At 42.2% G+C, this 72089-nt stretch overlaps 1 protein-coding gene across 1 annotated transcript; it reads right to left on the reverse strand.

Moving 5' to 3' along the window:
• Positions 1-1278: 1278 nt before the first annotated feature.
• Positions 1279-50822, reverse strand: LATS2 (large tumor suppressor kinase 2). The gene is made up of 8 exons (XM_030234766.2): positions 50669-50822; positions 45964-46535; positions 13414-13546; positions 9980-11517; positions 6677-7259; positions 5869-6051; positions 4579-4685; positions 1279-3879 (listed from the first exon to the last, which is right to left on the reverse strand). The coding sequence occupies exons 2-8, from the start codon at positions 46300-46302 to the stop codon at positions 3385-3387; spliced, it is 3378 nt and encodes a 1125-aa protein (XP_030090626.2). The 5' UTR covers positions 46303-46535; positions 50669-50822; the 3' UTR covers positions 1279-3384.
• Between the last annotated feature and the right edge of the window lie 21267 nt (positions 50823-72089).

The following is a 72089-nucleotide window of genomic DNA, read 5'->3' on the forward strand; positions in this document are numbered from 1 at the left end:
ATAGTAAATTTAGTAACAGTTGCCATTTTCTGCCAATGTTTCTGCATTTTGGGATAGGACCAAATTATATGTTCTAAATTCCTCTTCTCGTTGCAGTTTCTCTAGGAAAGCTTTTAAGGCAGTTATTTCATACCTCAAAAATTACAGGGAAAAGAATTTTCTTGTGCTCATGAGACCAATTTTCCATCCAGTTCCAGGCTATCGCCTGCTTCCTGCATAGCCTCATTCTTCCATTTCCATTTAAAAGTCAAATGCTTCTCTCCCTCATTTAGCTTTCATGTTGCTCAAGCTAGGCACCTAGTTAAACTTCCACGGCCAGTTCTTTTGCATCCAACTAGGACTAATTTGCTTCTCAGGAATTGCTGCTGCTGCTCAGCAAATCTGGCCCTGCTGAAGAGTACAGGTATGAAAGGCTTGAAGAGGGTCCTTTCTCTCCCTGGCAGCCCTGCTATATAAAGTTTTCTGTTTTTTTATTACATTATCTGGTGTGTCTTTTTTTGTTTGCTTTGTTTTTGTTTTTTGAGAAAGGGGTATTTTAATACCAACCCTGAATTTTCATAACCTCTGAAAAGAAGACTCTTGATTTTGCAGGAAGTTCAGCAGAAACAAGAATTAGAGCCAGCAACAGGATGTGGCACAAGGTTTACTTGTCCAAATTTTATAAAATTTACTCCCAAGTTTCTGTTTACCTCAGAGATGTCTGCAAAGGATGAGAGGCTTCTACAGACAGTGCCTGATAAACTAGAAATATTGGTTTTTCAAATCAGTTCTGTAGGTGAAAGGGGAGTTGGCTTCTGTTCCCTGCAGCATAAATTGTAAATAAGTAATGGTGGAAGCACCTGTTTCCTTCTGGGCTGGTTTATCTTGTTTTGCTTAGTTGCAAAGATTCTGTATGTGCAGGTGAATTATTCACATTTTAGAAAAGAATCAGAGGCATCAGCCAGGGGGGCAAGTCAGCATTGTGGCTGCCCTGGCAGCACCACCACTGCACAGGAAGTGACTGTGTTCAGTTTTATCTATTCCATCCCATATCTATTCCATCCATTGACCTGCTCACTCCAAACCAAGTTTTACCTGGAATCTGCTCCTTATTCTTAAGGGCCGTTGAGGACAGAGGAAATAGTCTGAAGGCACCCCGAGATTCCACATCAAATGCTGCAGGAGAGATGAGATTTGGATCTTATGTTTGTAGCTCAACTCCACCCATAACATTACAAAGAGAAACTCACTAAAACTTCTGCCTAAGAGGAGGATTGAATAACACATAACACATTGTAGATTTTGATTCAGGTTTTTAATAAATTCTGCCAGTAGAAGCTTTCAAAGGCAATGATATATCAATAAATAACAGTTAAATTGAGTTCCTGAGAAAGAACCTACCACATGAAAGAATGTCAGATAGATGTAAATAACAAAAAAATGGCATTACTATATAAAAAAAGCAGTAATACTGAATCTTACATGAACTGTCACAACACAAGCACTGCATACCTCAGAACATTCCTTTCATACAAATGTAAACAAATACACAATCATTTTTGTTTAGTTTAGGCTGATGAATTCATATGTTGTTGCTTAGATATCTAAACAATGGATAGGATAGGATATGCTAAAACATTAAGGAATAATATGTGGAATAATATACGGAAAAAATAATGAAGCTCCAGATTTAAAAATAAAATAAAGCAAAAACACATTAAAGGAGTGTTTTCATCAAATGTTATTAGGTCAATCACTTTAAATAGGACTGTTACACTAATCTGAATTACGGATTTTTGTGTGTGTTTACTTATTTAGTTATATATAATATATATGCAAATATGTATGGCTTAATTATCTTTAGTATTCCGATATCATCTTGAATAATTCTCACTTATACATACAGAAAAATGCATATTTTAACATAGTTAAAAACAGGTATTTCAAAGTATGCCTATAATTTGACAGAAATGAAGGCCTATTGTGCTCCATCACAGCAACATTTTAACCTCTAGACAACGGGACAGAATGACTTACCAACAATGCCAACATTTTCCAATGTGCCTAAAAGATTGGGATCCTAAATGGATACACATGTGGGCGTCTGATGTCTGGAAAGCCACGTACCTCCAGGTTCCATAGGTGTCTGTGGGGCTGCAGGCACCCAGCCTCAGCCTTGCTGCACCCGGGGCTTCGGGGCGTTACGGGAGCCCCGTGCTGGGAGATGCTCCAGTCTGGATGCTGTGCTGCCTCTGCCAGCAGGAGCCACGGCCTCTGTGCTGCTCCCTGCCCGAGCCAGCCCCATCCAGGCTCTCCCCACAAATCTGATCCATTGTAATGTTCTGGCTGTTGGTCCACGTTGGGAAACGTGTGTGCCCGTGACATGTGCTTGCTAAAACCATCTATTACATCAGACCACAACATCACTACTCAGGTATAACCTTTGCAATCTGTTTTACAAAATTAATATTGGATACAATCATAAGAGGAAACCATCCACACAATACATTATCAACACACGGTTTAAAATGGTCTAATTTTAGACCCTTAGAAAAATGAATCCACAGGACCTGCCTGTGAATGGCAAGAAAAGGCCATTTCAAATAGAAAACCACTGCTCATGCAACATTCTTCACACACTAGACAATGAAATCACACCCAAGTTGCCACTTGCTCACACTTTCTATTACACTCCAATAAGCAGAAGGAAATAAAGCAGCTTTAAGGTTATGTCACAATTTTGAAATGTGGAAAATACATATAATAAACAAAAATCACGGTGTGAATACAATGGCATCAGTAAATTTAGAAAATTAGAGAGCAGTTTTCTTTTTTTCATTTTCTTCTTCTTTTTTTTCTTTCTTACATTATTGCACAGAGACCTTTCATCACATGTTCTTCAGCTTTATGCATCTTCCTAAATGTGAAGTAAGTGCTATGGATAAAATAAAAATGTAGAAAAGAAGAACAGCAGCATGATTTGTCAAAGTTAATCCCTATAATTTAGTAGGAAAAAAACCCTGCTATAAACAAAATATAAGTGCTCTTTATTCATTTAAAAAACAACGCTGACAGTTGCAGAAGTCTGTAAGTGTTAATCTGAGTTAGGGGGATGCTGACCTCAAATAAAAATAGGCCAGAAACGACAGACTGCTGGCCTTGCAGATTTTGGTGAAGACCAGGATTTCAAGTGTAATTATCAACAAAGTTATTTACAGTAGAACTGACCTGAACTTTCAAGAGTGCCATCTTTAGGACCTGGTCCTGCAAGCTTCTTTTACTCCCCAGGATGTCTCCAGCCTCAGCTGAAGGTAGACAAGTGCTGCAGGATCAGCTCCTAAAGGATCAGTTAAAGGCCCTATTGGATTTGAGATTAGTCTTATCTGGAGTACTCTATACAATAATTTACACATATACAGGTTGACAAGCTCCAGTCTGATCTACCACACCTTTATCTTCTACATCAGATTTCTCAGACTGGCAAACTTCCATTCCAGAAGGTTTGGGATACCTGAACGGATACCCATTGTCATCAAAGAATCTTCGGAAAGTAAACTCATAAAAAGCATGTTCTGTGTGTTTGTTGTTGGAAGAGGCTAGTGGATCCCAGGTCCTGGTGCTGTCACCACTAGCATCACTCCAAGGACTTTCTTCTTCAACAGGATCAAAATTTGAAGTGTCCATTGGATGGCTGATCTTTGGAACATAGGGAGCTGGCTGCCTACGGATATCGGTAGAGAAGTCCATAGAGTGAAAGAAAGAATGGGCTTTAATATCATCTGCTCCATTTCTTCCAAGCCTGTCCTCAGCAGCACAGCAGAGCTTTGTGATGAGATCAGTTGCCTCAGGGCTCAGCTTGATCTGTGAGGGAATGTGCAGTGTGCTTTCCCAATTTATCACCTGCAGGTAACAAAGGTATTAAGGAACTTCTGATCTGGAAACAGAACTCTTCCAATGCCCAACATGAACTGTACAGGAGAGCACACGTAATGAGCCATCTCACAGTCTGCATAGTTCACAGCTTCAAGATTGCATTTCCTGTTAGCAATTACTCTAATGAACCAGAAAAACATTGTTGGCTAGACAAAAAGAACAATTCCATTTTTTAAAAAGGCAAATTCCTTCCCGAATGTTCCCATAGTCAGATTTGAGAAAAAACTCAGTTTACACAAAGGAATTACTTCTCTTTGTCTCCACAATGTAAACTAGGAAAAGTGGTCACAAGACAGATCCCCTCTAAAAAAGAACTATCATTGCTCAATTTTGAAACATTTATATTGCCAACTGCAATTGTCACTGGCATATCAGGTACTAATAGGCACCCTAAGGAATTAAATGGATGAACTTGTGCTAGAGAAATCACAGTTCTGCTAAGAAGACTCATAAAACTAATATCTATCTCTGCAGCTGGACAAGTCAGTTCTAGTCTGATATTCAGTGGTTTCATTTACTGGCAAAAGATGTGTGCTTGCACAGAACTATTTAAAATCAGACTTTTTTAACCATTACTCCTTTCTCTAGCAAAAGAAAGAGGAATAGGTCTGGAAAGGGAAGGGTTAAAGTTTTGCTACCACAGACTGGAATTTTGCTTCAACTTACCTTCAGCTGGGTCTCTGTGGGTGTAGGAGCCAGGAAAGGAGGCTGTCCCACTAACATCTCAAAGAGGATGACACCAACACTCCACCAGTCACAGAGCTGAGTGTATCCTGAAAGGCAAGTCACAAGGTTGACCTCCACTAGCCAAGGAGAATGTGTGAAGAGCTACTTACAATTAAGGATTAAAACATACATCATGAACTTCTGCCTTTTCTCAGACAAAAGGTTTGTGACTTCTGCTTGTTGACCTACTTTACTGCTGCTTACTTCAAGTAAAGATCTAATCCTATTGTCCTTGAACCTTTCTGAATAAATTCTCAACAAAAGTGAGTAATGATACTATCGTGAAAAAGAATGAAGGAGGGTTTTTTTGTGCCAAATCCCACAGCAGCACAAACTGAACCTCAAATAACAAAATTTTTTAGCAACTGATGTCCACCTTAGGTTCAGTGGAGGTGACTCCACGACTTTGAAAAGCTGCTGAAAGACACAGCTTGGCTCTACAGACAGAAGAAAGACACAGATGACTCTCTGGGAAAGTTACAAGCAAAGGAACAACTTTAATCACTTAATTGCTGTGACAAGACCAATAAGGTGTATGTTTAAGATCTGAAAAAAAAAAAAATTAAACACTGATTTCAATGGAATTTGTGTAATCAAATGATGTAGGATCCAATGTGAAATTTCTTCTTCTGAAAGATCAGGCTTAGGATCTAGCTTGCAGACAACTCTGAACACCTGATCTCCTTGCTACAGTGACCATGTCAGTTCTGCATGGATAGTCACCAAGTACTGTCCAAATTCCTCAAGCTAACCTTTTGAATGTAGGGTGTCCAGAGTAAATTGTGGAAAACTTTCTGTTGGGTTCCAGAGGTGCTGGCTGGGAATATGAAGGACATATTTCCACAAGTTTACATAATCCATGCTGATGTGGCCCATCTGAATCAGTGATCCAGAACTGTCAGCTGGCTACTCACTGGTCTGTGTAAACTTGATAGGGGTCAGAGTTGTGCTCCATGAGTACAGATAATCTGCTTTATACTTGAAAAATATCACTGCTAAAATTATCCAACACATTTATTAGCAGCCTCACTCAAAGGCCTCCGAGTGTGGACATTGCACACACAAAGTATGGCCACCCCCAGTGTGGTGATGCTATAAACACTGGAGCATCAGGAGTTCTCCTTAACCTGAGCTAAGTGTCTGTGGCCTTCAGACAATCTTCCAATGCAGCAAGCTTATTCAAGGAAAAAAAAAGAAGTGAAACAGGAGAAAAATCCAGGTTTTACGAACCTTTACGAAGCAGGACTTCAGGAGCAATGTAATTAGGGGTTCCAACTAATGAGTGGGCCAGACATCTCTGGTGCTGCTTCTTAGCTCTTTGTTCCAACGTCTTCAGCCGATCTCCACATCGACAGTTGGACACATCATCCCAAAGATCACTGGGCTCCATGCTGTCTTGTCTGATATGGCTCCCTTTCAAATGGGAGAGAAAGTTCACATTCATGGTCATAAAACTTGACACACACACAGAGAAGTGTTTACTCAGATCCAGAGCCATCTCCTAGTCTCACTGAAGAACACCGATTGAACTTTAAACCCAAGGTATTTTTAATGCCCTCCCATTCACAACTGGTTTTCCATACGAAATGTCCAACAAAATGTCTCTGTCTCAGCACAAGGAAATATAGTTCCATATGGGGGACACAGAACTATGGAGTATACTTAAGTTAGCTGCAACAATTGTTTACCATCTCTTTGCCAACAGACACCAGAACTCAACAGCACATACAGGAGACGCACGGACTACTCCAAGTCTGTGATGAAATTATTTCCCCACCAAAACAGACCCTCCAAACAAGTATAAACTGAAAAATTACTGCTGTTGCAGTGGACAGCCACATTACTGACGGGTTTTGAACAAACAGTATTGAAAACAAAAGGACTGGAAACAAGCTAATTGAGTGAGCCAGACAGAGACACATTATATTGCCATTGACTGCTTGTCCAGTTTCCTGATCTGGTGTTTTTGCTAACAAGTAAGTGCTTGTTTTAAAATAAATAACACAATAGCATCCCAGAAAAAGGGTAAAAATATTACCTTTCTGATAGTATTTTGAATTGTGAGTCCACCTAAATCCAGTACACAGTCCAAAGTCAGTCAGTTTGATATGCCCATCGAGGTCTATCAGAATGTTGTCAGGCTTGATGTCTCGATGAATAAATCCCATTTTGTGCACACTCTCTATGGCCAAAGTGAGCTCTGCAATATAAAATCTGGCCAGACGCTCTGGGAAGACCTCCATCCGAATCAGCAGGCTCATCATATCCCCACCAGGGATGTAGTCCATCACAAAGTACAAATTGTCTTTATCTTGGAAGGAGTAATAGAGTTTAACCACCCACTCATTGTCTGCCTCAGCAAGTATGTCCCTCTCTGCTTTGACATGAGCCACCTGATTCCTGTTCAGCACATCCTTCTTTCGCAGAGTCTTCATGGCATACAGGGCATGGGTGTCCACTTTGCAGGCCAGGCATACTTCTCCAAATGCACCAATACCCAGAGTCTTGATTTTCACAAACATAGATTTGTCCATTTTGGCCCTTTTAAGTCTGTTGTAGTTGGACTCCTTCTGGTAGAGAATTTTCCTCATTTGTTCCTGTTCTGCTTCACAGAGGCCAGCCTTTACAAAGGAAAGGAAACCACAAGAGCTAGTACTGTTATATTCATAGCAAGAGAAAAACAAATGAGCATTCCCAAAACACATTTCTCAGAAAAATTAACTAAGAACCAGAAAAGATGTATTTGTGAGGGATATACTCTCTTGTCTGTCTGTTGAGGTATTTCTGAAAAAAGGGCAAACTCACTGTGTCCAAACTTGTTGCCTGAATTTGCAATATCTGAGATTGGTATGCCTGTCCCTTTTGGCTGAACAAGAAGACATGGGGCAATATTGTCAGAGAGGGGAATACAATGTAACAAACCTGACTGTGGGATTTGGTTTACGCCTTTCAAATGTGCACTTTGCCACTGTGCTCCACTACATGTATGTGCACTTAAGCCCAGCTTAATTTAAAATGAAACTTAAACCTACATGCAACAGTTCACTTTGTTCATGAATGGTTCCCCAGGGCAACTCACATTAACAGTTCCTACCTTGGGTGCTGTTTGTTTGGTTTTGTGTTGCAATTAAAAAGCTGGGTTTGACCTACACATTCCCAAGTGCCTTGGAACCTTTAGAAATTGTGTTTCTTCCTTTGCCATAAACATCCTCCACTCTCAAGGTTTTTAGATCTCCTGAGCATCTGTTCTATAAACTTTTCATTTTCCCCTCCCAAAATATGTACATAAAATCCTCAGGTTTGGTCTCCCTTCAGCCACTGCAGCCCAGACCCTGGTGCTATTTCCCTCCTAAATGTATAGTTTTCCCTATGCACCCAAACTGTAGAACAGCTGGCCTGTCCACCTCCTGTCTCCAGAGAGCCTCCCAGTAAATGCAAGTAACATTTCACAGGGCTGTGAGGAGAAACCTCCTGGAAAAGAGAGAAGCAGCTGGATCCAACCAGATTTCCCCCACCTTTCAAGACAGAGCCTGCAGAATGCCAACTCAGCCAACTTCAGTGTCTGGCCCTCTGCTGAGAACCACTGGTGGCCTCCACCAGCAGAAACCCCTAGGCTGACCCCCAGGCTCCTCTGACAACTCACTTCCTGCAGCATGCTCTTTTCTTTCTGCACACCCCAGTTCCAAAATCCTGAATTAACTGGCAACAACTGAACTACTTTTGAGAGAAAGATCAGTGCCTGGTGAGAAGGGGCCATTGGGAGGGTGGAGGGGCCTGAAGCTCACTGATTAGCAGGCTAGAAACCCAAGCATATACCCACCCACAGGGCTGCTGCTTAGGCTGATCTAATTTCACATCTGTAGTCTGGGTATCTAAAGATGAATGTGGGCAGCCAGACTACGCAATGAGATCCCCAAGGTATAAAAATTAAATCTGTATGAATTAAGGATGGTGTAAGTCTACAGATACTTTCAGAACAGGTAGGATGAAGTTTCAGACTGAAGGAAACAGCCAAATCAAAACAAGGAATACTGTTTTTAAAATGAAAGATAACTACATCAATGCATAATAGAGAAAATATTTACTTTTTGGGGTAAAATAAAGAGTGTGCTCTGTTCTTGCTAATTCTAGAATAATACAATATTAAGATAGCCAAAATCTCCTGCACGTGTGTTTTCAGTCAGGGATAAGGTTTCTAGGGGAAGGAGTTGTTTTTGTTTATACCTGAATTATCTCTGAATGAAGGAAAGCTGAAAAGTCAGAAGCGAAGAACTAGCACAATTAGATCCTGTTATACCTCTCTAGAAATCATTCCCTATCTCAGTCTCAGGAAAATACTCAAGCAACACAATACAACCTGTACTTGCAGGGAGGACAACTATTAACTGTCAGTAACATGCCAATGTTTCAAGAGATTTTCCAAGAATGTTCTCTTAATTCTAACCTCAGTAAACAATCTCCTGAATTTTCTGGTGCAATGTGAGAATTGAATCAATTGACTCTGGAAACTGACTGTGCTAGGGAAGATTGGGTAGTTAATTATTACCCATTATGTGTTAATAACAGCTTTCCTTAGAGCTTATCCTTTAATGCAAAAGTAGACTAGTCATATTCCAGTCATGCCTAGGAAGAAAAAAACCCCTCTTCCTCTTCCAGAAATAAAAATTAAAAACACAACTGCCAGACCAACCATCAGAGCTTGGCAGCTTTGTTTTAACCAGCACTATCAGAGAGTCAGCTTAGATTCGAGAGCTGCAGTTAGGCATGAAAGAAGTTCTATCACCCAAAATGCATCTCCCCGAGACCTGCCTCTAGAATGAGTTCTGGCAACAGTCCCAAAATCAGTTCAAGTTGGTCCAATATGGTGACTTGCATGACATTATCACTTTCATGTGTTCAACAGACAACTTTCAGTCAAGATTACACAGTCATTTGAAAATATGGCACAGCGACTGCCGAACCATGGCTTTGGTGAATGGGCAGCAATCATGGAACAGCGAGGAGGAACTCGAGCAAAGAGTTTTGCAAGAGCTGCCAAAGTAATGCCAGAATTATCTCAGCCTCAAGCCTGCCTTCTAAGTTCTTACCTATAATATGGGGGGATTTTGCCTCATTTTACTTTTCTGGTGTGAAGAAATATCATTTCACATCACAGGTTTTTCAAACAGCCTCCCAGACCTGCATCCACACTTTTAAGGGGATACAGTCTGGTACAGGGAGTTGTCTAAGATGTACTACTTCAGTGGATTCTGCCTTTACAAATTTTTTTTTTTTTACAAATTAAAAATAACAATAATCAATTTTACCCTATTAGATTTAATCATAACAAAACAAGAATTACTTTTGCCATTTCTTGCTCCAATTGTAACCTTCTGTTCATTTTCTGCTGGTAGGTCTTTATGACATTCTCTACATGTTGCTCCATGTAGAACTTGAAGGCAAAAGGTGAGTAGCTCTTTATTCGGGATTCCCGCTTTTCCTCATCTTTGCCATTTTTTCGCACAGGCACCGGAGACGTTTGAATCTGCTTTTTATCTTTGCTCGGTTTTTCAGCTTTAGTGCTCTTGCTGCTTTTGTCATTTCGCTCACTGCTCTCTTCGGCCTTGTTGCTTGTTGAACTGGGCACCACACGCAGAGTCTGCTCCACGCCCATGCACAAGCAGTTGATATCAAACTGCTCAGAGGTGCCAGGAAGTAACAAATGCTTGGGATAGGGTGGGGGTGGACACCGCAGCTCCTGGTTACCATAATCCACATCGAGCTGGTAGGCATTAGCTGCTCCAGGCGGTGGCACATGCTGCTCCATGATCTCCAGGCCATCCACAGCCGGTGCCTGTGCAGGCAGCCACGCAGGGTGGGAAGGTCCCACTGCAGTCTGAGGCTCTGGTCTCATCACTCGCATGCTCTTCACTGGCTGGAGGATATGAGCAGATGTGACTGCCGTGATTGTGTTTGGAGATGGAATGGAAGGATCGGGTTTTCCTGGAGGAACCTGTCTCATAGACACTGTCACTTGTGGCTGTTGCTGGTGGTTGTTGAAGGAGTTTGTTCTGCTTGGCACCGCGGCATCAGGTCTGAAGGATACATGTTGCCGTGGAGATGTTTCTATTCCTGGGTTTTGTACAGAATCTCTGCGTGATGGTGTTGCTGCCTGCCACTGCTGAACTTGAGGATTATTCATGTCATAGAGGTCCATGTTTAGGCTATTTCTGGATGGAGTCAATAGATTTTGTGGTGGACTGTCTGAAAAATCATTAGCAAAGGCTGGACCTCTGGATATCACATGCATTTGATGAGAAGAAGGACTTGTCTGTTTGTGATGAGAATGTGAGATATACAGGCTTGCTGGTGCCTGCTGAAATGCGTGACCAGTACTGTTCTGAACAACTGCCCCTTTATTTGGGAGATTGGCATATCCCCCCTCCTGCTGCATCTTGTTTTGGAAGGATGGACTCCGCTGAACACCATATCCCATAGGTTCCCCCTGCACCATCATGTGCTGCCTGCTGTAATGTTGGCTGTTGCAGCCATGGGATGCCTGCAGCTGCAAGGCCTGACTGCTGTGATTAGCCACTGGATAATTAATCACAGAAGACTCCATATTTGCAGGGTAAGCTTTCTGCTGATGGCTCGTTGGTGCGCTGTGAGTGCCTACTCCAGAGGATCGCTGTACAGGAGCAGTCATAGCTGAAGACTGAGAAGTAGAGATCAAATAGTCCATGTATGGCCTGGGAACCTCAGTAAGCATATTTGCACCTTCTGCTCCAAAGCCTGTCCCTTCATAGGCAGCATTACTGATCTGATGGTAGGATGGAAAAGATTCATTTGATCCTTCAAAGCTTGGCCTGCGGGTTACATTATTTGGCACAATACCCTTTCCTTTATAAAAAGAATACAGAAGAACGTTAGGAAACAATTCAGGTGAACCAATTACTTTGTATTACTCATGCATCTATACATACATACACACACATGCACACTGCTCAGGGAGTATTTGTTTTAAAAACACCTTTCAAAACTTAAATGAAACACTCTGAACATTTAAAGTTATAGGTGCCAAGTATTCCTACTGATAACAAGCTACTTGCTCACAATAATGCTCATTCCAGGAATCATCAGGGAGTCCTATCAAATCATGAAAATAGAAGCACAAATTCCGTAACTATGAACTCATCAGACTACTCTACAGCCTTTCTTAAAACTGGACCAGTATTAGCAGTCATTGCTCTGTCAGGAGGAAGCTACAGAGCAGAGTGTTAAGTACAACAACAGGAGAAAAAAAAAGCTCCAGGAAGGACTTTCTATACAAGCTAAAGTCAACATTGCTATAAACTACTAGGCCATCACAGAGTCCATCTTCTGCAAGTGAGCCACCTGCTCACACTGGTTTTCTGTTTACATCTCTCTCTTCCATCATTCTCAAAAATCCCTCTTTCCTTTCCCTTCATTTAAACAAAGGCATAATACAGTTTGTCCTGTATTCCTTCTAATGTGTTGGACACAGAGTACCCACTCACATTACTCATCTTCCATCTGTTGGGAAGGAAAATCTTTCACGGTGTCAACATATTAATCTTAGCTTGAAGAATGTGCAGAGACAAGACAGCAGCATTCCTACAGTGGAAGTGTTAACAGTACTTTTCATCAGTTCTTTGATCTGAGGACAAATTGCAGGTGTATAAAGCACTGGCTGTGCTAAAAAGACAAGGGGAGACTCTGTGCTGCTGTTATGTTTTTATTCCCCTCCTGGTTCTTTAGCTCTCACAAATCACAGGACTTGGCCCATTTTTACCTAAACCATTTCCTTTTAAAATCCTGACTTCACAAAGCCTGTAAAAATAGCCATACTGACATACTAACAAGCTTGAACAGTGCATGACAAGCTTTTTGCAGTACAGCACGCCCCAGCTGGGCCAGATGCAGCACACCTGAGCACAGCTGCTGACTCCTCACCTTGACACACAAGCCCTGCTGCCTACAGACACACAGGGATGTGCATGGTATTAAGAGAGGTTTCTGCACACTCTCTGCACACTTAGGGTGTGCACCACACTAAATGACAGCCTCATAAAGAATGCAATGTTTTGAAATGGAATCAGGTTGGACAAATATCAGAGATCTTTAAAGCAAAATCTATAAATGGCAGCTCTTTCTCCTGTGATAACACAAGGCCAGCATTAATGAGGCTCTTCTTACAACAACATCCCTCACAGTTCATCTGCTGGGACACAGTGAGATGCACTGATGAAGCTGTAGCAATCCAAAGCACCCTAAGAGGTTGCTACTCTGGCCTGGAAGTAGGAGGCAGCCATAAAACCCATTTGTCATCTCTGCCACCAGGATTCATCCTGAGCCTTGGGGCAAGCTGACTTTGCTTTCCCTTATCAGAGGCCACAAAACAAAGTAGCAGCAATAACTGTCCTTCTTTGGGACACATAATTCAGCTGTGCAAATAACCCTGATGTCAAGAGAGACATAATGCCCACCTCCTAGATTTGTACACCAAAAAATCTGTTGTGGTCCAATGGGAAAATATTTGGATTTGAACAACAGATTTCTGTTTAAGAGGGTGGACTATGAACATGTACACAGACAACTCTTTGGAAGCAGGTGAGCTGTGTTGAGGTTCCAGCCCAGCTGGCCTTGCAAGCTGGCACTGTCTCCTAACTGCTGTGGAACACTGCTGTCCAACACTTCTCCCCAGCAGTGACTCTACTTTAAAAACTAGCTTATTGCAAGAAAGAAGAACACAATTAAAAAAAAAATCATGCTCACCTGGTGAGGTTTGCTTAATTACACGTACTATCTGTTCATTTCTAGGATCCAAGTAGCTCATCTTACTGATGTACTCCAGGGCTGCCTCAATACTTCTGCTCCCTGTCTGCTTCAGGGCTCGGACAGCCATCTCCTGCACAGAGCAAACAAGAATTGAATCATGTTGTGACAAAACCCAAGCACTAGACTGCAAGCTGAAAAGCAGTAAGTGTTCTTACATTAATAGGAGCATTTTAAACATCAGTTCACAGCTGCCTGAAGCCAAATGGACTCATATTTTGAATGCATTTACATGCCTTACACAACTCAAAAATCATAAGAAGAAAATAACAAACATACAACCTACCCAGATTCTAGCCATTAAAGAAGCCTCAAATTAAAATTTCAAGAGCCCTTAAAACAATCTTTGAATAAGGTATGGAAAAGCCAGCATAATTTCACACTAGATGAAATGAAATTTAATTAGCTGTTAGTATTTGGGAGCATGTCTCTTAGTCACACCTGAACACAGTAAAAACTTTATCCTTCCCTTCACCACAAAGAATCTAATTAGGCAGGGGTTGATTTCTGCTCACTAGAGTCCACAGGGAAGAAAATTTGCTGTTTTCAGTACAGCTGGGACATCATCCACTGTTCATTTGGAAAATGACGGGGCACCCCAAACTAAAAACTACACTGATAGTCTTTTTAGTTGCATTTTATAAACAACCACAGTTAGCAACCCCTGCTCTACTCTGCAGCTCCTAGCAGTTTGTTTATACTTTTACCTATAGTTCAGGTATATAAAACACCTTGCAATGACTCGAGCACCATGTGGTGGCAAAGCAAAATTCACAAATCCTCTGAGGCTGCATGGTGTTTTCTGAAATGAAGGAGACATTGAAATCCAGAGCTTTAATGTTGAATTTCCCTCACAGAACTTCACCCATCAAAAAGCTGGATACCTACTCAAAAGTAGTTGCTGAGCACCTTTCTATGACCACCTCCAAAAGGCAATTCATAAAACAGGTATAAGAGGAGGTAAACCCTAGTGACTTAGTGACATGATTAGAGAACTAACTCGAACTTAACTCTTAGACAGCTGAAGCAGAATGAAATTAATGCCACCACCACGGATTTGCCTGCAAATGTCAGTATCCTATTCTCTGGCCACTTTATAACTATTTTTAGGGGAATTCTGTCACCACTACCGGCCCACCGAGCGCTGAATCAGAGGGAGGTCGTGCCTCCCTGGCTTGGCTGCCGGGATGCAGATGTGGCAGCTGGGTTGGCACTGGTGCATGGCTCTCCCAAGGGTCAGTTCTGGGCACTGGCTGGCAGTCGGGAACTCCAGCTGGAGCAAAGGGCAGCTTTGCTGCACTGTACACGTCAAATACCCGCTAATTGTTTACTTAGCAAGGGAGGCCCATCTCAGATGACACCAATTCACACTTAGCACAGAGCCACATGCTGGCACTTGGCATCTTGTTTTGCTTAACTCAGACCCCTCCTACTGCCCCCACAATGGCAGCAGTTTCTTCATTACTCAGAGGTTCTGCTTGTGGAATAGCTATAGCAAGCTGAATATTTTTCATACAATTTATGACTCATAATTCATAGAAAGGCAATAGTTGGTTTCACATTACCTATAGCTGAAACACTTCATTGGCATCAACATATTACTAAGGACAATTTTAAATCAACAGAAAAATATTATGTATGAAGGAAAGAATTTCCCACAATGTTTTTTCCTCTTTCTTTTTTTCTTCTTGTGGATACATTTCTAAAGTATTAGCAAATGCACATCTTAGTGCTCACCATTCTCATCATCCAGGGACTCTGGGCTTTACCGCCCTGTTCCACACAGCTGCTAACATATTCTGTCCCATTTACAGCTGGATCTAGCCTTAGGTCACAAGTCTAAGTTTCCTAAATTAAATGTTCTCTATAAGCACATTTGGGCTGGTTTGGATGTTGGGTAACAATTGTATTAATGATTAATAAAACAGCCCACATGGTCCATTTCTCCCTCTCTGATCTGTGCTGGCTGTATATAATTCAAAGGGGCTAAAATAGGAGAAATGTTATCAGCAGCATATTGATATCATCTCTGAAAGCACACTGTAACTTTCTCCTCTTTTGCCACTGTCTGTGTCTGAAAAGTAAGAGTAAAAAACAACACTGGTGTTCCTGAAGCTGCATGTTCTACCTTCAGCACAGTTTAGGGGACTCATATTTAAACTTCAGCGGGAATAATGGCAACAGGCACAACACATTCCCCTGAGCACAGCTGGATAACCTAGAAGGCCAGCAAGAGCTAGGGACCAGCAAGTGTGTCAGTGGCAATCTCACCCTTGCAAGCCCCCAGTGCAACAGCAGCCCTGTGCTCCAGCTCCCCACAAGGTCAGCTCCTACCCTCCAAAGGGTTTCCTCATAACACACTGTTTGCTCAGCATTTACATTACTGCTGGACAAGATGAAGAAAGCTCTTTTGTGGTTCAAAAGAACACCTGTGATTCTCCTGTACAGCATCCCACAGCTTGAGCCCTTTACCTTTTAACTCTCATGAGACACCAATATCCCCAGTTTCTGATACTAATGCACAAAAACCTCACATCATCTCCAAGCAAATGGAGAGCAATCAAAAAAAAAAAAACCAAAAAACCAAAAACCCAACCAACCAACCAAAAAAAAAAAAAAAAGCCAAACCAAAAATCCACATACAAAAAGAAAAAGCTTTTCTTCAGAGGCAGATCACAGATAATCACAATTCTCCACCCAGGAGACAAATCCCTCTGGGGACATGTGACTCAAGGAGAGTGGAGGGAAACAAGAAGCCCCAGCAGTGCTCCAGCTGGCATTTCTCCTCCTCTGCACCATTCTTCCCATTGTCACTGTCCATGCCCACAGCTCTCTTCTCTCTGGCAGTCACCTGAAAATAGTTCCTTTACTTCCATTACTTTTTCCTTAGGGACAGAAGACATGCTGATGAGTGGCTGAGGATCACAGAGTGTGCTCTGCCCGAGGTGGCTGCTGGCTCCTGAGGCATGGTGGCCTTCTCCTTTCTGTGTGCAACACAGGGATGAGCTCTGCCGAGCAAGGAAGCATGGCTGCCATGAGGCAGCAAAGGGCTGGCCTCCAGGAGCCTGCTGAAGGGGCAGTTGGCTCCCTGCTGGCAGCTGGGGCTGGGGCCTGGGCTGCATTTGCCAGGAATCAATGTAAGGACTGTTATGAAGTTGAGGAAGAAGGGTAGAAGATGGATTAAACAATTACACTCGTTGGAGAGCAGAGGCTTAAGTGAGATGGAGAGTGTTTGTGAGAAGCAGCAAAATGGCTCAAAAAGGGGGGAAATCGGTGCCAAAATCTTGCAAATCAATACAGAGACAATGGAAGGGCTGAGGAAATGAGGACAGACACTGGGCGAGGATAAAAGTGCCCAGCTATAGTGACACGGATGGAACTGTCTTGATTTTACACCACTCGAAGGTAAGTACACTGTAGAAAGAGAAGGGAAAAAAAAAGGAACCAGAAACGAGCCAGGGGAAAAAAAGCCACTTGGAGCTGCAGCCAACTCCAAAACACTCAAGCAGGCACAGAATCAAATCCAGCTTCCACTGAGGTCAACAAAGATTTCCATTAACTGCAAGGTACACTGCATCGGGCCCTCTGCTTCAGATTGTTTCCTTTTCACGAGGCCAAGGCTGTCAGCCCAGCATGGGTTGAGAAACTTGGCTGCTGGCTGTGCTCTGCTGCCCCACAGCAGCTGCCAGGCCCACGGAGAAACACCAGCCACTGGCAGTGTGCAGAGAAACCACAAGAGAACAGAGCGCTCCCAGCCCCAGCTCATTCTCTCTTCCCTTTGGAGGATTCAAACATCTCTCCACACAGGGCTTTTATGCACCTTTCTGCTTCCAGACATCACTAACTATTGATGAAAAAATCAACCAGAAAAAGTAAAGGTGAAGAGCTACAGGGGGAAAAATGCGCATTTACAATTAACTCTAACAAAGCTGTAATTAACTTAACAGCTGCAATATTGAAATGAGGTTTCAGTGGTCAGCAATGGTTCTGGACAGATCTAGTGGAAAACCAAAGTCAGGCCATGAACCACAAAACAGACTGAGGAAACTGCAGTATCCCAAATTTGTGGACTCAAATAAAAAACCAGGAGGGTGGAGTTTCCCAGCTAATTCCTACATTGGGCTACCTAAACCTGACTGCTGCGTGGTTCACATGCCCCCTGTTATTTCCCCAGTCTTACACTGGCAGATGGCAGCCTTCCAACAGATTTCAAGATTTTGCTAGAAGGGAGGCCACCTTTGAGCTCAGATACTCAATAGGAGAAATCCTTGTTTGATGGTAAACAGATATTTGGATTTGTGCACATAAAGACTTCATCTCACTCTGTGCTCTGCAGGCAGTGTGAAAGGCTTTCCCCATTTTACCCTCTCGCCTGGCTGCACTCCACCAGCATTGGCAGAGGTTTGCGTTCTTGCTGTACTACAGGGTTGTCCAGCAACATTTTTCATTCAGAAAGCTCCTCGTTGCCAAGATGTATTTATCATCCAAGTGAAGATTGCACAAGAGGTTACAATAAGTAAGACTTTTTCCCAAGAACATTGTGTCTGAAGAAGACAATAGGTCCTCCAAAATTTGGCAAGGGTAATTAATTGCTAACAACAACAAAAATTAATTACTTGCTTTCCATTCACCAAGAAGGATGGCTGACAGATGCAGGAAACAGATACAGGTTCCCTGCAGAAGGGAAAAAAATAAAGCTCACGCCAAAAGAGATGATCCAGCATTGATTACAAGCCTTTCTGCGATAGCCCCCCCCCATTGCAGGATTTTTCATTCATGCTTTTAAACATGCAAAACCCTAGCAGTTCAGGAAACAATGTGTACAATGGACTCTATCAGAACTGCTGCAGCCCCACAGAACAGAGAAACCCACTTCGCAATATTCTCTCTCCGTAATTATTCTCTAGTTGGACACTTCATCCGATTTTGTACTCTACTTTTGTTTTGCCTGTTTTCAGGTTGGTAACATCAGGGGCTAAATTTTGCACATAAATTCCCATGCCTACCATAACCTTGATTAAAATATTGTAGCTACATAATTAAGATATTATCCTGAGTATCATTAGTGCTTTTCAGTTTTAATGCATCAGAAAAGCAGGAGGAAATTAGCAGAGGCAGAAACCTACTGAGTGCCGCAGCATTGCTTAGTCCATTCTGAAACGATGCGATCCATTCAGAAACCAATGGACAGATATCCACTATCAGCCCCATGATTAGTTAGGGTTGTTTTCTGCCCCGACTGCTCCTGTTACAAACTCCTCCAAGCTATTCTGCTTAGGCAATGATAAATCCCCCTTCCAGCCTAAATTGTGCAGGGTCAGTTTACTGCCTCTGATTTTAGTTTTGATTGTCTTTTCACAGCAGTTCTGCTGTTACCTACACAGCAAGCCCCCGTCATCCTAAGGGATCCTCACAGCTTGGCCTCCAGGGTTCAATTTGTTTTCTTCTGTTCAAGGGGAATTTCGTTCCCTTTATTGGTGTAGTAGCCCATCTCTGTATCAAGAAAGATCAGACAGGGACACGATTTTGATAAGAGGTGCACACACCATTCTTGATGACGTGCCAACAGTGGTGAAAAAGTCATCCTTGTCGTAAAGTCACTTGGGACTTTAATCCTGGCTTTTAGCTCTTGCTTACAGCATTTCTACCTTTTGTGCTCCTGAATTATTTTTAATTCTGCTAGCACTCCAGCTCTGAAGGTCATCCATTCTTTTGGCTGGATGCTTTAGCTCTGCTTTGCACTGACTCTGCATTCCCACTTCACATTGTCGGAGTGCTTCCTTCCTTCTTTTTTTCCCCTCATACCAGGCTTACCAGGCTTAAAGTATGCAGAGGAGACACACTGTAGTACATAAAACTGGGCAGACAAAAAAGAATATAGACACATCACAAAATGTAAGACTAAATTAAATCACATCAACACAAGAAAAAAATACATGATTGTAAATCAGGAATAGGCAATTGCAGGTAAGGAACAACTTTAACTAGTTGGTTTTTTAGATGCCTTTTCAAGGGGTATTTGTAGAACTAACAAAGGGAGTATGTGCGAAAGACAGAGGGACGATTTTATAAATGATACAGTGCTCTGGTAAAGGCCCTATCAGAAGAAAAACAAATAGAAATAAATCTAATGTGACAGTCACTGCTCATTCTGTTTGCCTTCCAACACTTTTAGTCTTTATTTAGCCAGTCACCTACAGAAGACTGATATATTTACTACTCTGTTTGTGCAGCACCCAGTACAATGGGGTGTTTATGGCAGCAGGATAACTTACTTTTAAAGTAAGGTAATTAAATCCAGGCCAAAATATGCAACTTGGAGTACTAGGCAAAAAGATGGTGGAGGGTGGAAGTATCAATTCTACCGGGTCCCAGCAAAGAAACCCTTGTATCATGACCACCACAAACCAACTCTGAAATAAATTACTTTAATCCTCAAAGCCACAGAATATGTCACATTCCATAGAATCACTACAGTAGCAAAAGACCTCCAAGATCATTGAGTCTAACTTTTGACTGAACATCACCACATCAACTAGACCCAGGGATGGTGACTCCACCACCTCCCTGGGCAGTCCACTCCAATGCTTAATCACCCCTTCTGTGAATAAATTCTTCCTGATGTCCAACTATATTCCTTCCACAGCTCCATTTGCTATTGCTATGGAAAGAATCAGACAAAATAAAACAAAAGTAACTAGATCATCTGGTAACTTTTTTTCACTTACAAAACCCTTCTTTTGGTGATTAAAGTGTTTCTAATATCTTTTAATATTTAAAACAACTCTGGATGGTTAAAAATGAAACAAATGAACCAGACAAGTGATACCGATATTTGAAATTGATCACTTTAGTTTTTGTATTTTATTAGCCCTAAAGTGAGTACAAAGTTCTCTCACAAGTATCACAGAAAAGACTTTTCTACTGTTTTTTCACAGCTGTTTCTCCTTAAGTTGATGACTAATCAAAGCTATCTAAGTTCTTCCAAGACAAGAAAAAAGTGCTATAAAGATTTAGCAGCAGGGTACTTACAAAGAACAGCTGCCATAACACCTTCACCATCTTATAAAGGATAAGAGAGAAAAAAACCAGAGCTGAGAACAGCAACTGTAAATATAACTTCTCATCAGATGTCTGAAAAGGTACCTGTTATATCAAAATACTTTTTAACACTATGCAACTTATACTACCTAGCAACACAGAACTCCTTTTATTTTTTTCCTGGTATTTGTTTGTTCTTTTAACTATGTCTGTATATTCCATTCCCCCACCACAGCTCATTGCAAGACACGCTGTGTTTGGCCACGGGCGTTTCACAGGGGACACCTCCCATTTTACCCTACAGTCCTTGTGTTCCACGAGTTGTTCAAATACAACTCTTCCCCTGAAAAGGAGAGATATGAACTTCAGGCTATAAGCCAATCCACGGTCCCAAAGTTAAGACATTTGGAAATAAACCAAGCATGGCTGCTCAACATATTTCCAAACAAATGCCTGTAAAATGAAGGAAGTATTTATAACAAGGCATCTCCAGACAAAGAGTGCATATGTAAACACTTCAAGAAGCTCTGATGAGCTATTCAAGAGAAGCAATCTGTTTAAAGAGAAAACACACATGCACTGCTATGTCCATTTTCAAATCCAATCAAAAAATTTCATCAAACAACTCCTGATGATGTCCCAGAGAGTGTGTGCATGTACTGACACACATACAGGTATTACATAATGTCTGCACATCTGTGTAGATTATTTCCTTTAAAATAATCTAATTTCAAGTGAGCCCCCTAAAAGCAATATGTAAAAATAAAGAAGACTCTTACTTGTCACCAGTCTGATAAAACAAGTAATTTAATTCTATTTGCATATACATTTATTGGACCATTTCTGGAAGCACAACAGGCACTCTGGAAAAGATTTGGAAATGGGGAGGTTGAAGGAAGCTGGAAGAGGTCCTGCTCCAGGCAACAAAGCTGCACTCTGCACAAAGCTCAAGTGCCATGAAAGAACAAACAGGCAAGGAAAGAGAGACCACAACATTAAGAACAATAATAAAGTGAGTGAAAATAACTAAGACCCACCCCAAATACCACTTTTCTTCCTGTCTTTCAAGCAGTCTGGGAAGGAAAAACAGACCTGAGCTGCTCTCTTCCAGCCAGGACACAGGCATGAGACGAAGGGGAGCAGGGTGGAGAAAGGAAGGGGAGCAGGGTGCAGAGAGCTTTATTATAGAGGCAACTTAATAGATGGACCTGAGGAGCAGTGACAAATAACCTGTTCTCCCTCTTCACACCAGCCTTGGAAAAAGCACATTTCTGTCTGAAAAGCTGATGGCACAAGCCTTCTTTCCCCAGACATTTGGTGAAGGGAGTGATGCTGTAAACTTAATGCAAGATCCGTGGTGATTTGCTGCCTACCTCAAAGGCTGTAATGCCCCTTTCTGAAGGCACCTGCTTGCTCCCCCAGCTTTTCAAAGAGCACACACTCCTGATTTAGCAATCATACTTGGCTAACAGTAATAGGCAATATTAGTAGTTCCCTGAGTACAGAACATTCCCCTTCTGGAAAACACACTGCTTCAGATCCCACATCAGCAGAGAGTTGTAAGGAGCAAGCACACAGGATTCCATTTTGAACACATGTAGTACTTGAGAACTATGTATATTACAAAATTCACAGGGATCAGGTTTATATTAATGATAGAATAAAAGAGGGGGGGGAAAAAGTGTATTTGTACATCTGCAGTGCTCGAATTATCCCCTAAATGCATAAAATCCTTTCTACTGTGATGGCACCCGGAGCCTTCTGCACTGTGCTGAGCTCTACACAGACACAAGAGAACAATCCTATTTTGAAATGGATTTCTAATTTAAAACAGAGCAAACAATTGTATATACAGCCATAACTGTTCCTCATTACTATTTAAGTATGCTCATTGGAGAGCTATTTAAACTATTTAAAGTTCAAGTCTAAGCAAATGACCCATGTCAGGTCCATCAACAGACAGAAAGTTGGACAGATCTCTCCTAACCCTTCCTTAGCACTGGAGCAGGAGCACTATTATGTGCTAATTCAGAAACCTTACAGTGAGGTAAATCATGTTAAAAGTAGCATTTACAAATTACTGCACTGGCAGGTTTACATTACAGAGCAGCATGGATGAGCTTTGCTTATTTCATGCGTGAGTGAATGCACATGCACACACATGCAACTGTGTACACAACTCCTTTCCAAAGATCCTATTTTACTTCCCTGAAATCCTCTCACTTTGGTTACAACCCTGAAACCCTTTCCCACTTTGGGTGGGAACTTCCCACCCTCTGGACACAGTCTGTAGCAGTTTCAGCCTGGGCTCGAGTTGACTTCTGTCTGGCAGGCACTGTAGAGACCTGTAATCCATCACACAGTGCTTCAGCCACATGCCTTGCACTAACCAGTGTGGCTTAAAAGCTTCTCCTGATCCCACAAGGCAAGGTACAGCACTATTCACCCACACCTTTAGCATTCCTAAGGTAAGGTACATTCTACAACAGCTTTTAAACCCTGAGGAAAAGGAAACAGAGGGCAATTAGTAAACAAATTCAAGTAAAAGCTCATGAGTTGTCTCAAACCAAGCACCACTATAATCTCCTGTAATGTTCACTGAAACCCCCTTCCAGGTTCCTGTTCACATTTTTTAATAACTATGGGTGTGATTGCACTCATCATCCCCTTTTCATACCAAGCCAAAGACTGGACAAATTCTGAGGCTTACAACTCTAAGAACAAGAGTCATCTACCTGGTATTTCAGAGCAAATCCTTCCTACATGGCACAGAAGGCCAAGCCAGTGGAGAGTATTTTACTAAGCCTCTTGATGAATGCCACACCTCCCATCTCCCTGTTTCCTACTTTTTTTATCCAGCAGTAAAGCAGTTAAGCTGATGTAAAGAGAAGCAAACAACCATTTCAGCAGCAGCACTGAGCAGCAGAGTTTGCCAAAAGCTAATAACAGACAACATCAGGCATTACAGCCTTTATAACTAGGAGGAAGGTATGCATGAGGCAAGAATCTTCAAATTCTTGGTTCAAAAATCCTGTCACCATTTGGTTTGAAATTTTCCTCTGGATTGGCATGATTTACATCCAGAAACTCAACTTCAAGAGAGAATTTAGATTGAAAAGTCAAGACCAGTAACACACACAGGAAGTATTTTATTATCACTTCTTCATAAAGTACATTGAAGTAATTAGCAGAGCAGGAAAGGTGTTGTGCATGTCACCAATGCAATCAATCAAAGTTTTCCCACCCAAGAGAATGGGGAGACTTCAGCCAGACTAATTCCTCCACTTTTGCCTTTGTCTGACTCAGCCCAATGAAACACACAAATTCAGCCAACAGGGCTGATATGAATACCAATGTAAGTATTAATTTGAGGATATTAATAACACTGCAGCATCCAGCAAAGAACCTTTACAAATTCCTGGGAAAAAAAAATCATAGCAAGCTGCCTTCTGGAGTTTATTAATTCCACTGGAATCTCACAAACTCTCAACACACATAGAACACAGCCTTGCTCAGAAGGCATCTTCAAAGCTGAGGTAGAATTGAGCCCAGCCTCGAGGGAAAGGTGCAGCACACAGCAGAACACTGTTTTTCCAGAAGGGTGCTCCAGGACAGCTTCACTGCCAGTTGTGTGCCAGGATCCTCATGTATGAAATACAGCCATGAATAAGAAATTAACACCCTACTCTGCACTCTGGGAGTCCAAATGAGGGTCCCTACACCCAAGGTGTGCAATCTTAAAAGATAAAAACCAAAAACCCCACCTATTCTTGATGCAATGCATTTTAAATCACTAAATATATTAAGATAGCAAATTCCTGCAAAAGCCAGCTGTCATTTAAGTCCACTCTTGGAATTGGGTTCTCTCATGCTCTTTCTCCCAGCTGAGATATTCTGTGAGATATTTATTAGCAACCAGGGCATATTTGCTGCAAGATCAGCAGCCCATCCATGCCCTCTGATAGACCTTCTTTTCACATCCTGAGCTGTGAGAACGATAGCATGACCCCCTCCTGCTAGCACATGTATGTCCCCTTTCTCTTCTCCTTTCTTTTTTCTTCTCTTTTTCTTTCTTTTTGTCAGCAACAGCAGTTGCTTACTCTATCAGGGTGAGTAAATCAAGCTGGATAGAATAGCAGTTCAATGAAGGTTTCATGATGAGCTTATTCCTCTTCATTAGCAGCAAGTGATGTGTTTGCTAATTTTATTGCTCACGCATTAGCGAAAATGCGTTTGGCTGCCATTACCTTTACAATAATGCTATTCGAGTGTCGAAGCATTTTTTTTCAGTGGCCACAGACACCAAGATGAGGGCTTCCTATTGCTTTTCCTTCTACTAAAAAGATACATATATATGTGAGTTATGTAGAAAACAGGATTTTCACAGATATTCACAGACTTTGCAAATTATTTCTTAGACACATTGGATAGGAGGAACTTGTAAACAGGATATTTAGACTTAGGAAGTTTGCTGTCCAGGAATAAAGCCCCAAAGCAAAGAAAAGAATTGTGTCAAAGACTAGAAGAGGTGGTTTTTTTTGTGCTGCCTGAGACAGCTGTTACCCACAAAGTTACATGGTGTTACAAATTTGCAATGCATTAGTACTGTTTATGGCGTTTCTCCATATTCAACTCTACACATCGAATTTTGTACCTACTCCTGTTAACAGTGCCTCTGTCATTTTTACTGAGCGTTACCTAATTAAGGCATTACAAATTTTCTTTTACTTCAAAAGATTTTAACATTTAAAGAGTGATATTCCTCTACCTGCTTTTTCTTGTAGGTCGTTTGTTCAGTTTTAAACCATTAGAACTTTGAAGTGTTGTTTTAAAGCCTCCAAGGCAAGGAAAATTCAAGTGAAGACAGCAAACTTAAGTTGCCTGTTCATATTCAAGGTCAAGTACTAACAATTTTTCAAACAAGGTTCCAGAGTATTCCTGATATGGCCTTTAGAAGTTTATGAGCGTTTGGCTCCCCTACTTTTTCTTTGGGGAGTACTTTAAAAGAACTTATAAAACCTCCAGGATATCTGGTTGGAATGCATTACCAGTGAACTGTTCTCTCCTTTGAGGATTTGCACCACAATGGGACCCCAACAGACATGAAGCAGTAATGCAGAGTCTAAAACAAAGACCATATCTGGGAAATACAGGTCTGCTGTGAGACAAATGAAGGCTACTTTCTCTCTCAGCCTCCCAGCGCAACACAGCACATCTCACGTGACTGAAGAAACATCTGGGATTTATCTTAAAATATGATTCCTAATATTTTTCTGTAGAGACACTTAGACACACAGAGAACGCAAGTGCTGCGCAAGGCAACTTGCCATATTTATTGTTCAGAGTAGGAAGAGGCAAAAATTTCACATAAAATACTATTTTTGAAAATTTCCTTGGCATTTTGAATGTTATGTGTTACTTGTAATGTTATCTTTCTTTTTTCCCCCAAATCCTCATTCAAAAACATAAAAAGGAGTTCATTCAGCTTTTAACATTTTAAAATCAATATGCGCAATCCAGTAATGCAATATACACTTGAGCACTAGGGATCTCATTAGACATTTTCCAGAAGTCTCCATGCAGCTCTTGACTTAGTTTCATTAACTCTATAAAATACATATATTTAACTACAGCTCCAAAAGTAAGAACTGCTGAACAGCGCTGACTGGCATTTAATGATTTTCAAGACTACAAAAATGTCTCTTTGTACTAAATGCCTCATATGACTCAAAGTTATTACAGCTTTCTGCAGTTGCAAGACAAAACTCTCAAACCTACCAATGCTAGAGGCAAAAAAAGAAAAAGGAAAAAAACCTATCAGCCAGATAAAATATCTTAAGGTCCGGCTTTTTACATGTAAAGCAGCCGCAGCAAAATTATTCACATTCTTAGCACATAGCTGACCAGGACAAGATTCCACAGAGAGGTAAACAATTCCCCCAAGAGAGCAGCTGCCTCTTCTTCAGTCTGGGAGCTACCAGGGGGGAGGGAGAAATGCCCACTGAGGTCCCCAAAACTGATGAGAAGCATGAAGAAAAGACTACTTCTGCTCAGTGATAATGCTTCACTCCACTGCTCCTTTACTGTGCTCCATGAGAATAGAGAAGTGCAGAAATAAGTAAACAAATAAATAAATAAATGAAAAATAAATTGAAGCCAGTTAGTAACACACGCTTTAATTAGTGTCCTAGAGGGATGCTGTAAGCAGGAATCCAAGTCCAGTTCAATACAGAAGAGTAGGAGATAAATATTAGATAGTGTTGAACAGAACTGAAAGGAACTGAAACAACTAAGTCATCCAACTTTGCTTTTATTGTGCAATTATTTTCAAAAGTACACATGACAGTATAAAACTATTTCTTTCGAGGTTTCCACATTATCTCTGAAATTGTCCTTTTTAAAATTGTTTCTTTTTCCTTAACAGTATCTTTATTCAGTTCACCTCACTGTTACTTCTGAGGGCTACCAGCCAAGTGGCACACTTTAATAGTCAAGACACACAGTCTTGAAGAAGCATCTTTCTCGCTCTGCTCAATTTAAATGCAAAAGCTGTGAGATGTGTTTTAGGTTGCTGTAATAAAATAAATCCTCTGGAAAGATTCTCCTTAATGCCATCCCCTTTCTCAGAAACCTGCCATGAGCCATCAATGAAATCAGCACAGCAATGCAGAAAACAACCACATCACTACTTTTAGCATTCATAATTTACTATTCACATACCTGTTCCAGCTGCAAGTGTGTTGGCAGAAAATTATTTCTGTCTTGTCCCTGGCTGCCTGTCACTTCTCCCTGTGCTGGATGTATTGCCTGCTTCCCTCTTGCCTGACCACACTTACCACCAGAGCCAGCTGGGTTAGCACAGACCTGTGATTCAGCTGTTGAAGCATTTTGCCCTGAGACAGCTAGGGTTAACTCCAGCAGCAGCTCAACTGGGGCAGTAAGACCTCACCAGAGGAGAAGATGAAACAGCATCGAGCAGATGGCCCTCCCTGGAGCACAGCTGTAAGGAGGGGAGCATGTGAGTGCAAGGCTGAGCTTTCTCTCGGCATTTCCTCTGATGGTGGTTGACAGCCAAGGCAGCTGCCACTACTCCCCACTTCTCTGCTGCTTTCTGTGCCTTCCCCCTGTCGTACCTCTCAATTGTGCTCACGTCCCTCCCATCATCCCCAAAAAACTTATTTTTAACCTGGATCACTTCTCCAATCAGTCACTGCTCAGCTCCACAAACACTGTGCTGGCACTGCTCGCAAGAATGAACTGGGGAGAAACAAGAGGGAAGATGGGTGGCTCTGGCAGCAACAACAAAAGCTGCTCTCCTGGAAATCCAGCCCAGGAGTCTCCTCTACTTCCTTCACACCAGCCTACAAACTTCCCAGGTGAAAGGAATATGATTGTGATATCTCCAATCATAAGGTTTCTCTCTTTTTTTTTGCCTCTGTGCTGCATTAAGAAAGATTTTAAGAGCCATATTTTGTATGTTGGTATCATACTAAGTTTAACAAGCTAATCCCTCCCTTACTTGTGCAGTTATCACCTAATATTTCAAGGCAAAACTAGGACATTTTTCAAAAATACATTTGATCATTTAAAAAGATATAGCCAAGGGGAAACAGTCTTACATGACAGGCTATAAATCAACATGTTAGATGAGTAATTTTAAACCACAGAAGAAGGAAAAAAAAATCTCACTGTATCAAGCCAATAAAAACCCTCTAACACTCTAGAATATTCTGGACCTATTCCACAACAACTATATTTCTTATGAAAATACAGTATTTTGAACTCTAGAGAAGTCTGAACCTGAGTAAACTGAAACGAAGGAGAGGGAGGAAAGCAGAGCAGAGGACATGATTCTACTCATCTTCAAAACTGAAGTCTGAGGAGGGAGTTTGAGAAGGCTCAAACAGATATATTCTCCTGAATAAGTCACATTTTGCTTAGTAGTTCCCAGTAATGCTGGCAGGGGATCAGTATTCCTCAACTCTCTCCTTCAAGCCTTTACTCAAACTTCTAGGAGACTCTAATTTTCCAATGTTTTCAACCTATATAATTTGATAGGAGAACTGCCAATTGTTTTTCACACTTTATTGCTACTACTAAGTTCAATACTTGGCCCAGTATCATTTTGATAAATGCTCACCAATGACACAAAGCTGGAAGGAGTGGCCAATACCCCAGAGGTCTGTGCAGTCCTTCAGAAGGACTTTGACAGGTTGGAGAAATGGGCAGAGAGGAACTGTCTGGAATTCAACAAAGGCAAATGCAGGGTCCTGAACCTGGGGAGGAATAACCCCAGGCACCAGCACAGGCTGGGGGTGACCTGCTGGAAAGCAGCTCTGTGGAAAAGGACCTGGGGGGCCTGGTGGACAACAAGCTGTCCATGAGCCAGCAGTGTCCTTGTGGCCCAGAAGGCCAGTGGGATCTTGGGGTGCATCAGGAAGAGCAGTGCCAGCAGGTCGAGGGAGGAGATACTCTACTCTGCCCTGGTGAGGCACATCTGGAGTGCTGTGTCCAGGTCTGGGCTCCCCAGTACAAGAGAGACACAGAGCTCCCAGAGGGGATCCAGCAGAGGGTTACAAAAATGACTACGGTAGTGAAGCATCTCTCCTGAGTACAGACGGAGGGAGCTGGGCTGTACAGCCTCCAGAAGAGGAAACACAGGGGACCTCACCAATGTATACAAATGTATAAAGGGAGGGTGTCGAGAGGATGGATCCAGGCTCTTCTCAGTGATGCCAAGCAATAGGACAACAGGCAACAAGCAGAAACTGATGTGCAGAAGTTCCACTTGAACATAAGGAGGAACTGCTTTACTGTGCAGGTGACCGAGCACTGGAACAGATTGCCCAGGGAAGTTGTGGAGCCTCCCTCACTGGAGATATTCAAGGACCATCTGGACACAATCCCCTGCCATGTGCTCTAGGATGGCACTGCTTGAGTAAGGAAGTTGAATCAGATGATCCACTGTGGTCCCATCCAACATGAACCATTCTGCGGTTCTACAATTCTTATCATCAGCATTATTATTATTATTACAGCCCATACTCAGTTGCACAAATACTATCTAAAGGGAGCAATGTTTCTTCTAAGATCTTTAAGGGTGCAAAACATAAAGAAACAAAAAGAGACAAGTGATCACTTTCCTTCCTTGAGGAAACATATTCTTAAAATTGAGGTCTACAGCAAAACCACACTGAGCAATATTCTTTTTGAGTATTTCAGTAGCAGAATGAAAACTGGCCAATGCTTTAATGGGGTAACAAGCAAAACACTACATGGCACAAGAGGGAGAATTCATAAGGCAGAGTTTCAGAAACTAAGACTCAACAATGTACAGTAGTGCCCAGGTGAATATCTTGGTTTCTGCATGAAGTGAATATAATTCAGTTTCCCTGCACCTGTTCGACAAAACTGCCAAAGGTAAGGATATATACCTGGTTTAGGCAATCAAATTTCAACCTCCTAAACTTGCCCTAAGAGAACTGGGTGGAGACAGTCCTACTGTCTCCACCCAGCAATCCTACTGATTGCTAATCTGCGAGCATGTTGCCAAGTACTGTTAAATATGTCCCTGCATCAGACCACGCTGCAGGTTCATGGGAAGATCCGTGTTTGTATTCTTCAAGCATGCCAAGCACAAAACAAAGCCAAGCCTCCATGGTGATGATACATGGACATGGTCCCCTGCATTTTGATGATCAGTTTCACTCTACACTAAGAGGTCATCTTGGGGTAGTTTCTACAGTTCCAGAGAAATGGTCTTTCCACAATTCCACTTACTTGGGCTTCCAGCTGTGTGCACACTGCCTTGGACAGTGCTGTGAGATGCAGAATCACAGATGCAGTTACTCCTGAACAGCAGTGTTCAAGCAGTGCTTCCAAGGCCAACATCTGCTTCCTGTAACAGGCATTGTAACTGTCTATTCCTCTTCTCCAAGGCATCCATCAGCATTTAAAATTGTTGGCATTATGGTTAACTACTTTTAATCAAGCTCTCCAGTGACTGCCACCACCTTCAGAGACTAACAAGAGGCCAATGACAGGCAGGCTCAGAAGTATGTGCATACATATATACATATATATACACACACATACAATATGCATGAAAACCTGAATTCAGGCATGTTTTTCCACAAATGAAATGTGTAGGATTTATGTTTCAAAACATGCAATAGCTGAGATTGTTGGAACTATCCAAAGTACTGCCTTGCAAAAGAAACAGTAATACAGTGTAGTAGTTCCATTTGTAGCCCATTACTTGAGTGACTATAATGATTCTTGTATATCAGTTTTAATAGTCGGTTTTTAACTTGCAGCTTTTCTCTGCAAAAGTTTAGAGCCAGGAAACTAGAGCAGAAGTACCTTAAACCGTAATAATCTGACAGCTGAAATTTTAAATAGGATCTATGTGCTAAAAGCCAAATGAGCTTTCAGTGAGTATTACAATACTCCCATCTAAGCAATCTCTCCGCCAAGGAACTTTGCATTCTTTCCAACCTGAAGTGTATGGACTGGGCCATCCCACCAGCTGACTACTCATTTACTCCTGGCCTTGAACATTAAGTCATTTTTTCAGTACAGCCTCAGGGTGTCCTCTTGTAGAAAGTAGAAAGTTAAATAAGAAGACAGTAAGAAAGAGAGAGATCTCTATGCAAACAATAAAACCACTGAACATTCATCTTTTCTGCATTGCAGCCTTCTTGCATTTCTACCCTAGAAAAATCAATCCAGCTTGTAATGTCTTCTGGGTAGAGACCCCATTCTTTACACTGATGTTGCACCAAACAGCTTTACTCCAATGCCAGGGTGAAATGGTGGCTTTTTATTTGATTATTACCGCAATGCAAATGTGAAATCCAAGGCGAATAGTATAACTCTTGTTAGCCATTTACACTGGCAATACCAGCCACACCACACTGAGGTTTTACCAGTTTCTAACATGCAGGTCATGCAACAAGAAGAAAAAGCTACACTGGGAAGACAACACTTTAGAGAAGTGACACATGGAAGGTCTAACATGCAGGTCATAATCCAAAGACCTTGTTCCGCTAGGAAAGGTACAATCATTTTCTTTTATAATGTCATTATAAATGCTTGGAAAATTCAGTGAACACTGACAGCATAATTAAGAGAGGAAAGAGGGAAAATACCAGGTATGCTACAAGTTACAAGAATATCTTGGCTAGTTATTATAACTGCTTATTCAGTCGTCCATGTAATCTGAAATCCAAGTTACCAATATTAAAGAGATTTGAACACATTTCATTTAAGGCCAAAATCTGTGCCAAACCCTAAGTCTAAGTAAATGGACTTAGCATGTGTGTGTACTGGTGAAACAGGGGGACTCTTTTATTGCCCAAAATAGGCAGCAAAACTCTGGCCCAATGAAATCACTAGGAATTTTACAGCTGATTCCAGTGAGGGCAAAAATTCAGCTCAAGAATCTTCATATTCTAGCATGGTGGGGACACGATCCCAGTCTACATGCATAGTGGATCTGAAATTCCAAACACACTGCTCTTTCACAGTACTTTCACAAAACTTCCTCATCTCACTGCATTCTGCACAGCAGTGCTCAGATAACAGACGGGTTCCAAGCAGATTGTGCAGGCAAAAAGTTCACATTTTGTCTTCTGACCCAAGCAACGAAGGTGGACCCCCTGTTGTTGCAGGTGGGGTCTGAGGAAGGAGGACACTACCGCTCAGTAGCTGATGAAATTAAAAGGCTTTCCCATCCCCCTGCAGCACTTCCTGCAATGCTCCATATACTACAAGTCATATAACACTACAAGCTGGATCACAGCTCAGTGCATTCCACTGCACTTTGTCACGCTTCCCTGACCGATACTATGCCAAAAATTACTAGCTTTAACAGTTCTCTGGTGAATAAAAGAGCTTTTGCAACTCTGAAGCAGAGCTGAGTTTTTAATTCATGTTAAATCTGCTTTTCTGTTCTGAAGGAACGTTTTTAACGCTGCCTGTAATTCCCCTTCTGTGCTCTTTTTACTTCTGTAGTGACTTTTGTGGAGCTAAAGGAAAAATTCAAGCTGACTAATTTTAAAAGCCTTAAAGAGATCTCTAAAATACACCTGAAGGAAGTAAAAATATGACCTAGCAAAATACAAAGATGAAAAAGATCCACATCACATCAATATAAATCTAGAAATACATGGCAATAAGATTCACAAGAAGGCTACTATAGAGAACAAAATCCAGAGTACAGCTGCCAACTGAGCACAATCTTGGAACAATATAAGACTGCTCCTGCAAACGTCTTCTACTCAGATACTCTTGCAGTATAGAACTGTGCCCTAGGAAACTATACTTTGTAATCTTTTATGCAAAACTCATGCCTACAATTACAAAAGAACCTGATTATGAGAAAATTGTAAAACAAACACAAGCACTTAACAGTAAAATGCTCTTTATGGCAATGCTTGACTCCTCTCCAGAATACCAGCACGATGCATGTGCACCCAAAAAAGGGATCCTGCCTCCCTCCAAGCCAGTTAGCTTTGCTCAGTAGATCAAGAACTGTTGGCGGCCCCAGCCCATTTTTGGAACAGTGGGTTTCACTATCCAACCCCATCTCCAAGCTGACCTGGAAACATGCCTGCCCTGATTTCTCCTTGCATATGGAAATAATAAAGCTATTTTTACATTAAAAGCAAATGCTTTATTTTCTTAAAAACAAGAACAACCATTGAAACAAGCACAGAAGCCAAGCATTTCAAATAGAGGAGGGTGTTACTTGAAAGTACAAAAAGCAATTAAGCCCTGTGAACAGAGCATGTGGGCAGAATGAGGGGTTAAGCATGACCTTAGACAGCAAGCAAACAAAAAACTGAAAAGAGAGTGGGAGGGAGGAACGCAAGGTAACCTGGAGTTCTTAAATTCAGTAAACTGAGAAGGTGGGGAAAGCAACTCTGCAGTGACCCCAGCTAGAGAAAGGAGCAGGCACACACTGGAGGAACTCTGGTAGGAACCCCACACTGCTCTCCCTGGTGTGCAGGGAGCAGTTCAGGTTCAGGATGCTGCTTCTTCCACCCTGCAGAGTGGAAGAGAAGGGCTTTCCCAACACCTGAGCATGATCTTTTCAAGCCAGATATGCCAGTTAAAACAACCAGTTTACTATTAATGGCTGAGCTCAGCACTACCACCTTTGAGACCCAACTGCCACTGCCCCTCAAGTAAATGTCAAATATCATCCTCTCTGTTCACACATCCAGTTCCTGCTTTTTAGCAGGAGCTTCATCCTTGTTATACTTCCAATTGGCCATCATCATTGTCAGATATCACTCTCCTGTCAGAGTTTAAACCTCAACAGCAATACTTCCTCTATCCATTAGCTGCCATGATCTGTGAGTCAAAAAGGAAAAAAAAAAAAGAAAAAAGAAAAAAGAAAAAAAAAAAAATAGAGCCTCTTCTCAGACTGGGAAACCACAAAACTACTGTGTGAATGTGGCAAAACAAACTAGCTCTCTGTTTAGTGGCAGGAGTTTCCGCAAATTCACGGCTGTCAGGACCCAGGACATATCTCTGGCTGTCCTGAGCAGCCAAGACCCCTGCCAGGGGTCTCAGAGACCCTGGCACAGAACCCAAGATGCCTGTGGTTTTGATTATGACCCGTGGAGCAAGTTACCAACCTTAGATGAAGATCTGCAAGCCACGACAAATTAAGTAGAATGACAGTGAATTTATCATGGGGTGAAAAAGTAGATTTTGGGGTTTTCTAGAATGGAGGTTCAGAGGGCAAGATGGAAGAATCTGGGCATGTCCTGCCTTTCTCCTCCTTCTTCTTGGCCTCCATCTTCTGCTGAGATGTTGGCACTTTTAGATTGGTCTAGAGCAGAAGCTCACTGTCTAACATAAGTGATGGGTATTGGAAAGTAATTGCAAACGTTGCACACTTAGTTTTTAGTATAAAGACATAACACCACCCGGGGGCAGGCAGAGTGCCTCTGACTGTCGTGCTGAGCGGACCTCGGCAGGACAGGAGAAAGAATTTTATAGATAAAGAACAATAAACAACCTTAAGACCGAGAAATGAAGAGCCCTGACTCCTTCAAGCGCCAGGCTGGAAAAAGAGACTTTCCAACTTTTCTCGGGGTCACTCTAACCAGCTAGAGACCCTGACACATGGGCTCAATAGTTTCTTTGCAAGGAGGGCTCCACTAGTTTGACTCAGGGCTTTGTCTGAAGCTAGGCAATGGTCCTGCTTCTCTAAGTTCATGGGAGAGAGGAAGAGAAGGAAGTTATATGCATGGCAGAAGCTAAGATAACTGGCCTGCTCCAGCTAGATGTAGATGCTGTGCTGATGCTACAGCTGTTACTGTTTGGCCTGTGAAGGGCAGGGCGAAGACTGAGTTCATACCCCACTACACAGTGGTGAGCTTGGGAGCACAAACCCTCTAGCTCAAAGCAAGAAATCGTTCTTTGGAAAGAACCAAAAAAATCCTACTAGGCATGTAGCACTGCTATTTGCTCAAAGATAGTGCTCCTGGAGGTGCTGAACACATAGCAGAACACTCTGACCTTCCCAGGAATCTGGGAGAAGGCAGAGCTGTGTCTCAGACTCTCTCTCCTGAGCAGTGGTGTTGCAGGCTCAGGGGGCAACAGATTCTCCCTGGCAGTGAATCTGAGCTCCCATTTCTGCCTGAGTGAGGAGCAGGGCCTGCAACAGCAAGTTCTCAACCTTCACCAGTTTCTAACACTTACAAATCACAGAGAAGTTCCTGGAAAAAATCTGTTGCAAATGATTTTACAGTATTACAAAGTCATACTGAAAAAATACTTTTCCTAGTTACTTTCATGTGGTTAAGAGCCCTGAAGGTTCACTTCTCAGCAAACAGAGAGATGAGGGGCGGGGGGAGGCACACCAACGCAAATGAAAATTCTTGTGGTTCGCTTTCAAATTTGCTGGCACTTCCCAGTAAGGTCCTCTTGTAGTATGGGCAGCTGGCTTGCCACGTGTCTTGGCTGACACTGAGGACTTTTGCCCACTTGTAGATTCCCAGGCTCTAGATCTTCAATTTGCACTGCTGAACAATGCACCAGTAGCTTCTCTCCACTATTTGCACAACTACAACACCACACATTTCACAGGTTCGACGTAAAACACCTTCCAGAAAGCACTCAATGGACATAGTGCTTGCATTAAAGAACATGATAAAAAGATTTTCTAAACAGAATGGATGGCCAATGTGCAAGAAATGATCACAGGAAGGAGATGGAAGTGAGTTTCCAGCATAGGAACTGCTGAAGCATCTGGAAGAAAAAGAAAAATTCCACCCTGCTCCAGTACACAGCCAGCAGGTTGCTACCATGTCTGGGCAGCACAGATCACATGGGCAATGAGGGGATCATCTAAAATACAGAGATCATCTGAAATAGAATCAAACTGTGCTGGACAACCAGAAAAAACAGGCTCCACCAAGGTGTAATGCATATGGTTTGGAGCACTCATTTGGAGCCAGGACAAAACCAGCCCAATATGGAGTGAATTTATCTTCATTCAAAGGTCTCTGTCGTTAGACCACAACTTTTTATATTTTTAATTGATACAACCAGAATTTTTTTTTTTTTTTGTAAATGGGGATACCTCACACAAATTAGTATTTCAAATATTCCAATTACATTGATTGAATTGGATTTTATGCATCTTTATCAGGCTGACATCTGGTAGGATGGTGGAATGAACAGAGCAACTGTGGCAATGCTGGAAGAAAAGCATGAAGGGGACAGGTGGATGGTTTAAGCACAGCCTATGAAGCCCTGACACTGAATGGAAGAAAAGATGCAGAAATGAAAACAGACAGGGTGTGCTGGCAAAGTCACATTACAGTTGCATCTATAATTCTTTAACATGTCACACCAATATTTTTTATATGAAAGACTGAAGTCTATACAAGAGTTATTCCTTAGTAGTTTGCAATTATATAAAAAAAAATCAACTCAGTTAGGGTGTTCAGAGGCACATAGAGAAAGGCCCATAAGAGGTGTTGAATATTAGTCATTCAAACCAATGGAGCAGAAAAAGCAGTGCAATAGGACAACAGGTAAAGAAAGGAAGGTATAGACTTGAAGAGGCTGGAAGATAAGAACTGATACAGGAGGAGAACAAAACAAAACAAACAGGGAGGGAATGAAGCTGCAGATCAGCAACAGTGATCTCTTTAAGTCTCAGCTGACATTTTCTTTTGTTTTGAAATAACCCCCATCCAACAGATTCAAATAGTGGATAAAATCCAAATGTAGCCATATAAAGACTTTTACAGGAGTAATTTTACACTGCTAGCTCTCCTTCTAAAGTCAGTCTCTTTAAAGGGCAGAAACTTAACCATATTATCACCCAGTAGCAGTAGCCTTCTTTCTACCAATTTATGCATATGAGGTGCAAGACCCTGAATCTTTGCATGCTTTGGATTAAATGAGTAATTTACAAACCTTGTGTTAAGAGTAATGAAGGATATAGAAATGGAGGATAATGAAGGGTATAGAAAACAGCTGCAAAATGCTTGGTCATTCAAGCAGTATACATTTAAATCCCACCATTTTCCCAATTCTCACTGTGTTTGTATTTCTCTAAGTGCCTAAGTGACTGTGAGTGTCACAGTAAGTTTCACACATGCAGATACACACCGAAAACAATTAAAGACAAAGCAGCGGCACAGGACAGAGTTATTTCCATGTCCTTGCCATGGCCATTACCTGATTCACAAAGTTACAGGTACACAGTGTTCTTTGGCTTCAGCCCTCTGAAAATTAAATGACCTAGAAATTATTTTTTTAAAGTATTTTCATATCCTCTCTCATTCTTTTTATCCTTCACCTCCCTAAGGAAATATTTTTAATTACTTGGATTCACTCAAAATGAAGAGCACAAGTTTCTCATCAGGAAAAATCCATCTCTTACACTGCAGGGAAGCAGAACATAGCCTCAAACATTAGAATATTGTTTCCTAAGACTGAGAAAGAAATCCTCAATGCAGTACCAAATCCTGTGGATTAAGTTCTTCACAAACAGCTGGCACCGAGCAGACACTGCTAAAGTCTATATCCAAACACATATATGCACACATACACTGCTTGTGAAACCAAATTTCTATGTGTCCATTTGTAACCCAGAAGTTCCTTGTGAACTGCCAGTGACTACCCAGATGACAGGACAAGTCCATTAGGAACAAACCAGTTTTGCTGTGCTGCAGCCATAGCTGGGAGACCCCAGCAAGATCAGAGCTGACAGAACAACCCCCACAGGAGCTGCCCAGTAACAAAGTCAAAAATATTTCTATCAGCAGCAGTATTTTGGGTGATGTGCAGCAGATGTGTAGAGCAGGCAGACAGTGAGTTTGACTGACTGACTTTCACCAGGCTTTTATTAAAGCATCTTCTGGAGATGGGAAACTGGGATCCCTCTCAAGCCTGGACAATATGAGACTGCTACTGCTAGGATGAGACCACAGACCACAATGCCACAGCAATTTCAGCCTCTAATCTGGTAATCAGAAGCATTGTTAAATTTAATTTTATTTTTTTCCAAAAAGCTAGGGAATGATAAAAACTTAGAAATAAGGGCCAGCACTTCCCACTCTAAGCCTCAGCTCCAAGCAACATAAAAATGTCAGATCTAATCTACACTCACAATTAGGTTATGAACATAAGCAGAAGGAATGAAAAGTTAGATGTATTTCAGATGCTATACACATAACCTACTTAAGTTTAAAGCCCAAGTTAAGACAAACATTTGCAGCTTTAAGCAAACAATGATCATATGTCTGTCCTTGCTTGATTTTACAAGTGTAAATTGCATTTGTTCCAGCAGTACTTCGTTGTGGAACATCTACTCTACAGCTAGAGTGGCTATAGCCACAGCAGCTTGTAATCCACTCTGAATTCTTTCCAAGGTCAAAGAAAGGAAAACCTGGGTCTAACCAGCTGTTTCTTAAGAGTGATTCAAGGCAATGGTGGGGAATTAATGGCATATCCACTACATGAGAAAAACAGCAGCTGGCACCACCAAGTAAAAAGATTTGAAGGGCTCTTTCACATCTCCCCTTATCTACTTCAGACAGCACTGCATATAAGCATTTGCAAGTCACAGAGACAGGCAGCACCCAAGAAGGAAAGAGTGCAAGTACTGGAGCCTGATTTATGGAAGATTAGGGGGACACATGGAGAACACACATGGCACATGGACATTCTATAGGAGTCGACACCACAAGCAGCTGCCAAGCACAATTTGAATGCTGGGCTCATGGGAGCACCAACAAGCTGTGGTCTGCTTGAGATGGGGCTACAGCACAAAAAAAACTGAGGAAAAAAAATGTATGCTATTTTATGTATATTTGCCTATGCTTTAGGAAAAAGAAAATAAATTTTTAAAAAATTGACTCCACAGAAGTATAGCACATACCTGAGTATCACATGAGTAGCACTGAATTTTTATTTTCATTGTACTGATATTCAATTAGCAGCTTTAACATAAGCTTTTAATTAGTTTAGTAACTACTAAAAACAATCCTAGGTTGAATTGAGTTCTAAATGCACACCTTGACCTACCCCTAAAGACAGTAGCATGCAAAATTCTTGTATCAAGTCCTTCTGCTGAAATTTCTCTACATTTAATAAAAGTGCCATTCAATTTCTTTAAGAAAGAAAAGAACCTCCACGGAGAAGCAAAAACCACCCCACATCCCCCTTCCAATGCAGAGACGCTATTTTTCAGTCATATAAAATATAAAATTACATTGGTTCCTCTCAGATACTAAAGCTGAAAGAACAGCAGAGATTTAGGCTGAGAACAACATAAAAATGCGAAAGGAACTGTTACACCCTACTACTATTGTGATATCAGCTTCCTGTTAGAATAATAATGGCAATCTTCACTTTTGGTCACAAGGGCTTTTTATTCAGAGACTGAAGTAAATGCTTATGCAGATTTTTTAGTGACTGCAAAGAAGTAATTTCCTTTCTCACTAAAAAAAAAATAAAAAATCCATAGCTCAAAAGTCTACTGGCAATTAAATTTTAATAAGTACAATTTAAGTATCCAGTGCAAGTTAATCCTGTACTCTGTCATAATGAGATACAATTTTATATTTTTATATTAACTCTCAAGCTTCTAGAATGTTTATCTGATATGAGGAATAGGAAAGTTTAAGATAACTCAGGATTCACACTTATCTACAGTTGAAAGTCTAGCATCTGATTCCTGTCCTGTCATGTCAAACACAATCCTGCTATCAAGATGTAATTTATTCTATAGTTTGATAAAGAAGAAAAAAGACTAACAAGAATTAAGGGCAGAGTTTAAAATATTCTTGTTCAGTGCAATATTACTACCAAATCTTGTCATGCAAAGGAGAACACACGATCATTTACAACTGTTAATAAATATTTCCACCACCACAAAAACTCAAGGGAAAATACTTTTCTTCCTTCTGCAGGACAAGCATATCCCAAGCCATGCTCACACAGAACAATACTAAGAGCACCTTCTCACATACACTGTGGGAGTTGTGTCATGACACAGAGAATCTAAGTATGCTTACTAAGCCAGTATCATCAAGAGGTGACAGAAACATAGGAAGACTGGAGACAATAGAAAGGGCTTAGGAGAGAAAGGTGTCAGAAGATATCAGCTAAAGAGCAATCTCCACCTCTTGCTTTGAGCCCCTGGAAAGCTATGACTCACTTTTTTTCTGAAGAACTGAAATGACTTAAGTTGCTAACCTCAGGCATATTAGTGGGGAAACACATTCCGTTACAGGCTTTGAGGGAAGAACACTGCATTATACTGGAAATCTCTCAGAAAGACTGAATCCAAAAAGGGAGGTTAGAAAGAAAAAAGTGTAGGAAAAGGTTATGAAACAAGCCCTCAATACACCTAGTAAAGAGAAGGCAGAGTGAACAACTTACCTTCAAATGGTGGATGCAAATGGAACACCCAAGAGACTGCTGGCCTGAATTATCAGATCTATTTCACTTGCTAAAATAAAACCTTTCTCCTACATTCAGCAGTGAGTGCCCTCATTTGAACATCCCTTTTCTCCTCCCTGTAGCCCAAAATACTTTTACAAGCAGCACAGCTTGTAATGGCTTGCACCATATGAGCTCAGCTGGTCAGAGCATGGTGCTAACAACACCAAGGGCACAGGTTAGATCCCTGTATGGGCTATTCACCTAAGGGCTGGACTTAATGATCCTTGTGGATTCCTTTCAATTCAAAATATTCTGTGATCCTCACCTCTAAAGTATGTCCCACAGAAAAACCCAGACAACCTTATAACAGCTCAGTGATTTTTCATTAACCAAACAATCTGGACTGAAAACATCCAGAAGATGACTAAGATGTTCATCCTGGAGGTTTTGGTAAATAGCTGGGCAGGCAAAACTCCTAACACAGGTAAAGTTTACTCAAGAAATCACAAAATTTTGTTACAGGACTGGCCAATATTATGAAATTAGTTCTCTTATTTGCTATTACAATTTTTGCTGTCCTCCACCTTGAAGGCAAGCTGTCTCTTTAGACTCGTCCTCTTAACAAATACATCACAACAGATATTTTACTACAGCAAAGCTTCAGCAAGTCTGTTATCAAAACAAAACTCTACACTGTATCTGCTTCCTGTCACCACTCCAACATCATGGTGAAAAGTCCTACTGCTCAGTAACAGACTGCTCGATGGCACATGGATCATAGGTGGACAAGCATGACCTATACAGAACAGGAAGAACAGAATACCAATTGTACAAGCTAAATGCAAAAAAAAAAAAAAAAAAAGACTTTTTGCCGAAGCCCTATTTGGCAGAACAGAATTTTCCTCACTTAAAGAACTGCAAATATTTGTTCAAATGGAGAGAAATACTTTATTCCCCATTCTCAAAGCTTAAAACCAATCAGCATTCACAAAACAGGATAGAATCTTTGCCAAATGAGTTCAATAAAAAGAAGGCAAGCCATGATGAAGAGACTGAAAGAATCCTGGAATGCAATGAGGAATTTAAGAAAAAATAAAAAAGGGAACCAAAACCCCCACCCCACTTCTACAAACTGAATGTCATTAATTCAGCATAACACTGATGACAAGGTAGTTAATTTGATATTCTTACACACATTATTACACCATTCCACAGACACCATTCCATTTCATTGAAAGACACTACAATTAGTAACCAACGGACAGATCTTCCCCTTCAAAGTATCCTGATATTGGCATGGGGGGGTATGTGTTTTACTCCAGATATTTATAAAAGCCTCTGGAGAAAATGAAGTGTAAGAACTTTCCCACTTCACATGTTCATAGTTGTACAGCAGATAGCATGTTACTGGCAGTATGTAGCCTGTGAAAAATCCTAAAACATGATTTTTTCTTAAAAACAGCTGTCCTAACAAACCATGTCTAGAAATCTTCACCCAGAAAAGGCACCCTTTGCTCAAAGGAAAGTTTGCTTGAGGGAAAGAAAAAAAAAGCCCACAAAAGTGACAAGTGTGTAACATTCCACAGTTCATCTAGAACTGCTGCAGCCCACTCTAAATTACAATGTCAGTGGCTGTTTATGCTCCAAGGAAGTACAGTAAGTACAGTACAGCCCATTCAGGTTGTTGGAATGCCACTGATCATACACTCAATTGCATCTATTCATTAGAAACATTCAGTCCACAACAGCAGCTGCTTTTACCACCACACCCCAAACGCCACCCAGTTGCCCCAGGTGATTCCAGTGGTTTACCAGCCCACAGGACAGATGCCCCACACTCTTGTCCCCCTACAGTGACTGCAAATTATGCTTCCAAGCTCAAGGACTTTTATTTACTGAAGAATGGCATATTAGGTGTGCTTTTGGTTTCAAGCTTTTAGAAAGAAAAAGGTCTGGTCTTATGCAGTCATGCTTTGTGAGTTTCAAAACTATTTAGGCTGCACTAATTATTTTTGATTGAAACTCACTAAATAATTACTGTTGAAAAGATGACTTAAGCAAACAACAGACAAGTTGCTCCATTTGTTTCAGAAAAACAATGACTAATTATGTGATTATGTGTGTTATTTTGTTTATCTCATAAAAACAAGAAAAGATGTAATCATGGCTTCTTTCAGGTGAACAGTGAAGTCCCCATTAAGTTTAGTGTATAAGATTTCACTATAAAACAAAAAACTACACAATGGCTGAAAAAGAAATCTTTCTGGAAGAAAACAGGTCATTTAAAAGATTACAGGCAACTTCCTAACCAATTAAAAAAAAAAAAAAAGAAATCTGTTTTTCTATGTAACACCTATGATGACTGCAACTGAAAGACATGAGAATTTGATACTTACTTCATGATTATATTGCATTTCATACACTTATTAGGTCTACCAAGTGGTTTATAGTGAACGTCCTGGTTGTGTGGGACTTTATAAAGCAAGAGTAAAGAAATAAAACTTTATGCTTCCTTTTTATTTAATAAAACCAATTTCAATTTCATCTTAAGAGTCACTTTAGGCAGAACAGGGAGCTGCAAACCCCAATAAGCAACATCTCTTGTAAGATGTAAAATGGTTGTTGTTAAAATCTATCCATGCTACAGATGTGGAGCTAGTAAGAGTATTAAATAGAAGTATCCTTTTTCTTGCCTCTAAAATTCTTTTCCTTTCCAATTGTCACTAATTTCCTTCACCCTTCCAAAAGCCCTTACCGTGGCTTAATAAACAGATTGAAGAAGAATCATGACCCCTGCATGGTGTCCACCACAACATTTCCCACAGGGTTAGTGTTACTTTTCAGTGCTCCATCCAGGACACCAAAAATCATCAGCCCAAACCCAGCTGGAAAATGGAGTTCCAATGAGATCAAACTGAGTGTTATAGCCCTCTACTCCTTCTTCACAGCCTCCTAGAATGCTCATGAATAGAGCTTATGACAAACTGCCAGACACTTCAGGATGCTTGGAGCACCTGAACAGGTGATTTGGGTACCATGAAGCAGGATCAGGAGGAGTAAGATTTTGTATTCTGCAGGCTTGCTCTGGTGGAAGGTTCAAGTAGAACATTAGCTGTTCATGGACTAAAATCCTTAACCTCAAAACAGCTTCTCATGGCTTTTGAAAGGGGAAGGTTGGTTGTGGGCTTCTATGCCCATTTACTGACCTCACACAAGCACTGGGTTCAGAGGTAAATAAAAACATCCCCAAAGAAACTGAAGCTGCCTTCACTTCTCTGGTAAATCAAAGATCTGCTGCTGCCCACAGGACTACAGAAGATGTCCACGTGGTAGGCATTCAAAGGCTTTGATTCACAAGCAGGGACAGGGCAGCTTGGGATCGCTGATTTAAAACACATCATCATACAAAATAGTTCAGCATCTGATTCAAAACAGCTCAGGCACCAGGGGGAAAAGAAGGATCTAGAGGCAGTAAGCAGGTCTGTCACCCTACACTATGCCATCTCCAAGGTCAGATACCATCCACATCATCTCAAGAAGCTCCACTCATTCGCAACCCTCCAGGACAGAGAATCTTTATGTGGTCTGGACTCACCCTAGGAAACTCAGCACTTTTATTCACAGGATTCCAGTCTTGAAACCTCTGTTTGGACTCTAGCCAAATGTGACCCTGGTTAAGCATAGACCTGAGTACCAAACACACCTACAGAATAGGCCCAATAATGCCAGGCAACAAGTCACAGCTAGGCAGAAACAACAAATGGGAGGATGGAAGAATCACGGTCAATGAGGAGGGGCAAAAAAAAGCTCAACCAAAAATGTGAGCAAAATTTAAGGAGCAAAAATCCCCACAATAGTCAGAACTGGGTTCAATGCTCTAGAAGCAGAAATACCGTTGTATGAACATTGAAGTCAAAATAGCTGAATATATAAGAAAATTACACACATGCTTCATTACACTGCTTTGAATACCAAGGCATTTTAACAGGTGTTTAGGTATTTCTGCTTTATACATTGGCTTAACATTACTGTGCTGTAATGTGCTCAAAGTACTTTCCAAGATCTCAGTCCAACAAGCCAAGTTCTATGTGTGAACGATTTGTCCCTGTAACCTACCAAATGTGCATTTCCAATCCAGAATCCAGCTGTGCTCATTTAACCTTGGCTCATATGCACAGGGAGTGTTCCCATCCTAAATAGCTAGGGAAATTTAGAGGCTAGAGTTCTAAAAAACACTGTTTTCATGGTGTACTAGAGATCAGAGAAAACCCTTAGTTCCTCCAGTTAAGTAAATCAGTACAGCATCTTGGTTCCCTGGACTAGGAAGTGTTTAGTTGTTCTGCAGCACTTCTTATTAGATATGCAATCTACTCTAGCTCTGATTATCTTGTGTAGCATAAACTCTTTGGCATAGAAACAGCACTAATTAATATTTATATGGCTCCAGGGAAATGCATACTGTTATACTGTTTATAATAAAGCTTGATGTTAGTTTTGTTATACAGAATCAGAATATAGTCTAGGAGAGTAAAGAGACTCACATTCTGCCACGAGTGAATGGGGGCTACGTTTTGAAATCAAGGAGATGCCACTGAAAGCACTCTGGTTTTAAATCAAATTTGTATCAAGGACTATAAATGGAAATGTTTCAGCTTGTCAAGAACTTCTATTCAATCACACAGGGAAAAAAGTGTTCCTGGAACATCAAAATCTGAACCCAAACCAGCACTTTTTCTCTAAAAAGCAAAATTTTGAACTACTCCTGGACAGAGGTGAAAGTTGACACCAATACTGGAAGCACAAGCAAGATGAATGCAGCTCAACACAAAACACTTGTGTTCTGCACCATGTGAAAGGTCTTTGAACTAAGAATATATTCTAACATCAATCCCAGGATGACAAAAATAAAAAGCATCTCTACACCAAGTCTCTGATCTGAGCAGGGCTACCATCTCCTAACAGAAGCAGAGAAAGTGAAGAAGAAAAGGTGTGGACAGAATCACTGCAGTCAGCTGAACATCCATCCAAGCCCTCGTGCTTCTGGCCAACAGTAAGTGAGATTCTTCAAATACCAGATATTGACGTTATAATTTCTTACGGTTTTTTCTGAGAGTGAGCTGGGCTTAGATGTGCTAGACAAAATTCCACCCTATTACTCACAACTAAGGCTTGTTACTAAGCATTGCAGGGAAAATGAAGAAACAAAAAAGGAAAAAAGAAGAAAGAAAGCTAAAAAAAAAGACAAGCTACCTTGTTCAGTCTCATGTATCAACTAGGGAAACCATAGAATAATCATAGAAGAATCCTAGAGGTGACCATGACTGTCTTTAACATAAATGAACCCCACACTAGTCACATCTGTCCCCAGTAAGTCCATCTATTCTGTTGCTCATAGAGAAATATGACTGCCAGAAGAATCAGTGCGTTTCCATGATTTTGACAGCCACCATCAAAATCCTTTCTTCAGCCCAGACTATGAACTTGTTTTGACAGCAGTGCCAATCCTCCCTCCCAATTCATACATACCTGATCACAACCTGCATTCACCAGTTCCTGGAGCATCTGCCTGTTGACTTCCACAGCTGCTGTGGTGCTTGACTCATTAGCAAAGGGCAACAGAGAATATCTGATTTCTCGCAAAGCTTTCTGATATGGTCCAAACTTGGGCGTTTGTCTCATCTGCTGCTGCCTTGCAGCATCCTTCCCCATTAAAATCTTAGGGTCCAGAGAAGTTTCACTGCCTGCTCCAATTGGCAGTCCCTGACCTGAAGATTTGGATGGCTGCTTTAAACCTTCTCGAATTTCTTGCAACCTTTGTCTGCTGTTTCCAGAATATGTCGTAGCAGGAAAAGTCTTTGGCCTCATTGTTGATCCAGTTTTCTCTGAGCATAAATACAGCTTTATTTTTGTTTCTTTTAAATTATTTCAAAGAAGTGTCACTTGATGGTATCAATTTCTTGTAAACATAATCCTTCACAGAGAAGAAAAGGCAAAATTCTCAAGAGATTTCTGCCAATGTTTTACTTCAGCTCACAATCTTCACATTTCCTAAGGAAAATGATAATCTGTGGAATCATCATTTTGCAGACTGACAGTGACTGAAACAAAAAAGACCAGAAAGTACGTTAAATTAAGTAGATATTGTAATTGCCTCTGAAGGGACAGCATGACAATTAATCAAGTGAAAATGAATCAGTGGAACCTCTTAAGCTGTCACAGTTGGAAACCCTTTAATGACTTTCACTTTATCTGTTTTCAGCAGGATTCTAGAACATTTTCTCAACATACCAATAAATAACTCATTTTTCTTGTAAGTCTAATCTTCAAAATAAATTAAAATAAAACTCCTAAAAAAAAAAGGTTAAAAGAATAATTTAAGAATTGTACAGTATCTAATTATGGCAAGTTTCCTATCCAATTGCATAACCGAATTCTGGACAAGCCTATCCTATTTCATAAATAGGGAAGAGTACGCTTATGAAATGTTTTTCCCCCACTTAAGATTTTGTTTGTTTTTACACTAGCTGAGCACAGTTTCAGAAGTTTATGAAAAAGATTTATAATGGAAATATTGATGACTCTAACCATAGCAACTTCTAGTATTTCAATAACAAAGTGAGTAATAGAAAGACAAGATATTTTGCCTTTCCACGTGAATAACTTAGCAAAGTCCGAAGGTACCAGTTCTCACCGGAACTGCAAGGAAGAGGGGAGGGAAAAAAAAGAAGATAGGAAAGGGTATATTGATATTTTATTAGCTGTGCCTTATAGGGAAGAAAGGGAAAAGATGGGTAAATGGAGCTACACAGTAAGAGCAGAAGATGAAGAATCAGATCACATAGCATCCCAACACAGAAAAAGACTTTCAGACAGCTTTATGTTCTCTGCTGCATGTCAGCTCTTCTGACGTACAGCAGAGAACACCTATGCAGCACAGCTGAGCAACTGTAAAACTTGTGATCTCCATGCAGCAGAGGTTACAACAAGAATCCTACCTTAACTAAATCTTTATGCATCACCACAATACAATAATGAAATAATGGTGCGTTTGGAACAGGATTAAAAGACAGCCTCATCAGAAATGCAACCTTGCTATTGATGCTGGTTATGCAAGTCGGCTTCTTCTGCTGCCATTTGCACTGGCAAAGTGACTCCTGAAGGCTGCTTCAGCCACCTTGCTGGTAAGGGAAGAATTTCATTCAGTTGTTCCCAAATTGCAAATACAGAGGATGGTAACACACTGTATGTTTCTCACTGGCACCCAGAAGTCAACTGGATTTTTTTTAAAAAGTGCTTCACTTTTGATCATAGGACATTTATCACTGCAAAGGATTTCCCTGGGAAGTACTGTTCTTTATTTTCCCATGCTCATACTAAAAACTCTTTTTGTTGTGATAGCTGTAGCACTTCCCAAAAAACCAACCATTTCCATGCATTTACCATCACTTCTCACTGCCAAGCAAACAGCTTACTGTTGCGAACCCCAACAGAATCAGGACACATTCACCTCTGAAGCCCACCACCACTTCCTCATCAGGACAGAGTCCACTTCAAGCTTTCCTCTACCAAGGTCTCAAATGCAACAGTGCAGTCAGACCCCAGACTCTTCTATCATGGTTCACCAGACTGAAATGCAGGAGCACAGATTAATCGCTTGATATTAACCCAAGTCAACCTTTTTTGTTAGGATTTAAATGCTCCATTAACTAAAAAACACCTATGTGTTTGAGGTCTTGAGCTCCTCTATTTGGTGCTCTCCATGAATACCCTGCAAAGCTAACTCACAGAGAAGTGACAGCAACATTTGCCAATTGTTTTAAGGGAAGTGCTAAAGCTGCTCATCCAGATTTTGATGTTTCCACAAACCAGCTATTGGTCAGTAATAGATCAAGCTTTCAATGTCCCAAGTGAAGACAAAAGCAACTGCAGGATCTCAAAAAGAGTTCTTTTTCTACTTGGACACAATATAGCAAAAGATAATACACAGGCTTGGTAAAAAATAAAACACAATAGTATTGCAGCTTTCTTTGGATTACATCATAACTAGCTAGTGCTTAGAAAATACAGAGCAATTAATTGGTCGATAATTTTCTTTCTTTTCCTGACAGCAGCAGGCACCATATGGCTTGGTTCAGGCATCTGGGTTGTTCTTCCTTTTCAGTCCCTGTGCCAATCCTCAGGCCTGGGACACACTGGGAAAGCTTGCAAGGCCCCCACCTTTTTGAAAAGACTGCTTTCCCACTTACACACATGCTTCACATAAAGAACTTCTGTGACCTTTAGCCTCAGCTCGAGTCTAATAATGCTGGGTCAAGCCAGCTGGCAACTTCCTCATCTTACATTTACAATACTGCTTAAACCAGAAAGAAATGTTGCTCGTTCAGACAGTATGGATGAAAGCAGCAACAGCAGTAAGTATTGGAGCTAACTGCAAACTGTTTCATATTTTGCAGGGTTTTTTTTAAACTAAATATGTAAGGTAAGCAAAAAAAAAAAAAATTGAACACTAAATATTACAGATTATTTACAATGAAAGACAAGCTGCTGGCTGTTTTAATATCTTCCTGATTTGCATTTTTCAGAAAAAAACCCCTATAAAATGGTTGTATGCTTTAAAAGGTATGTAGTGTGTCTCATTCTGTCTAAGTATTTCTAACTGTACATCTGGATGTGGATAATTTCAAATCCTTCTAATCTGCACCCTGCCTGCAGCATGGATGTAACAACAGCCTTCCTGCCATCATAAGAAATGATTTTTGAGTTGTTAGCCATTCTGACTAAACAGTCCTAAGGTCTTCTCCAAAATGTTACATGTTCTGTACTAATTAAAAGCTTGTCCATTATGCTCCAGGATAATGGACACTTCAAGCAGGTGCAGCATTACTTTAATTACATTAAGTTAAACAATTTTTGAGGAACTGATTATTTTGTTTCATTTGAGAAATACCAATAGCTGCTCTGTCAGCAATCAAACAATTGATCAATGACACACTGAAATTATATGTTGATGTCTGTTTTCCCAGCAGCACTATCTATTCACTCTCCTGTTTCTTCATTCACCAACAGGCTGCATGTGCTAGTGGCTCTGTGGAGCGGGGACGCAGGCATGAAACTAAAGCTCACCCAAGCTGTTGAGCTGTTTCCCTGTAACTGTGCAGGCACTGGAATGAGCTGAACTTGAAATCGCTGCAGTGTACGAAGGAGTAAAGTTTTAAGTAACTGCTACAACTTCCTTTCCTCTCTCAATTTACAGGTATCGCTTTGGGGGCTTTTTTAGAACACCAATTCAAGGAGGCAGGGACTGTTCAGTTCGTATTGGAGGTCTACAATGGGGGGAAAGAATTTTCATTATTATACGAACCGCGCTTCTCTTTATAAGTGGGCACATTGTGGAAGTGGAGAAAAATAGAAAGGAGATTTTTCCTAAAACGATTCCACCTCTCCCGCTAACAGGACTGTCCAAAAGTGACTCTGTGCCCGTGTCCCACTGCCAGCACCAAGCACTGGCCCAACGCAGGGCTGTGGGAAACAGCTCACCTTCCTTCAGCAGCCCGGCAGCGACTGACCGCAAAGCCCGGACACTGCAAACGAGCCCTTTTTGCGTCATTTGGGCGAGTGCCTTTCCCGAGGAAAGGGGTATTTCAACACGCACACCGCTCACGAGGCAGCGGAGAGGGTGGTGAGCTGCTCTTGGGTTTTGGCAGTGACCTTCAGCTGACTGGGAGCAGCGGATCCCCCGCCGCAACCAGACGGGACCCCGCGGGCCCTGCATGCCCCCGGCTGGCTCCCCGGGGCCCTCGCTGCCTGCGACACCGAACCCGCAGCGTCTGCCCCGGCGGCTCGCCTCCCACCCCCGTGCCGCCGGGAGCCCCTTCTCCCGCCACTCCTTTCGTGGGCAGAAAGCTCCCAAAATAAACTCCAGCCATTTATTAGCAGCTCTGGCCAGCTGGGGCAGAGGCCTCGGACAGGCGGACCCCCACCCCGCTCAGCCGGAGCTGTGCTGCGCTGTCACACGAGTGTCCGGAAAATGTCGGAGGGTGCGGGCAGGGCGCCCAGACGGCCCCCACCAGGGGACTCACACACGGGACGCTCGCTCCCGCTTCGAGAACCGACCCAGCTCCGCTCGCCCGCACCCCCCGCTTCCCCACAGGACTTTCCCTTCCGCGCAGAGCAGTTTTGGGGGATGGGGAGCTGAGGGGGAGCCCGCGCCCCCCGCACCCGCTCCGCTCACCTCCCCGGGCGCCCGGCGCCGCCGCTCGCCCTCCGGGGGTCGGCACGGCGCGGCTCAGCAGCGGCGGCGGCCGCGGCGGCGCGGGCCGCTCTCCATCTTCCCCCTTGGCCGTCCCGGGCGCCGAGTGCGGGGCGCAGTCGGGACATTCGCTACATTGTTGGCATTCCATTCGCGCCACGTGACCCCGCGGCGCCCGCGTCATTCCACTCCCCTCCCGGCGCATTCCAGCGGGGGGAGGGGCTTCCAGGGCGGGAAGGGCCGGGAAGGGCCGGCGCGCCCTCAGGGACCGAGGTGGCGGCGGCCGCCTGCCCTCCGCCCGCCGGCCCTCTCGGGGCGCCCGTCCGTGGGTTTACAGGCAGTAAGAAGTGACACTTTTTCCCCTCACAAAACCCACTCCGCGTCACAACAACTCCTCGCTGGGTCCTGGCGTGAGAGCGCTGGCACTGCCTCCACTTGTTGAGGCGAAATGGGCCGGGGTAAAATCATGGAATAGCTTGGGTGGGAAGGGACCTTAAAAGGCCATCTAGTTTTAGCCCCCTGCCCATAGAGGGCACCTTCCACTAAACCAGGTTGCTTAGAGCCCCATCCAACCTGGCCTCGGACACTTCCAGGGATGAGGCATCCACAGCTTCTGTGGGAAGGATAGGTGGCTTGGAAGTGCTCTTGCACTGACCCCATGCTCCAAACTCATTTAAATTGAAAGGTCTGTGCTGATAACCATTATTCCTATCGGTTTTCATTCCATGCTGGACTAACCAGGCACACAAAGTGGCAGCATTACCAATGCCAACTTGGGGTTTTTCTTTTAGCTTCTGGATAGCTTCGGGGCTTTTTTGTTTGGTTGGTTTTTTTAGGTTTTTTTGTTGGTTTGTTTGTTTGTTTTGGGTTTTTTGTTTTTTTTTTTGAGGGGGAGTTACTTGTTTTTTATGTTGTTTCATAATGGTGAGGAGATGAGGGAGCTATGAGGTATCAGAGGGCAGACAGGGGAATTCACATCTGGAACAAAAATGCAGAACCAAGCTGCAAAGAATATTTGGATGCAAAGTTCATATTTGACCTTATTATAGATGGTGGTACCTGGAACCAGATTCACTAAGACTGGAAAAGATCTCTGAGATCATTGAGTCCAACCATTAACCCAGCACCGACATGTTCACCACTAAATCACATTCCCAAATGCCACTTCCATGTACCTTTTGAACACTTCCAGGAGTAGTGACCTCACCACTTCTCCAGACAGCCTGTTCCAATGCCCAACCACCCTTCCAGAGAAGATCTTTTCCCTAAGATGCAATCTAAACCTCCTCTGGCACTACTTGAGGGCATTTCCTCTTGTCCTGCTCCTTGTTACCTGGGAGAAGAGACAGACCATATGAACTTTGCATCCAAATATTCTTTGCAGCTTGGTTCTGCATTTTTGTTCCAGATGTGAATTCCCCTGTCTGCCCTCTGATACCTCATAGCTCCCTCATCTCCTCACCATTATTGAACCTCCTTTCATGTAGTTTTAGAGAGTGAAAATGTCCATCTATGAACCTGTTTTTCATGATGGCAGAAATAATACCATTTTAGATATCTCTCTGGTTTTTAATAAAGACAATTGACAATGAGAAATAATCCCCACACTCCCAAAAACAGTCATGTTCTGATCTGGGAGGCTGGCTCTGACCCCTCAGCATGACAGTTATGCATGCTTGTCATAACCAGGGGGTATTCATACAGAGTAAAAACCACAAAAATGTAAACTTTTTTATATATAGACATATATCTTTAGATCATTAACATGGAAGAAGCCTACAGTCCTGAAATTCTTCAAAATTCTTAAAATCCTGTTGCACAGCTGAGAAGTGTTCATTGTAGGGTTGCTCTGTTTGGCAGAGAAAATGTCAGCCTTCCAAACTGTTAAGACATGTTTAATCATGCGACGAGCTCCAGTGTCTTCCACTGGTCTGCAAGCACATATTAAGAGAAGTCTGTGCATAACTGTCTTTCCAAGATGGGAGCTTTATTTACAGCCTTTTCCAAGCCAGGAAGACTATTTCTATAAGTAGTATACTCATGGGCAGTCCTATCTCAGGGTATTTCTCTGAGCTTGTTTATTGTAATTTTTTTTTCAATGTCTTCCATGCAAAACTGTCAACAGGACCTATACATGAATAATGCTTTAAAAAAAATAGTGCTTATAAAAGTGCTGGTTTGGGAGGAGACTAGAGTGCTGCATTTCATAAGAAAAAAGCAGCCTGGTGCACAGAAATTGTTTAGCATGTCATCTGAAGGCAGTCAGCTACTGTATATAAATTGCTGTCAGAATTTCAATAGTGTCATTGACTGGAATATATTGTAGGGCAGGGGCAGGGGAGAAGGAGGAAGCCTCTCACTCTGGAAAGCTAAAGATAAGGAAATCCATTAGGTTCAGACCAGATTCCAGTGTTGGCAGAATATTGCAGGAAAATGTGGGTCATTTTGCAATCTTCAAATACCTGCAAAACTGAAGTAAATTTTAAATTATATGACAGATGCAGCATGGCTTCATTTTCTGAATTACTGCTGTGCTTATCCGATGAAGCATAGCAACACGATTGCCCAAACCAGACATTGCTCAATGGCTTAAGACCTTTCCCAACAAAGTTCAGGCTGGTTTAAAGGAGCAGCATCAAGATAAAAATTGCTTAGTCTGTGCTATAATACTCTTTTGTAAGATTTGCTTGTTAACCGCTTTCTTAAATCTAAGTAAAACAGATCTTTTAATTTACTTTTCTCTTTTGGAATTGTTTGTTTTCCTATTGCATTCTGATCCATCTGGGAATGAGACTTAGCTGCACTACTTTGCTTCCTGGTTCCAGCCAGCAGTGCTTTCTGAATTTCATGCATTTGCACAGAGTTCCTGGGAGAGAATTCCCACCTGAGAGCAGCAAGTACGGGTGAGATGGGTTGCATTCATCCTCTAGAAGGTGTCCATATTCAGCTGGTGCACCACAGATGTAGATACTCTGTAGACTGTTTCTGCTTTTACCCTTTTAGAAACCCAAACTAATGGAAATCACGTTCCTCAGAAATAAGAGGGAAATTGAAGTCAGCTAGGTTGATACAACTTGGTTAAAACTATGATTTGATCTTTGTAAGGTTTTTGGAGATCACCGTGAAAGTAATCTCTATGGAAATTACTGCCAAGTCTTTCTTCCCAGCTATCTTCTCCCCAGTAAGGCACCTCCAGAAGGAAAGATGCTCAGTAAAAAGAACAATACAATCTGGGCTGTGCTGAGCAGCAAGTCTGTTGCCAGCCTAGGCTATGAGATAATAATCGACCATGAGTAAGGGTCATTGTGTTTATTCATGGCTCTGCTTCAGTGAATGATGCTGTTGGGTCTGTGGTGATTACAGCACTCACCTGCTGACTTGCCTGAGCAGCTGTCTTGCCATGTGGGCAAGTGGGAAAGACAGAGATCCACTATTTCACATTCTTTCTCCTTCCACCCACCTGCAACAACGAGGGAGGTGGGAGCTCTATGCAGCTCCATCCTGACATTGATGCTGTGTGTTGCCTCATCCCCTCCTTGTACTCGTTTCACTGTTTGCTGGGCCACAGTGTCTCTTTCTAAACTATTGTATTTGGAACCAATTACCAAATCATGGTGCTAAAAATACTCCTAACAACCAAGTAATTAGGATGTGGGTGGACGAACTTTTTCTTTACACAGCCTGAATCGCCAAAAAAAGCTTGAAACTGTTCAGAAAACTTGATAATATTCCTAAAGCAGGAATATTATCAACAGTGCCTAGTTCTCTGCTAGTTTTTTTTTCAAAAAGAGGGACACACACATGTGAAATAATAGTGAACATGTGAACACATGTGTGTATGAGCATATATGCACAAGGAATTTGCTGACAATGGCATCCTGTTTAGAATAACAGTGACATGTTTACAACAAACCAGTGTGACGTAAGATGAATCATGTGCAAGGAAAAAAGACTTTACAATGTCACTGAAATTTTCATGTTTCAACACATTGATGATTTTCTTTGCAGAGTGATACTGGGGAATCATTATTCTCAAATCACCAATACAAAACCAGTTTGAAACAGCAGCTCTGGGTTCTTCAGCACAGTATAGACAATACAACCTATATGTGAATATAATATACATGTTTAACCCTGATGCAAAATTGCATTTCTGGTGGTCAAAGTTAGGCTCAGTGCTTCAATAATTGAGTAGGTGAAAAAAATAGACTATAACCAAATTCTAGGTACGGTTTAGGTATGCTTTTTTTTTTCCCTTAAGAGTATGCCTACAGGATGTATCACAGCACTCTTTTGGAGTGGCAAAGATGCTGTGAACATGAGACTTGATCCTTCAGAAATTAATTTTATGTCAGCACAAAGTAGTGAAATAGGACAAATCTAACCGGGAAACTGTCTCAGCTTGCACACAGACTGGTTTACTGGGTAAGGCATTCTGGATGCTCAGACTGCCTTTACAGCACTCACAGGTTCAAAAGGTTCAAAACTGAATTTCACAAGGACCCAGGTTCCTATGTACTCTGCTCCCAGCCCCAGACTTTGTATCAATTATTGACTGCAGCTGGAGCCCAGCAGAGCCCAAGAGGACTGTAGGAATGTCGGGACTTCGTGTGGAATTTCACCCCTGTGAGCCAGTTGTGCTCTCCATTTGGAACTGAATTGCCGAGCCAGTTGCACCCTGCATTTGGAAGTGAATTGCTGAAGTGTTCAAGTCCCTGCAATCAACTTGATGGCATCACTTTGTTCAGATGCAGTGCAGATGGCTTTTGAACAACACTGCCACCCAATCGGGAAATTTTAGAAGTTTTTAGGCTGTGCCCTTCTGATCCTGGAGAAAAAGAGAAGGGTCATGCAGGACATGTTAAGCCCTGGTAACAGGTCTGGGCAACCAGCAGTCTAGCCTGCAATTATCTTTTCATCGAGGGCCTGGTACAGCAGCATCTCCCAGCATAACAATACCCCCACCACAGCTTTGTCCTTCCTGCCACATGCTCTGAATGATTCACACTCCGGACAGAAGGAAGAGGTGTGGGAGGAACACATGCGTATTCAAAGCCCTTGGCTTGCTGCAGAAAATGAGGGACTTATGAGGAGAAGGGTGGTTTCCCAAAATGTCTCGGGGGGGGGGGGGGGGGGTTGGAAAATGAAGGAGTTGTGAGGAACCCCTATCCTGAGGGAAAGAATGAGGCACTTTTGAATTCCCAGAGCAACTGGTATGGATGTAAGGATTTGGGACGAGGATACTCCTAAGAGAGCACAGCATGCGAAAGCAGCACCAGAGCACGGGGGAGGAATGAGCCTGTGGAGTGCCCCATGCCCCGTGCACACACACAGACACACACCCACCAATGAAAGGGCATTTTGTAACCGTAAGGGACTATCCAAAGCTTCAGAAGGTTCAGACACCACTGAAATGTTTCATGTTGATCTGGGTGAGGGGGTGGTAGCCAGGTCTATAGAGCTAAAAAGCAGCCAATAGATCAGCTTTTTTCCACTCCTTGTCCCTTTTGGGACTGACAGCAAGCTGTTTCACTTCTCCACCTGAACTTCCCTGCCTGTTAGGAGAGATGGTAATTCCCATGTTTTGGAAAGGCTAAGAAATCTCTGGATAAATAGCTCTTTCTGTGACCAATCATTATGTTAAATTGATGACTCAAAGCCCAGCATCAGAATTCAGCATTAATGTAAAGGAAAGCTGTGTTCATTTCTCTGATCATTTACTGTATCTGTTTAGAAGGCCTGATATTAAAGTCCTGTGCAGCTCTATCCATGAGTAACTCATACACAGGGAAAGGTCAAGTCTTGTTTAAAGATCTGATCCCATTAGATAAGACCCTGGAATTAGATAGAAATTACTCATGTGACAGACTGCAATTTACTCATATGAAGCCAAAAATAGCATTTAACAAAACTTTACTGAAAATGGGTATTTTCAGTTAGTTGCTTGCAATTAATGCCTGATCACTAAAGCTAAATGTCACATTCCCCAAAAGCACCTTCTAGGAAGACACCTTCTCGACACTTCACCAGAGATATCTGATGGATAATTGTCAAGAAGGAGACAAAATGTAGTAGTCACAGCAGGGAGTGCACACGGCTCACATTCTCAGGGTTAGTTAGGAACCCTGTGTCCATTTGCTTACAAACCAGACTGAGACACAGCATTTTATCACAATTTCTTCTAACCCTTCCCAGAGAAAAAACCAAAACCATCTCAGCAAGCCTTAAGGTCTACAATTCTTAGAAACTTATCAAGATCCTTCTCATCCTAAGGAAGGACAAATAGGCATGGCTAGAGAGAATAAATATGTTAACAAGGGAGTTCAGCAGTGAGGGCTGGCAGTCCAGTGCCCTTAGAAGATAACACTAGATAGGTTATAACCATCTCACCTTGCAAACATAGAAATGGTTCTCCCAGCTAAAGGCTTGAATGGAGTCACAAGTTAGCACATTTAATAGGCTGCCTTATCAAAAGCCTTACAAGGAAAAGTGGTACTTCAGAAAAGGACAAGGGAGTGCCAGATTAGATATCAATTGAACATACTTTGGGTTCCCAGCATAATGTGTGGTTTGGACTACACGTGGGTCTCAGAGGAAACCATTCCTCTTCTGAGATGTTGCTGGATCTGACAGAGTCAGAGGAAAAGGAGGAAAATATAACTGGAAGATTAATAAAAAAAAAAATAGTGACCATGGTAATGAGCCTTGGATCAGATCTTTGAACAAGACTTGGATCTTTCCCTGTAAGCCTCATTATTATGACTAAGTCAGCTCTAAAGGGAAAAAAAATAACAGCAGTGAATTTCAACTGATTAAATGCTGGGAGAAACTGGACATGGATCAGGGTAAAGGAAGGAATGGAATAGAAAAAGCAGCAGCGGCATATGTTAAGAAGCACTATTAATGTGCATTCAAAGACAATTAAAATATTAGTACAGATGGGTAAGGAAGTACATGGATAAGAAAGACACACTGCAGAAGAAGAGAATTAGACAGATTGCAGACTGATATCAGTAATGCACAAGGAAAAAGGAGTGAGTCGATATAAAACGTGGAAGTCGAACTGTAAGAGATTGAACTATGTGCACTCAAATACTCCAGAAACACTGAATAAGAATTCTGTGGAAACAGAGGTAGAGGTAGATGTCAGCTATAGAAGTAGAAAAAAACTTATTTCTACCTCTATTTTTAAAAAGTCTGCTTTTGCATCAAAGAGTGAGAGAAGTAGGTGATAGAAGTTACCATCAATTAAAAAAAAACCCAGAAATAAGACCATGCTGATGCAAGGCAATCACATGTGTGGAGCAGCTACTTAATGAGAACATTTCAGAGAGGCATAGGGAAAATATCAGTTAATCTTGCTATATGGGATGGTGCACCAGAAGGCTGCAATTGCTACAAAAAACCCCAAACCTGTAATAAGTGACCACATCTTCAGAGCAGAGATTACATCTTTGCAGATAAGATGGACAGAGGAGTTGAAGAGAGAAGCAAGGCTAGGCTGCATGAACATTCACAAGGAACACAACAATTCAGTGGAAAAGCCAGGACCAGAATCCTCATCTACCAAACAACTATGATCATACTGTTACTAAAAAAGAAACAAAATTACAAAAGGATGCAAAATACAAAAAGTCAGAGGGGATGTCCAGTTTCCCAGTTCTAGGCTATTGCCCAGATACAAAGCTCTAAGGCAAACCTGTAAGGCTTAGGTCTTGCCCTAGTTACTCTGCAGAAATTCAGATCCTCTCTGCTTAGCCTCTCTTTGACACAGTAATTTTCCAGTGGTGCTGTAAGCCTGTTGCTTCGTCTCATTTTCCTAAGCAAACTGGCTTTTCACAGTGACCCTGCCAATGGAGCTGGCCTTCCCTCGGCATACCTGCCACATCTGCATGACAGCATGCAGCTGCCCAGGAGTTGCTGCTGGCTCACAGCATCTTCTGGGCTTGCAGAGCTCTCCTGTTCAAGGTCTGCCCTCAGCAGGGCAGGCTCTCAGAGCTCCTGCTGAGCCCAGCACTGAGCCACCACATTCCTTGTGCTGTGAGAGAGGGCTTGAGAGCTGAGCAGTTGTGTGGTGGAGTTGTGAGGGGCAGGGCTCCTGTGGAAGCCTCCACTGTTTGGATTGCCTGCAGGAAGGAAGTGGGATAACATACAACTTGGCAAGGCAGCTCAAAGCAGCATAAGAAGTTCCAGTCAACAAACCTTGCATATTTTCTTGGGGGAGAAATAATGGTACTGAGTAGAGGGAAAACTACAGTCACACTTCTGTGCACTCTGGGAGTCAAAATCCTGTGTGCTTTGCACTTGTTTACACAGCTTTATCAGCAAAAAAGGATACCAGAAAACCAAGAGGAGTATTTGCTATTGTCTGTGAGGTGAGTGACTTGCACAAATAAAATAACTTGGCCTGACCCATTGGTATAATCACAAGCAGGATGGAAAGATGGGGATTAAGTATCACATGGCCTTGGCAATAGAAACATGAAATTGCGTGTTGGGACTTGTCATCCATATGTGCCATACATCCATATAAAAGAGAAAGTTTTATTGAAATTGGGTTCAGGATTCCAGTCCCTAAAAAATTGTTGGGGAAAATTCTGAGCAGACCCCTGTGTAGGTCTATTGGGTTTGCTTGGCAAGGCTTTGTGGGGGGACTACAGGGGTGGCATCTCTGAGAAGCTTCCAGAAGCTGCCCCAGTGTCCGACACAGCCGATGCCAGCCAACTCCAAGAACGGACCCGCCCACTGCTGGCTAAGGCTGAGCCCATCAGGGCTATGGGTAATGCCTCTGAGGTAGAGACTTAAAACAGGGTGGAAAAAACCTGCACAGCAGCAGCCAGAAAGAGTGAGAAAACATGAGAGCAACAACACTGCAGGCACGCAGTTCAGTGGCGGAGGGGCAGGAGGTGCTCCAGGCACTGGAGCTGACATTCCCCTGCAGCCTTTGGTGCAGACCTTGGGGAGCCAGCTGTGCCCCTGGAGATTTAGAGAGGAGCAGAGATCCACCTGCAGCCATGGAAGAGCCCAGACAAGAACAGGGGAAATACATGAAGGAGGTCCCATGTGACCCCATGGGAAGCCCATGATGGAGCTGGCTCCTGGCAGGACTGGTGAATCTGTGGAGAGAGGAGCCCATGCTGGAGTAGGTTTGCTGACAGGACTTGTGACAAGGTGGGGGACCAAAGTTGGAGAACTCAGTGCTAAGAACTGCAGCCTGTGGGAAGGACTGACGTTGAAGAAGTTCATGGGGAATTGTCTCCTGTGGGAGGGACCCCACATTGGAGCAGGGGAGCAGTGTGACAAGCCTCCTCCTGAGGAGGAAGAAGCAGCAGAGACACATGTGATGAACTGACTGCAGCCCCCATTCCCTGCCCCCCTGCACCACTGTGGGGGAGGAGGTAGAGAATTCAGGAGTGAGTTCAGGAAAGGAGGGGTGGGAGAAAGGTATTTTAATAATTATTTTTTATTTCTTATTATACTACTCTGATTTGATTGATAATAAATTAATTTTCCCCAAGTTGAGTCTGTTTTGCTCAAGACTGTAATTGGTGAGTTCTTTGTCTCCCTGTCATTAACTCAACCCGTGAGCTTTTTGTTTTATTTTCTTTTCCCTGTCCAGCTGAGAATGGCAGCAATAAAAGCAGCTTTGGTGGGCACTAGGCATCCAGTCAGGGTCAATCCACCACAGTAGGAGACTGAAAAATCCTTGGCTCTCCATCATGCTTTACTAGAGTATCATCACAGAATAATATACATGAAAACAGCATAAAAACTGAAAGAGTTTCCCCTCCAAAAATGCTTCACCACGTGTTCCTGTTTGATGACTATCATTATCACCGCGTGTCTCCTAGTCTTCCACACAGTCTTTCAGCCCACATCTATTCTGAATTAACTTCCCACACCAGCCACTGCTTTTAGCTCACTTCAGGAATGCAAAGTTCCATGTCTAAAAAGAATCACAGCAGTCCTGAACATGCTTTCAACTTTCTAGCTACTTTCTTTCAGTCTCTGCTCTACCTTACATTTACATACTCTGCTAGAGCTCATAAAAACTCCAGGATTAAAGAAGAAAGGCTCTGAATGTTAGGGGGTAGTAAACTGTAGGATGGATAATATGTGATTTGCAAATAGATAATATGTGATTTGCAAATAATTAAAATACAGATTTTGGTTATAATGAATCTGTAACTTAAATGAGTAAAGATTTCTTTAAGTTTTGGAATGTGATAAACACATGAATAGGAATATTACTGTACTGTAAATCAAAGTTAATAGAAACACAGAAGTCACAACCAATTGTTTTAAAGCAGCATCTTATGACAGCATGCAAAACAACTCAAGTGGTCCTTGCTTTTCTATCCCCGTGATTACAAATCATAGAACCCAAAGGTTTGGGTTGCAAGGGACCTTAAAGATCATCTAATTCCAACCCCCTGCTACTGAGACAGGACACCTTCCACTAGACCACATTGGTCCAAGCATCATCCAACCTGGCCTTTAACATTTCCAGGGATGGAGCATCCACAGCTTCTCTGAGCGACATGTGGCAGTGCCTCACCACTCTCACCGTGAAGAATTTCTTCCTTATATCTAATCTAAACTTGCCCTCTGTCCATTTAAAACTACTCTGCATTGTCCTGTCACTACATGCCTTCATAAAAAGTCTCTCCAGCATTCATGTAGCCACCTTCAGGTACTGGAAGCCTGCTCCAAGGTCTCTCCAGAGTCCTCTCCAGCTGAACAATCCCAACTTTCACAAGCTGTCTTCATAGAAGAGATGCTATAGCACTCTGATCATCTTCATGATCCTCCAATGGACCCACTCCATTGTTACACTGGGGACCCCAGAGCTGGATGCAGTACGGCAGGTGGGGTCTCACAACAACAAAACAGAGGGGTAGAATCCTGTCTCTCCCTCTGCTGCCCACATTGCTTTGGATGCAGCCCAGGATGCAGTTGGCTTACTGGGATATGAGAGCACACTGCCAAAACACACCCAGGAGTGCTGCTTGTCAACCAGCACCCTTAAATCCTTCTGCTCAGTGCTGCTCTTGACCCATCCTCCATCCAGCCTGTATTTGTGCTTGGGATTGCCCCTGCAGGTGCAGGGCAAGTGCAGGTACACTTGGCCTTTTTGAACTCCATGCGGTTCACATGGGCCCACCTCTCAAGCCTGTCAAGGTTCCTCTGGATAACATCCCTTCCCTCCAGCATCGTTGTACACAACTTGATGTCACTGGCAAACTTGCTGAGGGTGCACTCTATGCCACATCACTGACAAAGCTTTTAAACAGCACCAGTCACCAATCCCTGAGGAATGCCGCTTCTCATTTGTCTCCCCTAGGACATTAAGCTGTTGACCACAACTCTTTGAGTGTGACCATCCAGCCAATTCCCAATCTATTAAGTGGTCTACCCAACAAATCCATGTCTCTCCATTTTAGAAATGAGGATGTTGTATGGAACAATGTCAAATGTCTCGCACAAGTCCAGGTGGATTATGTCTGTTGCTCTTCCTTTATCCACTACTATTGTAACCCTGTTGTAGAAGGCCATCAGATTTGTCAGGTAGGATTTGCCCTTAGTGAAGCCATGTTAGCTGCCACTAGTCACCTCATTTTTCATGAGCCTTAGCATAGTTCCCAGGAGGATCTGCTCTGTGATCTTGCTGGGCACAGAGATAAGACTGCCATGCCTGTAGTTTCCTGGATCTTCCTTTTTTCCCTTTTAAAAAAAGTCTTCTCTGTGCTCTGGCCATTTTTAGCTTCAAATACTGCAATTAATGCACAGTTATTCACTGTGCTCCCTTTAGCCTAACAAGAGCAGTCTAATTGCTCTTCTGTCTATTTTCCACTTCTCAAAGATTCAGATATAAATCCAGAGACTCAAATGCTCCCTGCAATGCCAAGCCCTTGGAGCATATGGAGCAAGAGGGCAGGCTCTGGGTACGACATGAATTTCAATTCACACCAGGTCTGTTTAGCCATTCTCTGTGTACACAGTGATATGGGTGTGCAAATTTGGAGATTACTTTTTAAGCCTTGTGCAATGTTGTGAAACGCAAGCAAAGACTGTGTTTGTATGCAACAAGTGCGTTCTTGGCCACTTGGAATTTCAGTTACTGCTCCTCATGACCATTTGAAACATCAGGCTGGATCCTCATCTCAACAAATGAAGGGAGGTGTGTGCCCAGAGTGGGTGACACAGAATGTGTAGGGGGAGATTTTTGTCTGGTGGCCCCAGAAACATGGCACTGCTGATTGTTCCGTGTCCCCCTCTGATTGCGCCTGACCCCTTCTACCTGCACCTTTTTAAAGGGTAAGTGATCTTCTATTCTGTTCTGACATTGTAGACCCCTGTGGCTTTTAAAATTTCTTCTCCTGAAGCTCTTGCTACTATTACATATTAATTCTTGTTTTGGTTTTGTTTGATATAAAAGTATCAGTTCTCTCAAATCTGATTTCTGTAATTCCTCTATTTTTTCTGGGTTCAGGGAGGGTTTTTTTAATCTTCTTTCTTTTTCACATTACTGGTCTCTCATGAAAGGCCTAATCTGAAGCATTTCGTTTCTGTCTCAGTACTTCTTCTTGAAGTGGTCCTTGCTTTTCTATCACCATGACTACAGTTCTTTATGCTCTGGTCATTACCTGCTTTAGCTACTGAAATTCACTGACAGTTTCTCTTTCAGGCTTTTGTACTCCCTTAAGCCTAACCAAAAATTTGTTAATCTACCTTCTCCTCCACTACACTTGAAGGATCCCATCTCATTTCTTACTTTTGTCATTGCCTCCCTGCCTCCTCACTCTCCAAAGGTTTTTCTTTGCCCCTGTTCCCTCTCTTGCTTCCTGAGTGCCTTCTGATCTTATCCTCCCTCAGTACCTCTTGTCTTCTCCCAGCCTCTGTTTCATAGCCTGCCTTTATTTTGGAAATTGAGTGAGCTGAAGTAATGCCAGTTTTACAGGGAGAACTCATGCACAGATTCCTTGACTCCTGAAGGTCACCTGGGAGGTCCATGGCAGATTAGGAAAGAAACCACTCAGTCTTTTTGAGTGACATCCAGTCATTCAGCTCAGGAGTTCCCTTCTCCATTTAGACCTGCTGCCCTGGTGATTCTTCATCTCTGCAGGATCCATTTTTCCCTGGAGACAATAGCCTTGTGTTTTTTCTTGATCACATTCAGAGCTTGACTCTGAATTCTTTGGGAACGATTTTAATGTTTTTTGCACTTGCAAAGCAAGTTCAAAATGTTTTTGCACTTGCAAAGCAGTTCACCTTTATAGTGCCACATAAATGTTTTCCCATCCTAATTATAGTAGCCAGTGGCTCAGACATGCTGTACTGTACTTGGGGAGGAAGCAGAGAGAATTCTGTGCATTGCACAGATGAAATTGACAGACTGTGTTTGCTCGCTAATTGAATGAAACATTTCACTGACTTCAGTTTGAGCAATATAAAACTGTCTTGAATAGCCTAAATGTGCCTCTGTTAAAATTTCAGATAAGATCTCCTGCCAGATCTGTGATGCTGCCTTGGTAACAGTGATGGCCAGGGTAAAGTGTTGGCTCCGAAGCATGGGAACAGAAAGCATGACCCTATCTGTTCCCTCATCTTCTGGAATTTAAGGGACTAATATTCTTAGAAAACTCTTCGTCTTTTAAAGGATGAAAAAACTTCCTCATTTTTCTGGATTTATTGTTGTAACAGGTTCAGAGACCCTTGGTCCTCCTTCCGCTATATTAGCACAGCACTGACTGGAGGAATGGCTTCTCCCATCTTGAATTGGGAGAGCTCCCATGGGACCACAGTGTGTTAACCCCATGTAGCACCCAACTGTCTCTTTGTCTTTTTCCCAGAAATATGCAACTCAGTTAAGTATGGATCAGCCTTGGTCCACATAATTTTATACCCAGTCTCAGCAGAGCCAGAGTGAATGAGTGAATATCAAGTACATTTATTTAGGTTGTACTTTAATTATTTACCATAAAGCTGAAAAGTGTAAAAATGATCTGTGTTGACATCAGGTCTTTGGTCATTGCCTGTCTGTTCAGCTGCCCAGAGAGGCTGCAAAACCTCCATAAGTGAGGATTTGCAAAATCTGACTGGATATGGTCCTGAGAAACCTGCTCCAGGTGATGCTGCTTGAGTAGAGGTTTGCACTAGGTCTCATCAAGGAGTCCCTTCCAACCCCAGGTATTCTGTTACTCAGTGAGCCAAGCTCTTCCAGGTTTGTATCACCTACAATCCATATGTTCCTTCCAGGCAGCAAAGAGAACTCCTGCACAGGATGCAAAGCCCTTTGTCTGAAATCATACAAAGGGTGGGGGAGGAGGACCCATGTTCATCCTGTAAAGAAAGTTTAGCTGGAGAATTGTTCTTTTCCTAACCTTATTCTTTTTATTCACATATTTTATGAGTAACACTAGAGCACCCAGAGGACAACAGGCTGAATTTATTCATAGTCTGAGCATTATGAAAGCACCCTCTGAGGCAGTTTCCTCTCATGCTGCCACACCATTGAAGGCAGCCCTGACCTTCGGGGACCACCCACTTCAGGAATGGAGGGTTATTCAGCCTGCATCCTGTTTAAGAACCACACACCCCTCCTGAGTACTGGCTCACCGCTGGAGCACAGGCCTTGCCATCTGTTTCGGTGTTCCCACTGTGGAGCAGCACTCCTGAAGTGATCAGCTGTGAGAGTGTGACCCACTCTTCCTGGTGCTGGGTCAGAACTGAGCTCCCTCTGGGTGTACACAGCTATAGCAAGACTGATCCTACAAATGTGCAGGTAGAGGAGTCAGCAACTTGGATGGCATCAGCAGGAAAACACACCCTTGGGATATAGCCTTGCATATCATTTAACCTTAGCTGAATACATGTAGGAAACAGTGATCTGGCTCCCTCAATTCTTATTCAAGATAAGCCCTTTGAAGTCCTTGTATTCTGCAGGCAGGGCCAGCTTGGCATTTTTGCCAAGTCGGTGAAACATTTTGACATCAACTGCTTTCCTCTTCCCCAAAACAACAACTGGCTCTTGTTCTGCTAATTTTAATCCTGAAAAAAAACTTCATCGCATTTCCGTCTTGCTCTGCATTACTATGAGGGAACACCATCGCTGCCACAGTTTCTCTCATGCATGAATACACAGACTCATTGCACACAAATCCCCCTTTTCTCAGTGTCCAGCCCCAGGCTTCTGCACTGGGTTTCACACTGATTCCAGCAAGAGGCCGGAGAAGGAGAGAGCAGGCTGCAGAGCAGAAAACAGATTGTGCTTGTCATTCTTCATGCTGCAGAGAGTCAAACTAGTAGTTTCTTATGGGAAATAAGGCAGTGAGGGATCTGGTATAGGCTGACTTCACTACAGCAGATATGACTTGTCTAGTCTTAAAAACTCCAGTGTGAAGATTTGTCACATTTCTTTTTGGAAGCTTGTTCCAGTGTTTCATGATGTGTCGGAGGCTCTGACCTGGGGCTACCCTCTGTCCAGATTTGCTAGATTTTCTTTTTCTGCCCAGAAAATTCGCCTGTGCAGATGTTTGAAGATTGTCTGTACTGCAGCTTGGATAGGAAGGCTACACATGTGGAAAACCTGAACATATCCCCAGGACCTGTGCTGACCTATTGTACAATCTGTGTACAGGAAACCAGACCAGGAAGCACTGATCTTAATCTATGAATGGGATGTGGTTGCTTGGTGAATACACAGTACATTCAGTGTCCCTGAAAGTATGGGATTTACTACATATAAGCAACATATTTGATTACAGAATCAGAGACCAGTACTAGATTCAGTGCCTTGGCACTACAGTGCATGACAGAAACATACTGAGGAACACACTGAAACTGGGATCCTGAAGACACACAGCAACAATTGTGTGATGCTAAAGTTATTAGACAACACTTCTGCAGTATCTTGGGTCCTGCTTTGAGTTGCAGTTATCCTTTGTGGCCTGGCCCAGCTTTCCTAGGCCTCTACCTTCTTGTTCTTGCCCAATTATTTATTTCCATCCATATTAAGTAAGTTCAGTAAGTACCAAATGTATATCGGAAGGACACCCTGAACAGAAGCACAGCAGTCCTGTGCTGGCTGCAGGACATGACACAGTCACACTTACCCCAATCATCTGGAGGTGCTGCAGCCCTGTGTGCACTGCAGGTGACGGGTGGCAGAGCTCTGGGGTGAAGAGCAGGGGAAATTAGATGGTACTGGGCGGCAGTACTTCCTTCTTGTCTTCCACCACTCCTCACTGTCATGCTTTTGTACTCACAGCTGTTTTCATGACCACAGGAAGATCTAGGCAAAGGGGAATTCCACACTAAATAATGTGTTGGGTTTTGCTTGGCTTGTTTTTACTTCGGCCAACAAGCAAATGTGCTGGTCTCATTGAAGCTGCCACTTGACTGTCTCTGAGCAGAAGAGTGCAGCAGGGCCAAAAGTCCCTTAGACCAGCAGTGTATAGAAGATCACAAATGAGGTGGCACAGTAGCTGTGCCTGTCCAGCTTCTTCTTTCCCCCTCTGCCATGTCCCCTTACTCTTGTCATCTCCTCCACTGATATTGGGTGTATTGTGCAGTGCTGCACGTGGCTGCTTGGTGAACCAGCCATGGCAACCAATCCAGCTGCAAAAGAATCCATTAGAATAAAACTAAAACAGACCATTTTCAGTGCCACCCCTTCCTCAGTGGGGTCCACTGCACAGGTGGAGAGGAGCAACGAGGGCATGGCTTGGTTCACCCTGTGCTCCTGCCTAAGAAGTCCCCCAATGACCCTCAGCCTTTGCTGTGTGAAACAACAACCTGAACATAGGCACTTTCCTCACACCCAAACTTACTGTATTCTCAGATTTTGTTTCTCAGTACAATCTTCCATTCTGAAAGGATTTTTAATGAAATTTCATGAAAATTCACATTGTTTTGTTAGCAAATAAACTAATGTTTGACACCACATCCCCCATGTCTGCCAGATTGGCAGGGCTTTTCTTTCTCTGCTCTGGCTCTTTTCCTCCTCGTTTTATTTCTCCCTTCCAGTACTCTCTTAATTTAGACTGGACCCTCTTGTAACAGCAACTTAGCGACTTGCTTTGGGCAAAACAATTTGTACACTAGATTTATTGTCTTCCTGCTTGGATGTCCATCTTGTAATGTCTTCCACATCCAAGCCCATCCAAGTTTCTTTCTCTCTTTTTTCCTCTGTACTTTGAGCTTAGTGTTTTGAAGGAAGTTGATCAAACTGAGCATTCTTGTGAATTTAAGCTTGGTTGCCAAGAATGTAAATGATTCATCCCCCTGTAAGGAAAAGTGCTGGCAATTAAACATTCTCCAGTCTCCCTTTTTTACATGCAAAATACTGTTACTGCTCAAAACAGCAAATCTTTTTACTTAGAACAAAGTGTTACCCTATTAATTGCACAACAACTAGAATTCTTAAAATACCTTTAAGCTCTATTCTTAGAAGGAAATAATGCCAACAGAGGCCTTGAAAGTGATGAGATGTAAATTACAAGCACTAGTAAAGCACAACAAAATGGTACCTTGCCTTATATCCTTCACATTATTATCTTACCCTCTGCAGGACCAAATTCCAGCAGTTTGTCCTTTATGCTTTGTGTCGTGGATATTTTTAGAACCCTTCAGGGAAATACAAAATAATTTCAGGGGAGAAATATGTTATTTCCTTGTATGAGGACAGTGCAGGAGCTAAATCAGCAATGCAGTGAGAGGAGTTTAACATCCCAGTTTGTTCCCAATGGTGGTGCGGGTGTGGCTGGACAGGAGCATACCTTGGCTCAAACTCCCCGGGGACCTGCCATAGCCACATTTCCTGTGCAAGGACACCCTGCCTGCGCCATGCCTGTCTCACTCCTCTTCTGCTACAGCACTGCAGCGAGTGAAGATTTTCTCATGTTCATAAAAAATTGAGCCTGATGTTCTGCACAGCCCAGAAGACAGAAGGCTTTTTTTACAATTGGCAGAAGAAAAGGTGGTTTGGGATTATATACGCATTAGTACAGTCAGGAAAGCAGGATTCATCTTTTCTGGAAGTCTTTTAAAAGCTATAACATTAGGAAAACACTCCATTGCTATTTGTCACAGTTTTGGCTTTGCTCCTGGCTGGGCCAGGAAATGGTGTGCACAAAGTATAATTCCCACGTTTCAGCCATGCCCCTGCAGCCTTGCTCCAGCAGTGACACACAGGTAGGGCCAATAACACTTGCACCTGATGTTTTTCAATCTTGCCAAGGACCAGCTGCTTTCAGCTATCTTTCCCCATCTATTATCTCTGCCAGATAGCCAGTGATGAAGCAACTCGCAATCCTGGTGGCTGGAATCATGGGATTGCTGTCCCAGCAAGAAGCCAAGACTCATTCAGGCAGCCTGAAGAAACTGTAAACTCCCTTGCAGTTCAGCTGTCAGAATGTGTGCAGAGCTAATGGAGCTGTATAGCTCACAGCCCACAGGAGAGCAGGAGGAGGATGAACTTTGGAGCTCCCAGGAGCAGGTGCACAGCCCATTCTTGGTTGCCTTCCATCACTAACACCACCAAAAATTACCAGCTTAAGACAAGAGGCTCAAAGAATGTAATATATAAAAGCATTCACCAAAATCAAGGCATCCCTGAATGCAAATTTAGTAGGAACTTCTCCATGACTGACCAAAAATGTCATCTGCCATCTAAACACAAAAAGAAAAACATGTAATGCCTCCACTGGCCAAATCATTTGCATCAGCTGGCCAGAGCTCAAAGAACAACTACAGCTATGTTAGCACAAATTCAGAAATCTTCTCACTTCATTTGTAGCCTGAGGTGGACTCATGAATCCCTCATTCTGACTGGTTTTCATGGTTTCTAATCAGAAACCAATTAATAACTTTGACAATGTATTACTTCATCTTTGGCCATGGCTAAAATCCTTTCTGAATCTCATTCATGTGACTGTTTGAAGCATGTTTGAGCAGCAGCTCCATATTTTTTTGGTGAAGCCAGACCCAAGTTTGAGAGAAGCAGCCAGACTGCTGAACTTCATTTTAAGATCTAGCCCATACAGCAGAATCTGTATGCAATAATTTAGCGATAACTGTGCCCTGTGTTCTTAATATTTCACTTTGAAATTTTCAAACCTGAATGCTTAGTAATTGCTCAGCTCTAACAGGCAGGGGAATCTATCCATGTCTCTAGGAGCAGAATTAGTGTACTTTTCGTATTCAAGAGTTTCAATTCCTTTCATATAATGGGGCTTTCTTTTTCCAGTATTTGTGGTTTTTGAATTTGAAAATTCCAAGATCTCTTTTTGAAGGTAATTCTGAGTTATTATCACTCTTTATCTTTAAGAACTCTGAACACCTGTATTAAATTGGTGTATCAGCTAGTAATTATTATGCCTTTACATTCCTTAAGCCCAAATAAAATAAAATCTTTCTTCACATTGAAGAAATCTATTCTAAGAGGTGTAGAAATGCCATTTCTCCTGCCCTTCTATGTCTTGAAGTTTTATAGAAATTATTCTGAATTATTCTTAGATTTGTAACAGGCATAACAAAACATAAAGCTAATTGTAAAGAAGTGTTAACCCAAGATTTTTTGCCTATCCACATCTTTTGAAATAGTTTATTTCCTCCCCCTTTCTTAATTTGCAAGAATTTTCCCTTTAGCAAGTCTGTGAGGCACTTATTTATTCTTTTGAGTTCTGTGCCTTCTCACACAACTTGTGAACACAAACAAAGAGTGCTGCTCACAGCAATCTGAAATGTCACAGTCTGTCATGCTGTCACATAACTTGTCACATTGTGCAGCCTGTCATTTGAAAGCACCAGGTTATGGACAGATGTCATCTTCTGACTCCAACTGAACCATGGCAAGAAGGATGCTTTTTATCACCATCCCCTCTGTCCCACTGATGTGCCAGCACAGCTGCTTGTGTGAACCCTTTCTCACCCAATCCAGGCAAGAGCAGCAAGATTTTTGTACACTCTTTACAAAAATCTCTTAGCCATTGCTAAGCTGTTTCATTGCAACAGCTCTATGGAGAGCTCTTCATGAGCAGCTCTGCCAAGAGAGCTGATAGGAAAGGAACAGCAAGAAATGTAAAAGCAGTGATTTCTTCCGCCAGCACCCTGGGCACTGTGTGCACTTCTTCCCATGCCTTTATGATCTTATCACCCATCTACAACCCCAGCTTCACTGCTCTGCAGCAAAACTTCCTACATTTGCAATTTCCCCAGTACCTCCTGCCACGTGAAAAGTGGCATATAATACAGCTGATTACCATTGTTAAGAGAGGTTATTCTTTCTTGGTCTAAGTAATAGACATGCACACATTTTCTAGGAACTTTTGAAGCAATTCTGCTTTGCATTGGTGCCTACAGCACATTCTGTTTTACTGGCGCTATTCTGCCACTACCATTAGGATTATTTCAGTGTTTCCACTAAGCACTGTGTCTCTGAGGGCCTTATGGTAACCAGGCTACCAGAATTCATTCTGGACTCAATCATCACATATTGTAAACTCCCAGTGATGGCCAGTTCCTTTATTTAAAAATATTGTTAGAGTTAATTGATATTGCATAGCATTCAGTAAAGGATTTGGTTTTATACTGAATTATTCAAAATGCTGTGGATAATTTATCACAGCCAGAACATTTTCGTCATAAGTGGCCATTCAGAAAAAAACAAAATAAACCAAAAAGAGAAAGAGAATTGTGTTTGCTGACCTTCTTGTTGAGCCACAAAAGACATTTCTGCAGGGCAGCTGAGCTCTCTCAGGGTGCTGAGGCTTTGCTTTGTGCTTGACAAGGCCGGGCACATGGAACTACTTATTTTGGAGAAAGGTTTTGCTTGACTCTTTATGACAATGCATCTGGAGGCAGGACACACGTATTGGCCTGCACAACATCATCCTTTCTTAGGAAGGATACCCACTGCTCTCATAAACCTTCCATGGATCTCTGTGAGCCTCAGAAGGAAGCCAGAAAAAACATGCCTCCTACTGGGGCTGTCCAGAGAGGATTTACTTGTCAACAGTTCCCTCATCATTGCAGAATCAGTGCGAAATGCCACAGACACAGAAGGTCCTTTCTGATAGGATCCGTAATACTGGGGTAGAAAACAGAGAGGGAAATACCTGTTCTCAGCATGTGGGATGCATCTTTATCCATTTACTGTTTTCAATAGGAACAGTGTGTGCCACAGACTGGAAACTTCTAGGAGTCTATGGCAAGAAGAAGAGAAGAGTAGCCAGGGAGCTGCATATAAAATATGTGTATGTCGGTACACTCAGTTGGAGTTTTCTTCTTCAGGAAAAAAAGCTTAAGTACTTTAATATGACTCTTCCATGGGAAGGGAAAATAACAAATATTTGGGGGAGGATACTGAAATAACCATCAACCTAATCTGTTAACACTTACT

This window comes from Serinus canaria, chromosome 1 (genome assembly GCF_022539315.1).
Source record: "Serinus canaria isolate serCan28SL12 chromosome 1, serCan2020, whole genome shotgun sequence".
NCBI classification, from domain to species: Eukaryota; Metazoa; Chordata; class Aves; order Passeriformes; family Fringillidae; genus Serinus; species Serinus canaria.

Excerpts from the sequence above, each read along its gene's own strand:
- LATS2 (XM_030234766.2), bottom strand. The coding sequence starts at position 46,302 with ATGAGGCCAAAGACTTTTCCTGCTACGACATATTCTGGAAACAGCAGA. Across the intron at positions 11,518-13,413 it reads AATTAAGCAAACCTCACCAG|GAAAGGGTATTGTGCCAAAT; the intron begins GTGAGCATGATT and ends CTTTTTATAAAG. Across the intron at positions 4,686-5,868 it reads TGAAGTCCTGCTTCGTAAAG|GATACACTCAGCTCTGTGAC; the intron begins GTTCGTAAAACC and ends CTTGCCTTTCAG.